Source organism: Callithrix jacchus, chromosome 7 (genome assembly GCF_049354715.1).
Source record: "Callithrix jacchus isolate 240 chromosome 7, calJac240_pri, whole genome shotgun sequence".
Classification (NCBI taxonomy): Eukaryota; Metazoa; Chordata; class Mammalia; order Primates; family Cebidae; genus Callithrix; species Callithrix jacchus.
The window spans coordinates 57,065,347-57,127,336 of NC_133508.1; the positions used below are offsets into that span (position 1 = coordinate 57,065,347).

The 61,990-nt window shown below is 45.4% G+C and overlaps 3 long non-coding RNA genes across 3 annotated transcripts; 2 read left to right on the forward strand and 1 right to left on the reverse strand.

Moving 5' to 3' along the window:
• Positions 1–2,809: 2,809 nt before the first annotated feature.
• On the reverse strand, positions 2,810–32,289 carry LOC118155355 (uncharacterized). The gene is made up of 2 exons (XR_013519838.1): positions 32,252–32,289; positions 2,810–4,984 (listed from the first exon to the last, which is right to left on the reverse strand). It is a non-coding gene; the product is annotated as an uncharacterized LOC118155355 (long non-coding RNA).
• On the forward strand, positions 32,232–33,704 carry LOC128932594 (uncharacterized). Its single transcript, XR_008482607.2, has 2 exons — positions 32,232–32,581; positions 33,350–33,704. It is a non-coding gene; the product is annotated as an uncharacterized LOC128932594 (long non-coding RNA).
• Positions 33,705–44,552: 10,848 nt separating this feature from the next.
• Positions 44,553–46,847, forward strand: LOC118143219 (uncharacterized). Its single transcript, XR_004727462.3, has 3 exons — positions 44,553–44,879; positions 45,172–45,239; positions 45,346–46,847. It is a non-coding gene; the product is annotated as an uncharacterized LOC118143219 (long non-coding RNA).
• Positions 46,848–61,990: the final 15,143 nt, after the last annotated feature.

The following is a 61,990-nucleotide window of genomic DNA, read 5'->3' on the forward strand; positions in this document are numbered from 1 at the left end:
CGGAGAGCAGAGAGCAGAGCCCCTGAAGCCCTTTGAAATGGCAGCTCTCGCTTCCCTAGGGAGCCACAGATATTTAGAAGATGCAGTTTCTCCTTTGATCTTCTTGAAGCAGAATCAGGAACCACCCAGGAAAATGCTTGTCAGGGTTCTGTGGCTTGGGCCTTCTGGGGAAGGTGGTATCTGGTTGGCCACATGCTGATACCAAGCAATGTGGCAGGCCCAACCTCTCTCGAGTTACTATTAAATCCAAGTATTTCCTAGAATAAGGTTAGCAGCTAGATACCACAAATATGTTTTCATGAGTACAACTGCCCTGTCTGAGCAGGGTTCTCACAGAAGACCACCTAATCACACTATTGTCTGGGGAAAAGACTCCTGACATCCATACTAGGAGATCTTACTCCAGTCTTGACTGCCATGTACAAGCTTTAGCCTTTCTTGGCCAGGTGCAGCTCATGCCTGTAATCCCAGCACTTTGGGAGGCTGAGGCCGGCAGATCACAAGGGCAGGAGTTCAAGACCAGCCTGCCAACATGGTGAAATCCCATCTCTACTAGAAACACATAAATTAGCCAGGCATGGTGGCACACGTCTGTAATCCCAGCTACTTAGGAGGCTGAGGCAGGAGAATCGCGTGAACCCAGGAGGTGGAGGTTGCAGTGAGCAGAGACCGCCCCAGTGCACTCCAGCCTGGGTGATAGAGCGAGACTCCGTCTTTAAAAAAAAAAAAAAGCTTTAGCCTTGTTGAGCCTTATCCAGCATGCAAAGATGTTCACACCTGCCCTGCCTGCTTTCCAAAACTGTTCTGAGGAACAGAGACAGAAGAAACACAGAAACACTTTGAAAACTCAAAGAGCCTGTGCCCATGCCAAGTTAGGTTAAATGTCACAGTGGCTCATAGGGACCTGAGTCTCTAGACCAGATCTGAACCCCAAAGTGTCCTGTTCCTGCTGACCAAATCCCTTCCAGGATAGTCCTTAAAGCCTGGACACTGACCTTAACTCCAGGTTCCCTAGATACTCGGGTAAAACATAAAATCTTCACAAGTACCATAGATGCAAAGTTGTGTATTCTCAAAAAATAAACAAACAAGAAAGAACCCACTACTTCCATGCCAAAAAAAAAAAAAAAAGATTCGGTGTCTCTCAAAATGTGGACATACAATGCTGCATACTGTCAGGAGCCCAGACCCGGTCCATAAAGCAGGAACTGGCCTTGTCCATCGTGATCATTAGCCAGAAGGTCAAAATTAGAAAGGCCTCTGAGCCACTTTCTTTTGGAGGAGAGGTGGATGCCAAGACCAGCTGTCTCAGAAACCAAGGGGAGCTGCAGGGCGACCAGGTGGTCATCCTCCCAAATAAAGAAAACAAAACAAAACAACGCTTTCCCTAAATTCCACTTCCGCAAGATCCACATTTTACACTTGTGAAACGATTTCCTGGCTGACAGCTGACCTATGTTGGCGTCCCTGACACACTGGTAATTGTTTACCACGGGGTGCCTGTTCTTTGGCCACCGTCCTTACTCTGGTGTTCAGCCTGTTAATTGTTTTCCAGTGGTTCTGTTGCACCAACTGTATGAATTCCTCCTGCGGATCTGTCCACTGCTTCCTTGGGCATGCTTAAGGGAACAGATGCCCCCAAAGGCATCACAGTGACCCCAAAGAGGCATTCCACCCACAAAAGCCATCTTCGAAGAAGGGGCCACTTAAAACTGTTCTTGAAAAATGTTTGCGACCATATAAAAATGGAGAGTGGGAGGTACAAGGGGAATAAGAGGGGAAGGCGAGCAGGTGAAACTGATGGAGATGTGATCTCTCTCTTTCTTAAGGCCAAAGAATGAGCAAAGCAGGAAAGAATCGTGGGGGCAGAGAGGGGAGTTGGCTCGAATGTTACACCGAAGGAGAGGCAGGGGAGCTCCAGTCTCTTGGCTGAGAAGTCTAAGAGTCTATAGTACAAGAGTCTATAGGGTCATGAATTGAAGTGCCCTCAGTGGGTCACAGTGGAGAGCCCTTCTATGTGACCAAGTCCAGTCTTTTCATTTTCCACATGAGGAGACTGGATCAGAGAGGGAGTGACTTAGCCTCTACTCAGCATGGAGGCATCTAGGCTAGCTCCTCACACTTCCTGACTCCCAAGTCTTTCTGCTCATTGGACAAATGCCATTTATAGCTTCCCCTCTAGAGCTTCATATAAGCAAAACTTTCAAATCTGTGTTTTCGTTTTTGTTGTTTGAGATAGGGTCTCACTCTGTCACTCAGCTGGAGTGCAGTGGTGTGATAGAGGTTGAGGCTGCAATGTGATCAGGTTGAGGGCTCAAGCAATCCTCCCACCTCAGCCTTCTGAGTAGCTGGGACTACAGGTGCACACCACCATGCCTGGCTCATTTTTTTTATTTTTAGTAGAAATGGGATCTCTCTATGTTGCCCAGGCTGGTTTCGAACCTAAGCTCAAGTGATCCTCCCACCTTGACCTCCCAAAGTGCTGGGATTACAAGTGTGAGCTACCACACCTGGCCTGTCTGTTTTACTCGCAGCTGCCTCCTACGTGCCTTGGAAAGTGCTGACACATGGAAAGAACTCAATAAACATCTTTGGGGAAAAGGAATGCTCCACTTAGCTAGCCTTTCCCCTTAAGGCGTAGTGGATTGAGGTATCTTCAGGCCGTGTGACGCCCCGGATGTGTGTTACATGGGGGTTCCCTGGGCTTAGTCATGTGTGGAGGGTTGCTGTTATGACAGTCTGGGGCTCATCACAGGGTGGATTCTGTCAATGTGGGAGTTGCAGGGATGGAAAGGCATATGAAATTGTGAATTGTTCAAAAGTCTTTTAATGAAAGGAAATGAGGGAGGAAAAGAGAAGAACCAGCCAACGCAGAATGACTAGCGGGCTAACAGCCTCAAGATCAAGGCCAAGAGAGGAGGGAAAGGGGCTCCTGCACGTGTGGCTGGGGAGGGGCAGCTCAGTGCAAGACACTGAGTCATGAGATAAGGGCCCTGCCAGCATGAAGGGCGAAAGGCTTGTCAGAGAGTTCTTCTGATAAATGATCTCAGAGCTTTCAGGACATACTAGCTTTTAGGATATGCTGGGGATATCACGGGGATGCCCTGGGTGCCAGGTCTCTGGGTGGAAGTGCACCACAGTTATGACAGTGTTTCTGTGGGGAAATATGGTCTGCATCATGAAGATATTCTTTACAACCCCTTTTCCAGGATGTGTTGACCTGGAAAGCTGAGCTGTGTACGCATCTACATCTCAACAGGCCTCCGGGCACTGCAACCAAGCCATTTTAACCAAGTGAGTTGGAGGAGAATGCATTTTGGATGGCAGGACAGTGACCCTGGAGAAGAGATAGAACCAGGTGAAGCAGGACCTGGAGAGGGGCCAGCTCTCTGTTTAGGGGCATCTTGGGGCTAACCTGGGGCAAACCTGGGGCAAACCAGGCCATGTGATGCTGCACCGTGACTCAGCCAGTGCCCTGGGCACCTGAGGTTTTTCTCAAGTCTTGGCCAGTTCAGGACATTCCAGTCCACAAAGGTCCCTGAGTCAGATTCCCTGGGCTAGAAAAGCAAAGGGCATTCAAAGTTCCCCTTGCTTAAATCAGCTTTTTTAAAGAAATTAAATCAAAGGAGTGAGTTTAAAGGTTAGCCGTGCACCCTTCCTTCATATTCACATGTACAGCTTGAGACTCTGCCAGCAATCTTTGGCTTAAGGCAAGATGGGCTGGTCCTTCCTGATGGGATGATGGTCTGAGAGTCAAGGGCAGGCCCAGGCTCTGAAGGAAGAGAATGCAGCCCAGAGATCCTTTTGCTGTTTTAGGATAGCCATGAGAAACTCGACTACGATTTATCCCTAAGCATAGCCATATGTTTCAAGTCAACATTTAGGATTTTCTTTTGAAGGAATGAAGTTAGGCATTGGTTTTAACCTTTCCCTCCACCCCTGAAACTGACACTGAATAATGCAGCGTGCATTCCCCCTCCACAATCGTGGGTAACAGTCTACTCAGTGGATCTGCCTTTTAGCTGTAGATTGGCTGAAAAGTCCAAGTACTGTGCAGTTCCTCACAGCAGTCCTGTTTCATGCAGGTCACGGCAGGCTCCAGAGAGCAGAAAACAAGGGTGCTGGCCCCACCCCTCATCTGGGATCTCCAGATCAAAAACCTAGAGTTGTAGAAGTTTCTTAGAAGCAGGAGAAGGAGGCAGAACTGAGATCAGAGGCTCAAATTTTTCCTTAGCAAGGAAAAGGGGACAGGAAAGGCTGGGGCAGATATCCAGTAAACTCTCATTCCCTTCTCTACCTTCAGGGCACAAGTGACCCTCTGTGGCATCTCCTGCTCCCTAAACCAGTGTAATTTACACAGTCTTATCCTGTGCTGAGTTTCAGGGCAGATTGGGGTGTAAGGGGCAGGGCAGACAACTGAATGTTCTCTAGCCCTGCACCCATCACTGAAGAGTCCAGCCAAGGCATTCTATAGAATGGTAAATAACTGACAACTTCTCTTTAGACATCAGCCCCCAGCATATGTTCACCTCCACCTCAGTGGAGCTCTGAAATGCCACTCAACCGAAATTAGCTTTTTCACCTTCTGGTTTCCTCACCGTGGCAGGGTACCAAGACTGCTGAACTGCGTCTCAAACGATGAGGTTCTGTAGCGTCAAAGCTGCCACTGGCTGGCTGTGTGACATTCAGGAAATCCATATCCTTCTCTGGATTTGCTCTGGCCTCAAGCTCCTTTGGTATCAAACGAGGACGGTTGATTCTAAGTCCATTTCAAGGTTTCTCCACTAATTTTCAAAAAGAAAAAAGCGACGGGGGGGGGCCTTTTTTCTTTCTTCCACTAGATGGCGCTGTGTCTCCAACTGCAGCCAGCCGGGCCGGGCCACTCTCGAGGGCATTTGTTCAGGGGTTCCACTTGGCCGAGCACAGCGGAGGCGCTGGAGGCTGCTGCTCTCCCAGGACTCGGCCAAGACGGTGCAATCCGGCTCTGCAGGTTGAATCAGGGCAAAACAGGAAATGGTCAGGAGCTTAAACGGCAAAAAGCAATTTGGTTTTAAAAGGGCAAGCTTAGGATTGGACAGGACAGGCAGGTTCCTGGGCTCTGAACCCTACACGGGCACCCGGTTTCCCCAGGACTGGCTACCAGAGGATTTTGGCGCAGACTCTGTGCTGGGTCTTCATCTGCAGCTCACCTGTCTAGAATGTCGGCCCCTAAAAATTCTAGAATATAGAACCAAACGCTTGAAGCATTAGAAGGGACCTTAGGACCAGCACCCTCCGCTGCGGATTCTCGCCAAGGCATCCCGCAGGGGTGGCGTCCAGGTCGCTGTGACCATCACCTTTCCTCATCTCTGTTCAAGTGAAAGATGACAAGCCTGACATCTCTTTCCTTTTAGCTATCATCTTGATAATATTTTTTTTAAGAGAAGGTCAAATAGTTCAAGTCAACAAATGTTCAAGAATAACAGTGTTTTAAAATGTAACCAGTAATGCTTTAAAAAAAATAAATAAAGTATTAGGTAAAAATACTTATAGTATTCTGTGGTGGGGGAGGGACTGAATAGAAGGTATCTAAAGCTATGTGAAATGTTGGGATATAGACGGGCAAATGTTAGAGTATAAGGAACAAATAGGAAGATGGTTTGCTTTGTGGCATTTCTGTGATTATGGGTGATTTTTTTTCTTCTTAAATGTAGAATGTTCTTGGTTTTTCTCTGATGTTTGAAAAATATCAATAGCAAATCCCTAATGACTAGGATCTACTGACTTCTAAAAAGCCTCCGGTATTTCCCTCAAAATATGTTTCTGTTTTGAACCCCCTTTGAAGTTCTCTGCCCAAAGGTCAGCATTTCTATGTAATGTGACTATTTTTTAGTTATTTTAAGATTCTCTCTCTGAACTTCACCCTGATGCTTTTCCCACTGATTTGTCAAAATGTAACAATTTGGCTATAACAGAATAGTAATTTGTTCTTCCCTCACTAAAATGGGGGCAATACAATATTTAAAAAAAAGTTTATAAAAATTCTTGTGTAATCTCACCACTATAAAATAACTTGCCTCACTATGTATAGTTCTGTCTGGAGGCTGGCCACATATATAGGTATTTTTATATAGTTGTAATCATAGAGTATATGTTATTTTACAGAATATTTCTTTTTAAAGACTTGCCAAATTTTTACCCAGTATGTTGCCAATGCCGAAGTGTCAATACCTAATTCAAAGATCCTTCAGAAGGATGTTCAGTTAAAAGCCAAAATGATAGTGAGGAATTTCATGACCTAACGTGACCTACTTAGCTCTCAGACACAGTAACCACCTGTGTAGGTTCTGATCAGAATAAAAGAGGCATCTGCATATGTGATTCAGGCACCCTCAACTCGATCCTCCGGTATCATTTTGGCTTTTAAATGAATGTCCTTCTGAAGGAGCTTTGGATTAGGTATTGACACTTTGGCACTGGAAACAGAGACTGGATAGAAACTGTCCCTTCTGCACTCCTCTGGGTGTCTCTGTTTGGCACTTCAGAAGTTCTCTCTCCGGTCGTTTCTTGTTCACTCGTCTGTGTGTGATGGAGATGGGGTAGCATCTCCTGTCTCTCTCTCTTGGCCCACTGCTAAGCACAGCACTGTCCACTCCAGAGTTTACCACATGAGAGATTGCCAGGAGTGCATTTTGTTTCGTTAGAAATAATGGGCTACAGCCTATGGCAGAAATCAGGCTCCTTGAAAGAAGGTAAGAAAGAAGGAACCATCCCCCAATTCCCAATGTTAAGGAAGAAGAACTATCTCTCAAGTACTAAGACTTTGCCTTCTGACTCCTACCTGGCAAGAAGCAGTGGCACCAACCACCACAATCACACATTTTTATGCACACCATTAACCGCCCCAGTCCTTCCACAAACTCAATGATATCCTTCACTGGTCTGTGTGAATCCAGAGAATCCAAAACAGCTCCTTTTTTCCAGGGTAGTGCTACCCGCTCCCCCACCCACAAGTCAGGCAGTCTCTAGGTGCTGAGCCTTCCTGAGAAGGAGCAGGAGTGATGTTAATTAACTCATGGCAGGAAAGAGACAGAGGAGTCACTTCAAAACCAAATCTATTTTTTGCTACACAAAGAGGTTCAGAAATCACATTACAACACAGTATTTGTGTTTTAAGTACCTATAGAACAAGTCAAGATCAGTGCTAATGTTGAATGAAAACAAATAGAAAATAAACGACTGTTGTATCCTTCAATTTTGCTCAGAGAAGCCTTGCAGATACCAGTAATGAGACATGGCAGGGCGGTAATTACAATGCAGACTTCGCTTTCATGCCATTATGGGGTCAGCACCAGCACGATTTGCTAAACTGCCTCCCCATGATGGCATTTCCTTGATACTTCTCTGCAAGGTTATATGAAAACATTCCACACAACCCCAGATTCCAGGACAAAAGAGGCACATTTTAATGAAGGTTTATCACATAGTCATCTATTTATACCCTGCCTTGAGGTAGCCAATAACGACAACAATAATAATAGACACAGTTGCCATATGTGAGGAACGATTACATGTCAGACACCGCATATGAGGTGCTTTATTTACAGTGCCTATAATTTTACAGAAATTCCTCTGGGAGATAGAGCATTAGAGAGGCAGCAGGTGCAGAGGTTAAGAACTCAGGCCCTGGCTGGGCGCGGCGGCTCATGCCTGTAATCCCAGCACCTTGGGAGGCCGAGGCAGGCGGATCACAAGGTCAGAAGTTCAAGACCAGTCTGGCCAACATGGTGAAACCCTGTCTCTACTAAAAATACAAAAACCAGCCAGGTGTGGTGGCACGCGCCTGTAGTCCCAATTACTCAGGAGGCTGAGGCAGAAGAATCACTTGAATTTGGGAGGCAGAGGTTGCAGTGAGCCGAGATCTCGCCACTGCATTCCAGCCTGGCGACAGAGCAAGACTCCATCTAACAACAACAACAAAAAGAACTCAGGCCCTAAAGTCTATGTGGCTTTGATCCTGACCCCACTACCTACCTGCTATGAGACATCAGCAAGTTACCTAAGCTATCTGTGCCTCAATGCATTACCTGTACAATATAATACAGATATTAGTAATTACTTCATAGGGTTGAGGATTAAATGGGATCAGCCATGTACAGTGTGGAGAACAGTACCTGGCACATAGGGAGGGCTCAATTAACATTAGCACAGTGGCAGAGACATTTAATGATCACCCATAGCCCATGGGCTCTTCTAAATTTCCAATCTCCTAGGAGTCAGGCAAAGCCATGCGACTGGCCTTAGTCAATGAAATATAAGTGGAGGTGACATGTGTCATTTCTGGACACAATGTTTAACAGCCAGTGCATGACTTTTTAGTGCTCTCTTCCCTGCCTCAGTGACCCTAGAAGCTGCCTGTTGATGGCAACACCAGATGGAAGACAACTGCATCCCAGGGTCACCAGATAGGGCAGGGCCCAGGTGATGCACATCAGATTTTGCTTGAGCAAAAAATCCATTTTTGCTGTACTAAGCTCCTGATGTTTCAAGCCTTATTTGTTACTGCAGCATAGTATGCTCTAGCCTGACTAGCACAGATATTGGATACAAACTGCCCTTTATGCACTCCTCTGGGTGTCCTCCGGGTGTCTCTGTTCAGCACTTTAGAAGTTCTCTCTCCCGTAGTTTCTTGCTCACCTATCTGTATGTGGTGGAGCTGGGGTAGCATCTCCTATCTTTCTCTCTGCTATTGCTATTATGTTCTTTTTTTTTTTTCTGAGGCAAGGTCTGGCTCTGTCACACAGGCTGTAGTGCACTGGCATGATCATGCCTCACTGAAGCCTCATACTCCTGGGCTCAAGTAATCCTCCCACCTCAGCCTCCTGAGTAGGTGGGACTACAGGTGTGTGTCACCATGCCTGGCCAATATTTTTATTATTTTATGTTATGATTATTTTCTTTGTAGAGATGGAATCCTGCTATGTTGCCCAGGGTGGTCTCAAACTCCTGGGCTCAAGCCATCCTCTCTTCTCAGCCTCTGAAAGTGCTCAGATTACAGGTGTGAGCCACTGTGCCGAGTCTGTGTTATTCTTATTACCTTCTTTTGACACTTGAAGAAGCGAAGGTTTAACTAGCCAAAGGGAGCCCCTCCATTCAAACTCGATGGGCCAAGTTCAGTCACAGAGATTTTGGAGGCTAAGGTGGGAGACTCACTTGAGGCCAGGAGTTCAAAACCAGCCTGGGCAATATAGTAAGACTCTATCTCTACCAAAAATATAAAACAAATTAGCCAGGCATGGGGGTGTGTGCCTGTACTATCAGCTACTTGGGAGGCTGAAGTGGGAGGGTGACTTGAGCCCAGGAGTTCGAGACTGTAATGAGCTGTGATCACACCACTGTACTCTAGCCTGGGCAACAGAGCAAGATGCCATTTCCAAAACAAAAAACAAATCCAGCTATCTATTTCACTCTAAAAGTAGCATCATCACATTCATATTTGCCTTTTCTTGAATCCCCGCAAACTCTTGGGTGCTATGGGAAAAAATGAATCCTCAGTTAAGCACTGGTTTAAAAAATATACCAGTGATGGTAACTGTTGGAGAATATGAATATTTGCCTTCTCTAAATCTGGACTGTGACCACCTTGACAAACAACATTAGAAAAATGGGAGGGCGTGAAGCTTAGAATTATTGTACCACCTTGAGGGGAGTGAACCCTGAATCCTAAATGTGAAAGTGATCACAGATGGGCTAGTATGCTAGTGACACCAAGTGGCATGGAAACCCAGGAAGCGGGAGCAGGAAGGGGATTAGGGAGAGGTCTCAGAGAAGAGGGCTGGGGTGGCCTGGCTGTTATAATACAGGGGGCCAAGGAGAGCACAAGATGCCCTGATCAGTCAGGGAATTCAGGAAGCATGAGAGTTGGCGCCCACTTTCTCTGGCTGCCAATATTCCTTCTATCCACCCTGTCTCCAATTTAATCTAAGAATTCAGGGTTCCCCCACTTTTCATAGAGGTCTTCAGCAGGAATCATGCTATATATTAAACCAAAAAGCTCTTCTAGAACATCCTTCTTCCTAAACAACAAGGCATGGGAATTATCTTCTCAAATACAAGGCTAACGCACTCTTCTGCCTCAGTTTCCTCTTTGTGAACTAGCGGACTACACAGCATTTCGAGGGTCCCTGCCAATCTTAAACATCTATGCTTCTATGAATAAAGGATGGTGGCACCATGTCCCTGCTTTCACAGCTTAAAGGGTTCATGGAAGGAAAATGCAATGCTTGTTCTATGCTTTGTTTGTTTTTGAGACCGAGTCTTGCTCTGTCACCCAGGCTGGAGTGCAGTTGTGCGATCTCTGCTCACTGTAACCTCTACTTCCCGGGCTCAAGTGATCCTGCCACCTCCCAAGTAGCTGGAACTACAGGTGCGTGCCACCCTGCCTGGCTAATCTTTGTATTTTTAGTAGAGACAGGGTTTTGCCATATTGCCCAGGCTGGTCTCAAACTCTTGGGCCCAAGCAATCCACCTGCCTCGGCCTCCCAAAGTGCTGGGATCACAGGCATGAGCCACCACACTGGGCCTTCCTTTCATCCATAAAATCATTACACTTCCTGCTGCCTACCACAGAGGGAAGGTATGCAAATGAGCTGAGGTGCTATCAAACACCTTAAAAACCTCCTGCAAAACATTATGTAAGTGCTAAACATTAATATCCAACAACTGCCACTCACTACCAATTTCTAATTTAAAGGTTCCACCACTATCACCTCCCGAAAACTACAAGATTTTGTCTTTGCTGTTGTTACATAACACTGTAACCTAAATTGAAGTAATTTATGTTTATAGTGAAAAATTAGAGAATATGGGAAAAAATAACACAAGAAAAACTGCTTACAGTCCCATGCCCAAGTGACAACTTTGGTATAATTATCAGCTTAGCACACTTCCTTTCAGTCTTTTCATCTGTATATCTTTATTGATTTAAGTCCAGATCAGGTTCAACGTACAATTTTGTGTCTTACTTTAACATTACATTGTAAATAGTTGCCATTAGAAACTGCTCATAGGCCGGGCGCCATGGCTCACACCTGTACTCCCAACACTTTGGGAGGCCAAAACGGGTGGATCACCTGAAGTCAGGAGTTTGAGACCAGCCTGGCAACATGGTGAAATGCTGTCTCTACTAAAAAATACAAAAATTACCTGGGTGTGGTGGTGGGTGCCTGTAATCCCGGCTACTTGGGAGGCTGAGGCAGGAGAATTGTTTGAACTCACGAGGCACAAGTTGCAGCGAGCTGAGATTGTGCCACTGCACTCCAGCCTGGGTGACAAGATCGAGACTCTGTTTCAAAAAAAAAGAAAAAAAAAAGCTCATGCGTGCAATTTTTAATGGCTACGTAAAACTCCGATCTTATAGTGTGCCCTGATCTCCTTAACCAGTCCACAGTCCTCATTACTGGAAATTTTGGGTGTTTTCAAAGTTTTCCTAGTTGGAGGAATGCTGAGGACAATTCCTTTAGCTTTTCTGGTGTTTCTAATTATTTCCTTAGGCTACACTCTCCTGTGCAACTAGTCTGTACTAAAATAGTCTCCGCCAAGTACTCAATTCTGCAAAAAAGGCAAAGAAAATCCAGTCATCATAGTCAATATTACTAATGACCCAATTCAAGCAGCAGAGCTCTTTCAGCGAGGGTCTATGAATAGCAAAGCCACACTTCTGGTAGAAAGTTACAAAGAAAGAGTAACCATTAAGGTTGCTCTTAAACTAGGGTTAAGATACTGTTCTATGCTGCCTCTTAGCCAGAGAGCTATTTAATCAAGACCAGCATTCACTGAAAAAGTATAATATTTCTATTCAAGGGAAATAATCTGGCCACCCACACCTTCCTTGTAATTCGACAGGCTCTCTAAAAGCACAGGTTGCCTACAGACACTGGCTGACAGACAAAAAGAGCTTTGAAAGTCTAACCTTTGTGCGTCCTCCATCTGAAAGCAGAGCTCTGGGAAGCTCAGCTCTCCCCTAAACTGTTGCCAAGGATACCCCGAGTCGCCACAGAATCCAGACCCAATTAGTCCAAGTGCCCCCATTTGGTCGGTTAAACATTTTGTTTGGTTAAAATGTGGCTTGGTTGGTTAAAAATATTGGTTAAACATTTTGTCTTTTTATTTTGACAGATTAATTCATATTTTTCAAACATAAAAAAGACATAAAATGATCCAGGTTTCATTCTTTGTATGCGTTCAGCTGCAGGTAACTACTTATCGCCCAAGAATCTATCTTTCAAAGAGACCATCCCATCAATAGGCATCACAATAGTGATACTGACAACAATAATCATTAGGGCAGCAAACCATTTATTGCACTAGACACGCCATGAAAACTGTAGCTAGACGGATCGATCATTACCATTTTGGATGTGCAGCCAGGATCAAAGCTAGTAAAACTACAATTATCTCACTTAAAAACTTGGGCTTATTCACACTAAATGTTTATTAGATGTTACATGGGCCAGGCACTCCGCCAGGGGCTTTATATACATTTTCACCAAGCCTCACAACTGTCCTGCTAGAGAGGCATCCTCAGTCTCATTTTAGAGGAGGGAACTGAAGCTCGTAGAGGTTAAGAGACAGATTGCAGCAAGGCTGGGGGTTGAACACAGGATCAAGACCTGAGCTCCTCCACTGCCTTCTCCACATCCTCAACCAAACTGGTAGGCTGACAAAAATCTGAGCCCAATAACTGGAAGGCGGTGTGGATTGTGAAGAGGAGATCTAAAGGAAAACAAATTAATGGTCCAGAAACAGGATAAATGGGTGGCAGAAGTGAAGAGCCAGCCTCTCGGCCCTTCAGCTGATTCCTCCTAAGTCAAGGCTCACAGCCCTGCTACCATTAATGGTGGAAGAAAGTGCTTGTGGCATTTATACTCAAGGATGGCTCTTTAGAGCCCCTCTTCAACTCTTAAAAAAAAAAAAAAAGAACCATTATTCTGTCTCCAGGGAGGCCAATTTTACCTTTTCTCTAGAGGAATTTCCTAACCCTTCTCCACAGAGAGAAAGCCCCAGAACCTTTACATTGGGAACATCCTTGGGCAAATCCTGCAAGGGGAGATTAAAAACAAACAAACAAAACATTTCCACTAGAAAATGTGAGAAGTGAGCCTTTTTTGAAGGTAAGAATTAAAAGTGACAGGGAATCAGTGAAGGAACCAGGGCCGTGACAGGTGGTGAAGACAAGTAGGAGAGACAGTCACACTTCTACTTATGAAAAGTGACTCCAAAGAAAGCCACTTTATGCTGTAGGCCTGGTGGGTGATGCCGAGATAGCACCATTTAAACCCGTGAGAGCCACCTACGGCTTGCAGACTAGGGAGTTTTTCCCTCCAACATTTACAGATTTATTCAGTGCTGTTAACTCTTCTTTTGGGCTTCTAAGCACTGAAGAATGGATCCTAGGAAAACTGGACAGGAAATCAGGAGTCTGCCAACTACAAGCTGGGGCTTATCCTCACATTCACATACAAAAGAAGGAAGGGCTATGGACCATCTGAGGTCCCTTCCAAGTTTAACTCAGTGTAATTTTTAATTTATTTTGGCAAATATGTATTGAAGACACACACAGTGTCAGGCATAATCTTGGCTTTAAGATGTAAAGATCTGGTCCCTGCCCTTGAGAACTCAAAGTCTAGTAGGAGAGAAGTGTGTGTCAGGAAATACCCCAAGACATCAGTGTGATGAGTGTAACAAGCCTGTTTGAGGGGAGGGGCAGGGCGGGGGAGACCCCTGAACTTGGCGCCTAGGAAGGCCCATGAAATAAATGATGAATACATGATGTCTAAGCTGGGTTTCTAAGGGTCATGAGGCATTCATGGGGGCAGCGGGGGTGTCTAGTAAAGGGGTCCTTGCTGCTTTCTAACCTGGAGCAATCCAGAGATGAGGTTTCTGTAAGCTCTCTAGGTGCAAAGGAGGCAGGCCTTGGGTTGGTTCATGGGGTAATGTGGTGCCCAGCCTAGGAACAGAATCCGACGTAATTCTACTCTGAGTGGCCCTAAACTCACTAGGCCAAGGACATCCTCTAGGACAGGGCTGTCCCACTATCCTTCCTCACAGCCACTGGGTTCAGAAGTACAAGGTGGGGTGGATGCGGGAGGGGAGGGCTAAGCAATCAGGCCTTCAGTCCCAGCCTTCTGCCTTTCCAGGTGTCATCTACAGAAGAAGTTGTCATTGCTAGAACATTTGTGGAAATCAGTACTCTCGGACCTGAAGTGATTATCAGTTCACAATCTCACAGAGACTTGAATATGAAAAGCATCACGAAAAAGGTTCTCTCCAGTTTTCTCCTCTTGTTTCTGGTGGCAGCTTCTTCATTTCCTTGGCTGATTCCCAATTTGCCGTCTTCTAAGAGAGCATTCAATGCTGGGATTCCTCGGGGCTCTGGCCTTTGTTTGAGTTTCTTCTCAGGCTACCCTCTCCCCCAGGGGTATCTTGTGGAGCTCCAGATTTACAGTTCACCTGTTTGGCAAGGATGCCCACCTCTCCAGCTCCCCTAGGTCCCAGATCCACCCACACCACTGCCCTGCAAGACAACACCACTCGATGCCTCAAATGAAATACAGCCAAGACTTGAACTCATAACTGCCCCACACTCTCTCCACACTGCGATCTCAGCAAATGGTCCCACCATAACCCAGTTGCTCAGCCCAAATCTTTAGGAATCACTCCTAATTACTCCCTCTTTCTCACACCCAACATCCAATTAAACACCAATTCTTGGTCATTCTATCCTCCAACATTCCCTCAGATCTGCCTGCCTCTTCCCATCCCCAGCATCAGCACCCTAGTTCAGGCCATTTTCACTTGGACAACTGTAAAAATCTCCTCCACGATCCCTCACCTCCCATCTGGACTCCCCCTAATCTGTTCTCCACACAGCTGCTGGGGCATTTCAAGAACACAGATCTGATCCTAAGAATCCCCTCCTGAAAACCTTTTAATGGCCTCTCATTCCTTTACAGTCCCAAATCCTTCAAGTGGCTTAAAGGGCTACAAATGACTGGGCATCTCTCCAGCCTCAACTCATGAAATCCTCCGGCATGTGGGACTTTGCCTAGCACAATACCTGCTCCCCCCTTCCCTGCCTCCCTCCCCGTACAGTCAGTCCCCCGTGCTACTCCAGCTGGTGGGGACTCTGCTCTGCCCGCTTCTCCCTAACCCCTCCCCTCCTCGTCCCATGCCCAGCCATCTCTTACTTGACCTTCATTTCTCAGCTTACACTACATTCCTTGGGGAAGTCTGCTGTGTCCGTATAGGTCAGGCCTACAGTGCTCAAGGTTTATGCTCTGCAGCACTCTTATTTATCTACGATCATTTGTTTGTTGTCTGTCTTTCAAAGAACCTTGTTCTTTACTGCTCTCTAACTGGTCCTCAGCATGGTGCCTAGCACACAATAGGTGCTCTATTTGTATTCTTTAACGTATTTTTTAAAACCACTTCTATAGCTCTTCCTGGCACCTATAAGCAAACACTGCCCTCAGATCCCCACCTCTCTCCCTTCCCATTCTCCTCTTTCCCTCAGTCCGTGGCCTGGTTCCTGTCATCAGGCCCTTGTGTTCTATTTGCACATCTGATTCCAACACAACCTTCACACACTGTGATGATAAAACCTAGAAAGCAACTTCATTTTCTACTGAGCAATGCCTACGATGTCAGAATACACCCACCATTGTTACTTCCACAGAAATCATAATCAAAACTCTAGGGATCTGTGTCTAGAGTCCAGCATCCAGGTTGGCACCAAAAAGGGAAGAAACATTATTTGAAATATTTGTCTGGTTTCCATTGTCACTGTTACTTTTTCAGAGGGATAAACATATATACTATGGGGATGTTCTGGTTAAATAGTTTGGCTTAGTCAGGATTTACAGTGATTATCTCAGAAGCTCAGTTGCTCAGGAGGGGGAACAGGTGGGCAGAGCAATTCCTTAGAAGTGTAAGACGTACAAGCATCAAGCACAGAAAAAAGAAAAACCTTGCTTTCCAAAGTCCATAAGCTTCCCTCTGGCTGCAGTGCAGCCTCTCTTGCTGGCGCAGACAACATGACTGAGAGCCAAGCGTGAATGACAGAGTCGGATTTGCTAAGCAAAGCCTGTTTCAAAGCAATTAAAAAGAGAATGTCATCTCCTGTGGAAGCTGCAAACAAAAGGCCGGGGATGCTTTTCCCTTTTTTAATTGATCGGGGCTGTCAACTACTTCATTAGCAACCTGATTAGGTTCTAATCAGCCCTCTAATTAAGTGCTTTCAAATCAGAACCTGAGAAGGGTGTGAACTTAGAAGGGAGGATGGGGCAGGTTGGGCAGGACCGCCTGCAAGAAATTCAAACGGGTTTCTGAACCTGAGGCAGGATTCAGACTGTATTCTTGCACGTAGATATCCATACAGGACGAGTCCTCTGAACGTTTTGTTTTGGAAACAAACGGTTTAACACCTTACTTAGAAAGTCTAGGCAGTAAAGCACAAAGAACTGCTTGCTTAAGAAGAACATAGAAAAATAATTGAAAAATATTTCATCAACAGGAACAAAGGGAGAAAGCAAAATTGATGCTTCTGGCTGACAGGCTATCCTCTAGAATGACTTTCTTTGACCTTAGGAAACCCTTGGACTCTAGGCAACCAAGAAGTGTCTTGGAAAGACCTCTCAAATCTAAAATTTAGGGAACTCAGCATCATTCTTTGCAACACCACAAAGAGGCCAGTGCAGATCCTAACCCACACTCTGCTTCAAAGGTGCTTCATTTTGGGATGTTGATTCTGAGGTGGTGGTTGTTAGACAGCTGTATATTATTGATACTTTCAACCGCCAACACTAGGAGCTCTAATCATGGTCTGATCGCATCCAAGTCAGAGACCCGCACGAGTGTAATACACAAGTAAGCTTGGGAATTTTATTCTTCAAAACTACAGGTACCAAATTTCAAATGCTAAGTTTATTTTTTTTTTAAATCAAGCACAGAAGAAAGGAAACACCTTCATTTATTAACTAAACTCTCTTCTTCAAAATAATTTCTCCTTTTTCTCTCTTTGCAGTTATCATAAAAGGACATTTTATTAGTCTGTTCTCTGCTATAAATAAGTACCTGAGACTGGATAATGTATTTTAAAAAAAAGAGGTTTAATCAGCTCACAATTCTGCAGGCTGTACAGGAAGCATGGAAGCATCTGCTTGGCTTCTGGGGAGGCCTCAGGAAACTCACCATCATGGCAGAAGGCAAAAGGAAAGCAGGCACGTCACATGGTCGGACAGGAAGAAGAGAAGAGGGTGGTGCTACACACGTTTAAACAATCAGATCTCCTGAGAAGAGAGATCTTCTATCTTCTACCCCAGTATCAGGACAACAGCGCTGAGGGGGGATGGTGTTAAACTTGCCCCATTCCAGAAACAATGACCCAATCACCTCCCACCAGGCCTCATCTCCAACAATGGGGATTATAATTTGACAGATTTGGGTGGGGACACGGATCCAAACCATATCAGGCATCAGAAAAGAAATTATTTGGTGTGGCTCTTCATGGAAGCAAGAATTTTTCATGCAGGTGTGATGAAAGGATACCACAAGCTGGCCAACACAAGGTCTTATCTTAGCACCCAAATATTATAACCCAAACCCCACCTCTGGAATTTTCGAAGTTCAGAAGGTAGACTGAAAGTGCATGCAATCCATTTGATCACCGTGGGCTGAACCATAGATAATATGAAAATTAACAAAACTGAAGCTCTCTGAAAGTTTTCTGAATTGGGGGAGTATGTGGCTGGTGTGTGTGTGGGGTGGGGGGGGGATGGTTGTGAATTGGGGGATGGTCCACTGGTTTGTGTTATAAACAAATCCAGGTTCCTTTGGAACATCTTGTTTAGTTATGACCTTGTAGCACTGTCCACCTCACAAGGGTGATGACGGGAACTGAAGCTGATTACAGATAAAGTTATGGCATCCTATGAGCAACAGCTCCTCCAGCAAGGTGGGATATTAAGAACACAGGCTTTGGAATCGGACCATCCTGAGTGTGGCTTAGGATGGGTTGTTATCTGCTCTGAGCTCCTATTTCCTTATCTGCAAAATGGGCATAATATTCTATCCTTACAGGGGTTTTTCTAATATTAAAGAGAAGACATTTTTCAAGTGCTGATCCCACAGTAATGACTGTGGCATGCCAGGTTTCTTCTCCTCCTCTCCTCACCTTTTCCTGCCCTATCTTTTCTTCTCACAGACCCCTTTCTTCCTCTTCTCCTTCTCTTAGAGCCACACTTTAAAACTTTAACCTATAAAGCCAGAAACTATTTTTTCATTGGTTTAGTTTGTAGATTAACTGAATCCAAAACACAGGCCATCAGTAGAAGTTCTTGAATATCCTTCTCAGGGGTTTTATCCTTTCCTAGAAATCTTGTAATGGCTCTATAAACAAATGAGATTTAAGGTATTTATCCAAACAGTCTAAAAACGAAGGCCTAAGAATAATGGCTCCCTTTTCTCATCATACCAGGACCTGTGCAGAGTCTCTTTACCCCGTTCCTGGTCACAGAACTTTGAAGAGCAGTTACCCACCTGCCTCCTCTTGCCTTCTCTGCATTAGCACCCTTGATAATAGCACCTCCTATAATACAAGCAGGTGCCCTTACTCAAGGGCATAAGCTGCAAACAAAGTGGTTAACACAGTTCAAAAGCTTTGACAGACTGACTTTGGGAGCAGCCCAAATGGGAAATACTCTGGTTATTCATGCAAATGACAGGTCTGCCCACTCTCCTTAAAAACTATATCGCTTTATGGCATGACGTGGTGCCTCATACCTGTAATCCCAGCACTTTGAGAGGCGGAGGCAGGCAGACCACCTGAGGTCAGAAGTTCGAAATCAGCCTGGCCAACAAGGTGAAACCCTGTCTCTACCAAAAAATATGAAAATTAGCTAGGCATGATGGCACGTGCCTGTAATCCCAGCTACTCCAGAGGCTGAGGCATGAGAATCACTTGAACCCAGGAGGTGGAGGTTTCAGTGAGCTGAGATCATGGCACTGCACTCCAGCCCAGGTGACAGAGCGAGATCCTGTCTCAAAAAAAAAAAAAAAAAAGCATCAAAATCTACATCACTTAAAAATATATACAAAACATGCAGTCTAGTGCAAGTGCTCTTGACTGGGCTCGACTGAGAGCTTGCAGGCCACTGACCTGCTATCTGGAGACTAGAAAGACAGAACATGAAGGAGAAAGGCAGAGGGAACTGGAGAGGGACTGAAATTCAGAAAAAAAAATTAAGAGGGTGGGAGGAGGGGGAGGAGCCAGAAAGCCAAAAGAGGATGAATGTTGTGAAAGGTAGGTGAATGAGGAGGGTATGATTTCAAGGAATCCAAGGAAACAGGGGATACAGAGAAGGGGTGTTTAGCAGGATTCACTACTACTGATACCTAACATCACCACCTGTTCCTATGCACCAGGCTCTAGTTATGTGCATGACCTAAGGCATCTCTGTCGCAGCTGATATGAGAGACATTATTCTTATGCTCACATTTCAAATAAGTAAGCTGAGGTTCTGGGCAGATGAGCTAATCTGCAAGATCCCCACTGTAAGTAGTGGAGTTCTAAGATTCTAAGCCAGGCAACATGGTTCTAGAACCATTCTCTACCATCTCCCGTTAGCAGGATGCAGGCTCTGCATCAAGAACTGGGACATCAAGACATGGAGACGTCCACCAGGGCTGGATTCCCTGAGAAACAGATCCGGAGATGGAGATTTGATATAGGAAAGTTCACTGGCAAGTGTGCTCCAGATCACACTTGTGGGAGAGTGACGGCCACAGGAGTGGGCAGGAGAAACAGCTGTGATGCAGTCACAACTAAAGCCTCAGCTAATCCCACTGAAAGCCTGGAGCTGGGATGGCCCTGCAGAGTTGTGCTGCTCTGAGGCAAGGGGACCTGCCGAGGGGAGAGAGCTGCCAGCTCCCAACACTCTCAACTGGGAGGGGTGCCTGCCTCAGTCTAGGGGAGGGAGGGAGAGGAATCTGCAGAGCTCCCCACAGCATCTACTACCGTGTTCCACATCTAAAAAGAAGGGGTAGTTTACTGGCACAGTATTTGACAGGGGCTTGGTCAAGTGCCTGGGTTTGCCTTCCAACTCAGTCATTTCCTGGATAGAGAATTTTAGGAATTTGCTTAACTTCTCTGCATCTCCATGTCTTCATCTAAAATAAAGATAATGCCCATTTGATGGAATTGTTGAAGAAAATCATATATACAAAGTCTGTGCTGCTAAGTAAATGTTTCCCTCCCAGTTCTAAAAGGGGGCTGCTAGATATTCAGAAGAGACACACTCATCATAGGTCATTTAGGGAGACACCAGGTCTTGCCTGGACAGCTTCATCCTTTTGAGGTTTGTATCATGAAAATCAACTCCGTTGTCTCTGTTGGGGTGCCTCTTGTACTATCAGGCAAAACAGGGATGGAGAAATAAGGAGGTGGGGTAAAATGGGGTGTGGGGAATGACTGTGGCAATTCCTACGGTCGCTCTATCTTAACATTCCAAAACACTGTCAAGCTGATCTGACAAACCCAGTCCGAAAGAGACAGAAAACGCCAAACAGGAAGAGTGGTGTCTGTGGCGATGTCAAGACACCAAGACACGCTCTCTTGCTGGAATGGCACCAGGCAGAAAGCCAAAGAATTCTTAACAAAAAAAACAGAACGGAACAGCTCAGCAGGCTATGGACCATGATTTGTTGGGGAATGTGAGCAACTACAAAGGGCCAAGGCATTCCTAATATGTGTAAGATATTATTCTTGCCACCTCGCACAAATGTATACTGATCTCAACGTATGTCCTCCAGAAGATGATATCAGTTTGGGGGATGGCAGGACTGGGTGGAAAGGGAGGATTTAAGTTAGCATATGCGTGCCACAGTGAGCAGGGGGAGGGGGAAGAGCAAACCGCCATTTAATGAGCAGCCAGCATGTGGCTAGGTACTGAGCATTAGCTAATTTCATCTTCAAACAAATCCTCTAAGTGGATATTGGCATTATCCCATTTCTCAGATTAGAAAACTGAGCAAGCCAAGCACAGTGGCTCAACCCTGTAATCCCAGCAATTTGGGAGGCTGAGGCTGGTGGAGTCAGGAGTTTGAGACCAGCCTGGCCAACATGGAGAAACCCTGTCTCTACTAAAAATGGCCACATCTTTGACGACTTATGTCTAAACTTGGGTCAATTCTGTGACCGCGCTGAGCTTCCACCCCACATGGAAAATGGGGTAACAAGTCCCTGAGGGCTCACTGCATGGCAGAGTTTCCTTCAGCAGGAATTGGGGGCCCATAAAATTATTTAGGTGCTTGATAGACATGAAGTAACATGGAATAGCAAGTGAGAATGTTGTTCTCTCCCCAGTTTTCTTTCAGCTGTTCAAGTTACGGCAAGAAGAAATGCCTATTTGGTTCTAGTGCCCTATTGATTGATTGATTGATTGATTGACTGATTGATACAGAGTCAGATACCCAGTCAGAAAGAGACAGAAAATGCCTTACAGAAAGAGCAGCGGCCTTGGTTATGTCAGATGCCACGATGTTCTCATTAAATTACTTAGCACACTAAACTTGGGAAAATACTTAACTTTCTGCACCTCAGTTTTTTCTTTTCTTGAGACAGAGTCTCACTCAGTTGCCCAGGCTGGAGTGCAGTGGTATGATCTTGGCTCACTGCAACCTCTGCCTCCTGGATTCAAGCAGTTTTCTAGCCTTGGTTTCCCGAGTAGTTGGGATTATAGGCACCTGTCACCATGCCCAGCTAAATTTGGTATTTTTGGTAGAGACAGGGTTTCACCGTGTTGGCCAGGCTGGTCTCAAACTCTTGACCTCAAATGATCCACCCACCTTGGCCTCCCAAAGTGCTGGAATTACAGGCATAAGCCACTGTGCCTGGACTGGTTCTAGTGCACTTTAAAAAGCTAAAACTTGCTAATCCTCCTTAAAGAGATCAGGTCTCAGGTCCAGAGTATGACCTAGTTGAAACTTGACAACACTGCTTTGTTTTCATTGTATTTCTTTTCCTGGTTATCTCCTATTTGTGGTAGTTGATGCTGACTTCCTATTTACAGTGGCAATAACAACTTGCCTTTTAAAGAAATACATTTGTTTAAATAATATGAGTCAATTTTAAAGAAAATTATTAAGTAAAATAATGGTTTAGATGGCACACAGAAATGGGAAAACTCGTGAAGATAGAACACAAATGGTCACATTTTTGTGAACACTGTTAAAAAGACTAGAGACCACATGCCAAATGCCTCCCATCCACTGACCGTACGGTGGGTACTCAATAGGTATTAGCTCTTATATTATAATTTTGTATTATTAGCCTTGGAAGGTAATGGCACAGCTCATTGCTGAAGTACCCAAGAGCTCCCATTTCTGTTTCATGGTGCTCTGCCACTAACACGGCATCTTTTCTAATAAAAGAAGAGCAGAAGAAAATGAAATCAATTTCAAAAGATGAATTCACAGCCCAGTTCCACCACTTACTAGTTGTACAACCTTGGCCAAGTCAAGGAACCTGGCCAAGTTCAAACTCTCCATAATAGCTACCTTTATTAAGGACGTATTATACACCAAGCCACCTTGGTAAGAGCCTTAAGTCAACCATGCTGTTTAAATCTTGTAACAACCCTACAGAGGGTGCATTATTATCTTCATTATGCAGATTACAAACTAAAACTCAGCAAAGTCACTTGAGGGAGTGCAGGTCACCCCGCTGGGGGATGGCAGCAGCAGCATTCAAACCCTCTTCTTTCTGACTCCATACCTACCTCGGAGGTTGATGTGAAGATTAAAAGATAGTAGAGAGGATGTACCTTCTGCATAACATGCATTTGATAAATGGCTGTGCCTTAATACGTTTAGAATATTCCTGGCAGAGGCAACAAAGGAATGTTACTTTCTCCAACTGAGTTCAAAGGATGCAAAGGAGGAAAGAAGGAGGAACCAGCAGCTGATCAGGAAGAGTTGTGCCAGTGAACATCCAGCTTTCAGCATCTGCAGTAGGACTAGGTCTTGCTGTGCCCTGGTGATCTGCCTTGCGGTGAGACAGCTAATGAAGTTGAGCAGAGTGGGTGTACACAGCACATCTGCTGCTGCCAACCACGTTGCACTTTAAACGCTCAAGGCTGACAAACAGGGCATTGTGGGGAAGAATTACCCACTTTCAGCCCAGCACAGGGACCGACTTGCAAATCACAGGCTGCAGGGTGTCGAGAAGCCAGAAGAGGTTGAGAGTCACTGAGGAGACTGGCAGCAAGCTGCAGTTAGAGCCACGAGTCCCCAGAGAGCAAAGGCAAAGCAAACACAGTGGGACTAGGGAGAGCTGGGAATGGCGCAGATCACTCTTTTGTCTACATGAGACAAGAGCACCCTCAGAAGTAGAGAACTGCCCTGATTTAAATGAAAAATGAGGTTCAGACTGCTGGTCCCACACTTCAGTGCTGGTATTGTATAAGCAATTACATCATTATTATGAGATTAAATGCTTAAGGTTTTTTTAATCTTCATAAAAAGAATGCCTTAAAATTTCCATATGCTGGTAATTTTTCAGTTTTTTCAAAAACTAAGCTGTGAAATGGAGAAAGAACATGGTTCGCTGGAGAACGCATCCACATAGCACAGACAGCACATTGAAGGATTTCTGATGGGACGCTCAGTGCTCTTCTCTACTTTGCTAGGGAGAAAAGAACATCGTATCCACAGGGGAAAACGATCCACAGGGGAATGGGAGAAGAGAGAGAACTGGAGGCTCTGCTGGAGAGACAAAAAAAAAAAACACAGTTCCACAGAAGCATTCATAGAATTACTCCATTCATTTTGAAGAGCATGAGCTGATAGATGTTGATTGTATTATGTAAATGAACCCAAAGGGGACAGATAATGCTTCAGGGTCACCACCTGTCATATGCCAGTACCTTGCATTTCAAAAAGGGTTAAGAATGGCTGACCCAGTCCTTGGAGTGCCTGAGTGGGAGTCAATAGCCTTGAACACCATCATTTCAGATCTGACTCATTGTGGCAACATTAATTTCCTATTTGCAGAAACCTCTCCGACACATGATAGATCCTATTTATTCAATTTGCCACCTACAATATCTGTTAGATGTCACTGATGTCCAGAAGCTCTGCAAATACCAGGCTTCCCCCACTGACTTGGAGAAGCTGTGCTTTTTCAATTATGCTCTTAAAATGGTAGCATTCAATGTTGTCTCAATCACATTAAATTAATAGTCGAGAGGTCATGAATTGTTAAAAAGACTTATAAGTGCTGAAGTGAAGAAAAGTGTATCAAAGTAGGTCAGTCCGCCAGATGACAATCTTACCACAAGACAGTCCCATACCAGCCAATCCCCTCTCTCAGCCAAAGCCGCAACAATTCATCACCCTGGTTCAAAAACATGTATTTAATGCCTTCTTAGCTCTATGCGGTTTTCAGGAGCTCAACAACCCAGCCAGCCCTCGAGAGATTACACCAGAAGACAGAAAATGATTTAGAAGCTGCATTGCCTTCATATATAAGACTCTGCAGTAGGAGAAAGGTAAATAAACATAATACAGATTCCCTTATCTTCACTTTCCTCCAGCTCCTCCAGCTTCAATTGAAACAGTGAGGACTATAGTTTTTTCTTGTCTAGCTAACACTTATTTTAAAATTCAACAAAGCTCCATTGCACTTTGTACTAAGGTACCTCCTGGTGCTATTACAGAATGAGTTGGTTTGTTTGCTTGTTTTGATAAGTTCACACTTAAAGGATACAAGATAAATTGAAGATAATATTTACACATCTGCCAAGGGCCATCTGTCTCTTTAATAAGATGGTTATAGTATTCTACTAGTTTTCCCTTTCTTTTCATCTCTTATTATTGCTGTGATGTTATCTGTGCAATAAACAAAAACCAGGAGAAAAGCCTAAAAAGCATCTGGTCTTTTCTTAATCCATTTTTAAAGTAATAAATTCAAAAAGAGCTAAATCACCATAAGCCAGACAGATGGACAATCCTGCCAAGGTGGCAGCTTTCCTCTCCCCATCACACTGCTACGACAGATACCAAGACAGAACGACAAGGGTCTTTCTCCCACGTGGAAAAATGGGACTGGACAATGAGATCGGTGGCCAGCCTCCTACACACCTCAAACCCATCCCAATTCTGTCTCCCCTTCTGATTTCTCTCCAGAGAGACAATCAGTGGATTGATGGGAACTTTGGTGAGCAGAGCACTGGAAGTGGGCTCTGGTTGTTGTAAAGAACCAAATCACAGAGTCCCAGGCTACTGCAGAAACACAAGAATGACAGACAATTCTCAGCAGTGGTCTCTCTCTGCTCCAGTCTGTTCTACACATTACCATGCTGACCTTTCTTCTTGTAAAAGACATTTGTTGATTTGGGGCCCAGCCTTCAAGTACTGTTTGCAGCCACAAGCCTGTCTTCACTTATAAATTCACTCCTCCCCTGCTTTCATTCAGCGTGGTTTGGCTGGAGCCAGTTCCACTCTGAGGTGGGGAAGGGAAACTGTAAATTTAAACTAGGCCTAAGGCAGTTGGCAAAAGGCATTCTTCCAGTAACAAATACTGGTCTTGAGGTGTGCATATAAACCAAGCCAGGTGGTCCCAACCATCTAGACTTAATTCAAGGATAGTTCTTGGAGTCACTGGGAAAGCTAATGACCTCTTTTCCCCAAGACCTCAGTCTTAGAAGACATGAGCCTGGAGCTCATGCACCATCCCATCACCATGAGAGGAAAGCCTGCCTCAGAAAGGAGCCTACACAAAGGGTGCAAAGCAGAGAGACACAGGAAGAAGTCAGTTCTATCACTTGCACTGCTAGATCAAGCCATGCCTAAAGATGGCTCTATCCTTGGAATTTCCAGTTAAGTCTATTTGGATGGCTTTCTCTCACGGGCAACTCAGAGTCCTAACAGAGATATTTCCAATGCCACTGATTTGCAGATATTACCATTCATGATCAAAAACTAGAAATGATTTCCTACAACCTATAGGATAAAGTTGAAATTCCTTAGCCTGGCACCAAGACCATCCACAAGTTGGCCTCAACTTACCTTCCCTCCTTTATTTTGAACCACTACCTTAAACATAACTCTTCTGTCAAACTGTGCATTCTTTCTCTCCTGAATATTCACCTTTGAAAAAGTCTTGTTTTTCTGAGAAACGTTGTCTCACCCACCCCAGGCCCCAGTATCGCTCGTCTCTGAATTTCCATCACACCCACCACTGTCCTGAGCTTTTCCCTGACACTCGTCATAAGCGACCTAACTGCTCTCATTCTTTAAGCATTATCTAAAGGGCATTAGGGGTACTAAGGAGACATGTTATTTGTCCTCAAGACACTCGCAGACTAATAGGCAAACCAATGGCCAAATATTTATGCAGAGTATTATATAATTAAGATACGCAGCAAGAAAAATAAAGGGCCAAGTTTTAATCAGAAGGCATAAGAGGTATAAACTAAAAATAAAATTATAAGCCTCTCAGCCAACTGAATGGACCCCCTCTTGGCCACTGAGCCCCAGAAAAACCTTAAAAACTGCATTCCCAGCCATGACCCAAAGGAAGGTCACACGTGCCTCATTGTATCTCCTTTCTTTTGCAGTTTAGGCACAAGGGACTAGCACTGATATGAAAATAGACATCATACGACTGACAAAACGGACTCTTTGTGGCAATAAGATAATAAATTCATAGTAAACAGGACCTAAGGCCATGCCAGGCGAAGGTTAAGTCACACACCCTACACTTAAAAGATAAACTCTGTTCTAGCTGCCACAAGATTTTGCTTTTCGTCTAGCAGCTAAACAGGCACTGGTCTGGAGATAAGCCATACCGAAACAATGGCAGCTCATCCACCGCCAGATGCTGACCCACTGACCCCCTGCTCCACAGGCCAGACCGACAGCTTTGATTGGACAGGAAACTGATTTCAATAACTTTCTGCTGGTAAGAAAATCACTGACCATGCACTGGCTCTGGCTGGTTTACAGAGGCTACATACTTGAGTGCCTGTGTGTCCTGAAAAGACCTTTTGACATGTAAGTCCTAACTGTAACATATTTAAATGTTAAGTCTTCACCCCAAAGGGAACATGGGTTGTATGTAACATGCGTGTTTATTCAGTATGCAGGTGTTAGGACCACCTTCATGAATATTCATAGCTCTTTCTGTAACCTGTTGAATATGTACAGTTGGCCACCCCATTAAGCTTATGTTCCTGTCTTACTCCAGTCTCCCTCAAAGCGCCTGCCTTTTGGGCTGTGTCAGATGCTACACTTCCCCACCTGTCAGGATGGCCACTGTGCAGGCTGTAACCCTTCATAAGAATGAAGTCTCCCAGCTGGGCACAGTGGCTCACGCCTGTAATCCTAGCACTTAGGGAGGGCAAAACAGGTGGAACACAAGGTCAGGAGATCAAGACCATCCTGGCTAACATGGTGAAACCCCATTTCTACTAAAAATACAAAAAAAAAAATTAGACAGGCATGGTGGCATGTGCCTGTAGTCCCAGCTACTCAGAAGGCTGAGGCAGGAGAATCGCTTGAACCCAGGAGGCGGAGGTTGCAGTGAGCCAAGATTGTGCCATTGCACTCCAGCTCTGGGCGACAAAGCAAGACTGCCTCAGAAAAAAAAAAAGGAAAGCAATAAAGTCTCTCTTTGAAATTTATAAATCGTGTGATTTTAAAGTTAACAAAAGGGAACTTAATCTAAATTATAGGCGGCATGGAAGGCTCCCTGAAAAAGCAATCATCAATGCACAAAGAAACGGCCAATGTGGTTGGAAGGGGAGTGATGGAAGCTGAGGATAGAGAAGCCAGTAGAGGCAAGGTATGTTGCCTGTCAGAGGTCTTGGGAGTGACTAAACTTTAATCCTACCAGCAAAGGCACTGGAGGATTTTCAGCAGGGAAGTGGCCTGATAAGCTTTAAACCTGAAAAGATCATTCTTGTTGCCATATGGAAAATGGATTAGAGGAGAGTTGAGATAGATTGCTGTTACTGTTGTAAATTAAAAAAAAAAAAATCTAATCCCCCAACCAACTGAATGGACCTGTCCTCCCTGCCAAGAGCATTCCTAAGTTAACCTGAAAAACTAGGTCAGGCCATGATGGAAAGTGGGGGTCAGACATGCCTCATTATGCCATCCTTCCTTTGGAATTCAGGCTGAGGCTGACCAGCATTCAACATTAAAACAGACCTTCAGACTGCAAAGCAACCCAGGCACAGTGGCTCATGCCTATAATCCCAGTACTTTGGGAGGCCAAGGAGGGTGTATCACTTGATATCAGGAGTTCGAGATGAGCCTGGCCAACACGGTGAAACCTCACCTCTACTAAAGCCATAAAAACTATCTGGGCATGGTGGTGGATGCCTGTAGTCCCAGCTACTCAGGAGGCTGAAGTAGGAGAATCACTTGAACCTGGGAGGCAGAGGCTGCAGTGAACTGAGATCATACCACTGCTCTCCAGCCTGGGCAGCAGAGCAAGCCTCCATCCCCACAAAAAAGACTGACAAAACAGATTCTTTGTAGCAATGAGACACCAACATAACAGATAGGAGGCCCTAAAAGAAATCAAAGTACTTTACCCCAAAATGTATTCCTTTGACCTTCGGAGATGGAGTCTCACTCTGTTGCCCAGGCTGGAGTGCACTGGTGCAATCTTGACTCACTGCAACTCTGCCGTCTGGGTTCAAGTGATTCTCCTGCCTCAGCCTCCCAAGTAGTTAGGATTACAGGTGCCCACCACCACACCTGGCTAATTTCTATATTTTTAGTAGAGACTGGGTCTCTTGAACTCCTGACTTCAGGTGATCCACCCACCTCAGCTTCCCAAGGTGCTGGAATTACAGGCGTGAGCCACCACACCTGGTCTTCTTTGACATATTTTGAAATGGCCCTTGCAAAGTTTGTCTCTACATTTCATAGATTTTCCCTTCCCTTTCCAGATCTTTTTCCTGATCCAGGAGGAAATTAACTAAGAGTCTGGCTCCTCTTTAAGTCTGATAAGAAACATTTACAATCTATTCTCTCTGAAGCCTGCTACCTAGAAGCTTCACCTGCATAAGAAAATCCTTCGTGTGCATAACCCCTATCTTAACCCCACACACTCCATTTACTGGTTCCAGGTTTTAGATAAACTCTTTTCAACCAACTGCCAACCAAGAAATCTTTGAATCCACCTATGACCTGGAAGCTCCCCACCCCACCCTGCTTCAAGTCATCCTGCCTTTCCAGATTGAACCAGTGTACATTTGACATGTATTCACTGACATCTCAGGTCTCCCTAAAATATATAAAACCAAGCTGTAGCCTGACCACCTGCACATGTTCTCAGGACCTCCTGAGGCTGTGTCCCAGGTACGTCCTTAACCTTGGCAAACAAAATTCTAAATTGATTGAGATTTGTATCAGATACTTTTTGGTTTACGCAGTGGTACAGGGGACAGATGATGGTAGCTTAAACTTTGGTGACGAGTGGAGATGGAGAGAATTGGGTGATTTCAGTTATATTTTGGAGGCAGAAGCTGTATGACTTAGTGATTTACTGAATATATAGGCAGGGGAGATATGAGAGACAGGAAACCACAGGGCAATTCCTGAGTCCCTGGTTTCAACCACTTCATGAAGATGGGCAACACTGGAGGTAGAGCAGGTTTGGAGAAGTTTGTTTCAGTTAAGTTTAATTTTGAATAGTTGTAGAACAAGTGCATTTACTAATGACGGCTGAATATATGGGTTTGAAGTTTAAAAGTCTAGACTCTGAGTATGAATTTGGGAGTCTCTGGCATGTAGCGGGTATTTGAAGCCACAGGGGTGGATGAGTTTACTCAAGAAGAGTGTAGAGCTAAAATACAGCCTGGACCACATCTGAGGGAACTCCAGTCTTTAGAAGGTTTACTTGTTGGGATAGAGGCAACACAAGGATAAGAGGAAGATATTCCTACCTTCCCAGATAGAAGAACCCTGTCTCGCCTCATATTTCTTTGAAACAACAGTACTTGGAACCTTAACAGGTGTTAAGAAACATTTGTGAACTACACTGAATAGTGGACAGAGCATCAGGCTGAGAATCAGAAGTGTATTCTCAAATTTTATGATTCTGGGTTAAGAGAAAAAACTTTGGTCCACATTCATAATTTAACTGGATGAGAAAGGCCCTCATTAATTCAACTAGTATTAAATGGATCTATAGGCACAAACACTGTGTAAGGCTGGGAACAAAAAATAAAAAGGGGTGGAGGGAAGAAAAATACTTCCCATCCTAGTTATTCAATTCTCACCACGTGTCTATGAGTAACAATCCTGCAGAAGACAGGTCTTACAGATACATGATTGCTGAAGAAACTGAGGTTCACAAAGCTTCAGTTACACAGCCAATAAACGGGGGACCAGAATTCAAACTCAAGTCTGGTTATCTTCTAAACCTGCGCTTTTTCATCTACTGCACATCGTCCTCCAACCCCTGCTCAACAACTCACAATCTTAGAATGAAAGTTAACTAACAATGCAAAGTAGTCTACAATTAAATGTCAACAGCCAGGTACCGTGAATGCTACAGTTTCAAGGGGTGAACAACATGATACAGATGGTTAGGAAGGTCTGGTAGACCGAGCTGGACCTTGGATTAAGGATAAGAGAGTAAGAGTCACGGGACAGGGCAGAGAATCCCAAAGCCACACCACAAACACGAAAAGCAAAGTGAAGTCTCAGAAATTCTCCTTATATGTATGTGCCTCACTCAGGTCCTTTGAGAATATATTCCTAAAGTTAGGTGGCATGTGGGTGATTATGGATATTGGTACAGGAGCAGGTATAACACTTAAAGTCTCTTTCATGACAACTAAGGGTCTGAAAAAGCATGTAACTTTAGCTCCAAATGTAGTCCCTGGAAGACAGGATGCCAATTACAAGTAAAATAATGGCTTTAATAAAATAAGGGAGGCTATCTGTGAAACCTTCATTTTGTCCCAATGTAACTCTACTTGTATCAGATCCCCTACTGCCTTATTTCCTGCTATAACTGTGAGGCCCATGAGAGGCAGGACCATATCATAGTATTTTCTCATGTCTCAAAGGCTTGGCACAGTGCTTTTGATCCATGTTACTGATTGCATAAATGTGTTTTAAAATATTAGAAAATAAATAGTATACGTTTGTCCACAAAAGGAACAGTGAGCTTGTGAATGAAAAGAGGAGGCAATGAGGATTCCAAGACACTTTCCCCCACTATATCTGGGGTTTTATCAACTGAAAGGGGAAGAAGGGAAACAGAAGCCAAATGTGTTCCATTTTCGACATCAACAATTTCCAACCTCCCAAATTAATTAAATCGAAAATCGTTCTGAACCTGCCAGAGAACTACACTTAAGAGCAGCTACAAATTACTAACTCACTTTAACTCCTTTGAAGGAGTATTAAAAATATACTCTACAGCAAGGACAAAATCAGTCTCCTATCTGTACTGGGCCAATCCTATTCTCAACTTTTCCAGTGACTAACTGAATCTATTCGCAACAGATCTGACCAGGGAGAGTGGGGTGACCAGAGCCCAGGAAACAGCAAAGTTCGACCTCTTTATAAAAACTATCTACACATAAGGCTCAGCCTTTCATGAGAGGTCACATTTATATCCTGCTTAAAGCATGCCAATGACTTTCACTTTCATCATCTCATTTGATTTCCTCACAATAATCTTGTGAATAAGAAACACTTAACACACTGCCTGTTAAGAGTGCCATCAAAGGCGGGCAGGAACCGGTCATCCCATTTCACAGATGAGAAACACAGGATCAGAGAAAAAAAAGCGATCGAAGTTCTCTCCAGGGCTCCCAGAGGGGGCAGGGTTCAGTTTGCCCATCTGTAAAATGTGCGCGTGGGTTGAGATGATATTATCTCTGAGGTCTGGTGCATTCCATGACGTCCGAAAAGCTCTACACGGCCACCCACGGGCCCCAGGGCGGCAGCCCTTCCCGCACCCCGAGCCCTTTCGGGATTCGCGTTTCCCAGGCTGCTCTTGGTCCGTCCGCTCCCACTCTCGCTACCCGCTCCTCCGCTCTGCCACGTGGACCCTCTCGACTACCGCCTCCCCTCGCCCACCTCGACAGCCATGTTCGGGGGTGGGGAAAGGCCGGCCGGACTTTTGGACTGTGGAGCTCGCTGACTACTTTAGGTGTGCGTGGACCGGGGCTCCAGCACTGACCTGGTCACTGCGCCTGCGCAAGAGTCTCCGCCACTCCTGTCCGGGTGGGAACCCAAACCTTGGACTTCCGTTCCGAAATCAAACTCTATGTCCGCCCTTCAGGGCGCTACGCATTTGTTTCTAGGCTTCAGTCCTGAGGCTACCCAGGGCCTGCCTTTCTCTCTAACTTGCAGGAGGAAGAGTAAGCTCCATAACAAGGAGTACTTTAGATTGCTATTCCGAACGGCTAATCAGGAAGTATAAGCTAAACTCTTAGCAAAATGGCAGCACCTGGAAAGGCAGGTTGAGCCAAACTACCTGGGTTCAAATTCTGACTCCACCACATACTACGTAGGTAACCTCGTGCTTTATTATCGTTTCTTCATCTATTTATGTGAGGTTTAAATGTACAAATAGCTGTAAATCAACAATACCAGAACAGTGCCTGGCATACAGTAAGCATTATATAGGTGTAAAGTATTATCCCAATATTTTACTAGGCAAACATTTGATCAATACTGCTCTTGAAATAGGCTTTTTGATATTGTTAACATATATTGCAAGATTTGCCATCTCCTCTCTCCCTAACTGCCAAGAAGTGTTCTCTCCTTTATCTGAGATTTTACCATCCCTCTCAATCTGCTGACCACAAGGCATTTTTCCAAAGGAACTGTGTGTCTTAGGTTGTATTTGTATATAAATGAAAATCTATAATTTCAATGTGTTAAGAAATTGGGATGTAGTTGTCACTCAACATTTGACTAACTGGGCCTCTCTCAATATTTCCCTACTTAGTACAAATATTTCAATTAACAAAAAAGCCTTACTTTCATTTCTGAATCTGTGGTCTTTCCATAAAATCTATAGTAGATTGCAAAAACAAAACAAACATTGAGCTTGTGAGCTTCTATTCCTTTGAATAGAAGTGAGCATTTCTATTTGCAACATGTGTTTGCTGTATTTCTCCTCAAGAGACGAAGTCTATTTCTCTATCCCCTTGAGTCTGGGCTGGCTTCATAACATGCTTTGACAAATAGAATGCAACGGAAGTCCCACTGTGGAATTTCTGAGCCTAGACCTCAGAGGCTTTGTAACTTTCACTTTCTTTCTTGTTGGTAGGGTTATCAACCATCCTGATCTGCCCAAGGCTGAGGTGTTTCCCAGGATATGAGACTTTCACTGCTAAAACCAGGATAGTCCCAGACAAAGCAGCATGACCAGTCACCCTACTTGCTGCCCTGAGACTGTCACCATCCTTGAGGATGATAGTTCCCAAGGAGAAAGTGACCCAGTCAACATCCAGCACCATCAGCATGTGACTTATCCAGCCCCAATCCAGTCACCAGATAATAGCAAATGCATGAGTCAATTCTGGTGAGACCAGCAGAACCATCCAGCTGAACTTATCTCAAATTGCTTTCTTCCATTGCAGTTTTTCTGTACATAAAAAAAAATTGCTGTTCTACATAACTGTGAACAAACCAAACGGTTTTTCTAAGCCACCTAGTTTTGGAGTCGTTTGTTATATAGCAGTAGATAACTCCTACAATACTGCAACCCTATAACTACAGGGAATTATACTCAAAACCTACGAAATAGACTCCAATTTTAAGACAATAAAGCACAGCGCTTCCTCACCACTTGTTCATTTCTTTATCTACTCAAAGAATATTTATTGAGTGCTTACTGTATACTAGGAACTGTATCATGGACTTAGCATCTACTACTAAACAAGACAGGTAAGTACCCTGTCCTCAAAAATCTTGTCCAGTTTGGGATACAGATACTAAATGAATAATTATAAGTTATGGGGGTGCTTTGAAAATGAATGGGACTAAATAGAAGTAAAGGAGTGTAAAAAAAAAGCAATGGTTTTTAAAAAAGAAGTGGCATTTAAGTTCAGTTCTGAAGTAGGAGTTATCCAGGTAAAAATTGGGCTGAAGTGTATTCCATGAAGAGAGAGCAGTATATGGGAAAGCTGTGGACTAGGAAGGATCTTGAGGAGGGACAAAGTAGCTGGAGTTTAGCAGCTAGGGGAAAAGAGGCAGAAAGTCAAACTAGAGATGCAGGCAGAAGCCCAATCCTCCAGAACCTTGTAGGCACGGTGAGGTTAAAATGCACCTATCTGGCATCCAGTTCTTCAAAGTATGTCTAGTTCCACCTGCTTTATCTTAAGGACATCTTATGAGGCATCTGCGCTATATGGAAAGGTTGATAAACTACGAGACAGAATGCTGTATTTCATTTTGTGCCTCCGTAACAGAATGCCACAGACTGGGGACTCACAATAATCAGAAATGCAGTGGCTCACAGTTCTGGAGACTAGGAAGTCCAATATTAATGCTGGAATCTTGCAAGGGCCTTCTTGCTGCATCATAACATTGTGGAGGAGCAAGGAGAGGGTGAGAGACAGCAAGAGGGAGCAAACCGACTCCCTCAATAGCAAACCCATTCCCATGATAACAACCTTAGTCCATCCATGAGGGTGGAGCCCTCATAACCTAAACACCTCTTAGAAACTCCACCTCCCAATACCTTCCAAATGTCAATTAAATTTCAACATGAGTTTTGGAGACGACAAACAGTTAAAACCATAGCAAATGCCTAAATCCATTTCAGCAAATAATTAAATCTCACCAACCTGGGTTTTCTTATCTATAAAAGGAAATAATCCCTGTACAATACCATATATATTTCAGGTGTGGGATGAGTACAAAATGAGTTCGTATGGGAAGGAACACTATAAAATGACAAGAGTTCTATAAATATAAGGGCTCTGATATTGAGGTGCTGATATGCCCACGCCCCATGTTTTTGGTCACATACTGTGTTTGGATCCACCTATCCCAGTAAGAATCATAGATGATTTCATCATTATTTTTGCTGTGCCTATGGATTCTCCCCATCCCAGATAAAAAAAATTTTGCCCTACTTTCTTACTGAACCAACAGATAACACTCTAACTTCTGTGTTGCACTTTTTAAAGAGTTCTTTAGCATTAACCATTTCATCGTCTGATTATGCATTCATTCAACAAATATTTTCTGTGCGTCTGCAACTGTGTCAGGCACAGTCCTAGATACTGAGGATACGATCATGAACAAGACAAAGTCCCCGCTCTCTGGTGGAAGAGACAGATACCAAAACAGATAATTCTGTAAACGTAATGTCAGGCAGCGGCAAATGTTATGAGGAACCAAAAATCTCAACAGGAAAACAGAGTGAAATGTTGTGTGTTCCAAACAGTGGTGTTATGAATGAACTAATTACCAAAGAAGAAAAATTGTAGTCAGTGTTCAACTGACTTGTTTAGGAAAAGCCAAGACGCTGTTATTCCAGCGCCCCTCTCATTAGTTCAGCTCTTTCATACACCAAAGATACTGGGCATTTGTTGTGATGTGGGGTGTTGCTCTGGCAAGGTGAAATGAGACAAGATAAAACTCATCAACTTTTCTTCAAAGTTGATGTATAATTGTATAGTTGGGACTGTCAAAAAAATGCACAATGCTACAGAATGTTAATTTTGCTTAGGCCCATGTGAGAGGCAGATACCTGTATACTTCCCTTGCCAGTTCTCCCACTACGCCTGGTCACCCTTTGCTCTCTATATGGCCACCCCTAGGAACTCCTAATTCTTTTCACTTTCTCTCTTAAAAGTTCATGTCATTCCTGTCTCAGGACCTTTGCTCATTTTGCTCCCTCCCAGCTCTTCATCTCTTCCTTTACCAAGTTAATTTAGTTTTCATTTTGCTCCCAGAAATGCTCTTCATTTCTTCCTTTACCAAGTTAATTTAGTTTTCACTGAGATGTCATTTCTTTAGGGAATCCTGCCATAGGCTGCTCAGACTAAGTCAGTGTATCAGTTAACTGTGATCAATAATGCTGTGTAACAAATAGCCACAAAAATCTCAGCAACTGACAACTTAAGCATTAATGAACTCCCAAAGGTGCAGGTTAGCTGGAGGTCAGCTGGCCTGGATTGGGATTGGCTAGGCAGTTCTGCTAACCTTGGCTGGCCTCTCTGATTCATCTTCAGGGATGAAGGGTCAGCCAATCAGGGCCCCTAGCCTCCACCTAGCTGAGGAAGCTCAGCTGGGATGGGTCTGCTCCACATGTCTCTCATCATCATGGGACTAGCCGGCCAACCAAGGCACGTTTTCAAGCTGATGGCAGAGGAACACGAAGCCAAATGGGAACTCACTAAGACCTGTCAAGGCCCATGCTTAGAATTAGCTCACTGTCAGTCACCCCCACTTTATCTTACTGGTCAAACTCAGTAACATGGTCAAGCCCAAAGTCTAGGGGTTGTGGAAATGTACTTTGCTGTTATGGAAGAAACTTCAAAGTCACATGACAAGTTTGAGACTGCAAGGACAGGTAAAGAATAGAAGCAGAGGATGCATTTTACCATAATCAAATTCCCCTTCCCACCATCTCCAAGCACCCAGACTTCTTCATGGGCCTTGCCACACTTAAAACCATGTTATAGGATATGAATTTGTTTGTTTGAGATTTTATTTTCTCACTGGATAATAAAATCCACAAGGATAGAGAATAAGTTAGGATTGCTTATTTCTAACATGGCATTTAACAGAGCGCTTGGCACATAATTGGTGCTCAGTATATATTATTGATTGGATGGCAGAAAATTAATGGGAGGCATTCACAGGAAGGAGAAATAATTTCTGCATGAATTGAGCAAGGCAGGCTTCTTGGAGGAAGGGGCTGTGAGTTAAGGATTAAGTATATTTCTGTTGGGCTCACTTTAGTCCCTTTGACTGGTTTTGAGGCAGAGACTGGAGTTTACATCTCCTTATTCCAAATGGCAGGAGGCTTCCTACCTCTCCCATCCTCCCTTTGTGGGTGGTGGGGAGGCCTTTGGGAGGGTCCACATAGTGGTTGAGAATGCCCCGGACGGAAGCCGCAAAATCTCTGGATTCTTCATTCACATCCTCTCTGGTGGCCACTTCACCTTCAGCATCCCAATCCTGCAATCCTTTCTCCACGTGGCAAGCAAATTGATTTTGTGAAAAACCTGGCATCAAAAGTGGCTTCCCATTTTCCCTAGGATTAGGTTTGAAGCCCAGGCAGGTGTCAGAAGCATTCAAACTAGAATAACTCTATCTTAAATAGGAGCTAGGTAAAATGAGGCTAAGACCTACTGGACTGCATTCCCAGATGGTTAAGGCATTCTAAGTCACAGGATAAATCAGGAGGTCATCACAAGATAAAGGTCGTAAAGACCTTGCTGATAAAACAGGTTGCAGCAAAGAAGCCGGCCAAAGCCCACCAAAACCAAAATGGCCACTAGAGTGACCTCTGATGGTCCTCACTGCTACACTCCCACCAGCATTATGGCAGTTTACAAATGCCATGGCAACATCAGGAAGTTACCGTGTATGGTCTAAAAGGGGGAGGCAGGAAGGGGAACGTCACACACCAGGGCCTGTTGAGGGGTGGGGGAATAGGGGAGGGATAGCATTAGAAGAAACATCTAATGTAGATTACGGGCTGATGGGTGCAGCAAACCACCATGGCACGTGTATACCTATGTAACAAACCTTTATGTTTTACACATGTATCCCAGAACTTAAAGTATAATTTTAAAAAATGAAAAAAATAAAAAAGGGGGGCATGAATAATGCACACCTTGTTTGGCATATCATCAAGAAATAACCATGGAAATGGGCACCCAGCAGCCCTAGGTGCTGCTCTGTCTGTGGAGCAGCCATCTTTATTCCTTGACTTTCCTTATAAACTTGCTTTCACTTTGCTCCGTGGACTCGCCCTGAATTCTTTCTTGTGCAGGATCCAAGAACCCTCTCTTGGGGTCTGGATCAGGACCCCTTTCCTGTAAGGAAAGACAGCTGCCTCAGCAACCTCAGGCATGGCACCTCCACCCCCCTGAGGCCCCACCTCCTTTTCTGTGCCCTGCCTTTCCCCATCTAAGCAGCAGCAATACTGTACTGCCTTCAATTTCTAGAAAACATCAAGCCATTTCCTGCCTGGGCCTTTGTTCACACAGCCTCCCGGGCTTAGAACACCCTGCTCCACTCTCCCCCTCCTCACCATGGCCTCCTAAGCCTCTATTCATTCATTAAATCCTCTGGAAAACTGAACCTGACATCTCTAGAACATTGGTCTCTCCCTCCTTCATATCCACCCCTTAGACTTCTATTATAGCACATGAAGTACTGTTTGAGAGGATTCGTTTCTATGATGAAGTGGTTAAGATAAGGAATTTCAAATGCTGGCTGTGCCACTTGCTTGTGTTAGGTGACAGCCCATCCTTCAGAACATATAGGATAAATAGATTAAAAGCGCTTGGAACATTGTTGGCACAGGGTGAGTAGTCATTAAGTGTCAGCTATTGTTTTCTTTTCTCTTCTTCCTTTCTTGTCAGCATGTTTCCTTTCTTGCTTAGGCTGCTAGGAACCTCTGAGAAAATAATAGGGATGGTCAACACATCTATAATCTCCTCCCTGGTTAGACAGTGCTTTCTGTCCAGAAAGGGGGCAGACATTAAATCAATAATTTCACAACTAAGCAGTGAACTACAATGTTGATGGCCACTGTGAATAAGGAGTATAGGTGCTACAAAAACATGTCACTGGCCGGGCATGGTGGCTCATGCCTGTAATCCCAGCACTTTGGGAGGCCAAGGCAGGTGGATCACAAAGTCAAGAGTTTGAGACCAGCTTGGCCAATATGGTGAAACCCCATCTCTACTAAAAAAATAGAAAAATTGGCCGGGCGTGGTGGCTCAAGCCTGTAATCCCAGCACTTTGGGAGGCCGAGGCGGGTGGATCACGAGGTCAAGAGATCGAGACCATCCTGGTCAACATGGTGAAACCCCGTCTCTACTAAAAATTACAAAAAATTAGCTGGGCATGGTGGCGCGTGCCTGTAATCTCAGCTACTCAGGAGGCTGAGGCAGGAGAATTGCCTGAACCCAGGGGGCAGAGGTTGCAGTGAGCCGAGATTGCGCCATTGCACTCCAGCCTGGGTAACAAGAGCAAAACTCCGTCTCAAAAAAAAAAAAAAAAATAGAAAAATTAGCTGGGAGCGGTGGCATGTACCTTTAGTCCCAGCTACTCAGGAGGCTGAGGCAGGAGAATCGCTAGAACCTGGGAGACAGAGGTTGCAGTGAGCCGAGATCATGCCACTGCACTCCAACCTGGGTGACAGAGTGAGACTCTGTCTCAAAGAAAAAAAGGCACTTGGGAAAATTAAACTGCATGAGGAATGGTATGGCAGGCAGAGTAACAGCTGCCAAAGATGTCCATGTACAAGTGCCAGAACCTGTGCATAAATCATCTTACATGGCAAAAGGGATGTTGCAGTTATGATTGAGTTAAGAATCTTGAGATAGGGAGATTACTCTGGATTACCATGGTGGGTCCTTATGTAACCGCAGGGGTCCTTGTACATTGAAAGAGGGAGGCGGGAACATCCATGTAAGAGTGAGAGGACATGAGGAACATTTGACTGGCCATTGTGGCTTTGAAGATAGAAGAAAGGACCATGAGCTAAGGAATGCAACAGCCTCTAGAAGCTGAAAAAGGCAGAGATGGCTTCTTCCCTAGAGCCTGCAGAGAAAGTGCTGCTCTGCTGACAGACGCCTTGACTGTAGCCTTACTGAGACCCATTTTGCATTTCTGAGCTCCAGAACTGGTAATAAATAGAAGATAATAAATGTGCATTGTTTTCAGTTACGGAGTTTGAGGTCATTTGTTGCAGAAATTGTAGGAAACTAACACAGGTGGTCAACTCAATGCATTTTTGGGATAAAGGGAAGAAGGGAGAGAGGAAGGGAAGAGTTTAAATCTAGGGAGGCTGAACCAGTTGAAGGAGATGGTCTCTAAGGTCTGCTACAAGCTAATAGCCTCTGATGCTGTGTGTGGGAAGGAAAGCCTCATGTTAGTCAATATTTACTCAAGGGGAGTCTTAGCCTCTGTGCTGTTCCTTACGCTGCTTTATTATGAGCCACCTTTAACCTTTATTTTAAAACACTCAAAATCAAATACACTGCTGGCTCCAGGGCTCTTGCAAACATATGGAGTGGAGATCCCCATGGACACAGGAGAGACATTTTAAATGTAGATTATGTACTTTAATATGAGCCTGGCTCCAGCACAGTAATCCTTCGTGCCATGCAGCAGACCTCAAGGGAAGCTATGATCGGTTTGGTGGGATCACCCAGTCATCTCTGTACACAGTCTGCACGGCTGCGCCCTGCACTGCCTGACGGTTAAAACAGGATGGAGCTGAGCCAAACTTTGTTTCTCAGCCTCTGCCCTAGATTCTTCTGGGTGCCTCCCTGGTGGGCAGGCCCATGGAAGAGGGGATAAAGGCAAAGTCCAAGTTCACAGCTGGCTGTTGGGTGCCACAGTGTCTGGGGATGTTCAAATACCCTAGCAAGACTTGTTTGATCTGGTTTTTTAAAGTTTCTCTCCAGCAAAACCAATATGATCCTTGAATTCTCTCTTTCTGCAACAGCAGAAGTTGCTCTCTGGATGGAAATGCCTCATTACTTAAAAAAAATTTTTATTTTTATTTTTATTTGAAGTTCCAGGGTACATGTGCAGGATGTGCAGGTTTGTTACGTAGGTAAATGTGTGCCATGGTGGTTTGCTGCACCTATCAACCCGTCACCTAGGTATTAAGCCTGCATTAACTATTTTTCCTAATGCTCTCCCTCCCCCAGCACCACCCCTCAGAGGCCCCAGTGTGTATTGTTCCCCTCCCTGTGTCCGCGTGTTCTCATTGTTCAGCTCTCTCCTATAAGTGAGAACGTGTGGTGTTTGGTTTTCTGTTCCTGCATTAGTTTGCTGAGGATAATGGCTTCCAGCTCCATCCATGTCCCTGCCAAGGAAATGATGTTGTTGCTTCCTATGACTGTATAGTATTCCATGGAGTATATGTACCGTATTTTCTTCATCCAGACTATCATTGATGGGCATTTGGGTTGATTACTTGTCTTTGCTGTTGTAAATAGTGCTGCAATAAACATACATGTGCATGTTTCTTTGTAATAGATTGATTTATATTTGGGGGGATATATACCCAGTAATGGGATTGCTGGGTCAAACGGTATTTCTGGTTCTAGATCTCTGAGGAATTTCCACACTGTCTTCCACAATGGTTGAACTAATTTACATTCCCATCAACAGTGTAAAAGCATTCCTATCTGTCAGAGGTCTAATATCCAGAATCTACAAGGAATTTAAACAAATTTACAAGAAAAAAACAAACAGCCCCATTAAAAAGTGGGCAAAGGACATGAACAGACACTTTCTAAAAGAAGACATTCATGCGGCCAACAAACAGATGAAAAAAAGCTCAACATCACTGATCACTAGAGAAATGCAAATCAAAACTACAATGAGATGCCATCTCATGCCAGTCAAAATGGCAATTATTAAAAGCTCATTCCTTATTTTTGCCTGCACTGCCTCTGCCAGGAATGCTCCACCCAAATGGGGTATTCAGATAATGAGTCCTGTCTCTCCTCCGAGTATCAGCTTTCAGATCTCCTGAGAGAGGCCACCTGGATCTCTCTAGCTAAAGTCAACTCTGTACAGTCCTTCTCTTGTACACCAGGTTTGTCTTTCCAGGACTTGCCATTGTTGGAATGCTGCAGTGTATATGATTTGTTTATGGAGCTCTTGCTCCTGCTTCACCTGTTTCCACTAGAATGTAAGCTCCTTGAAAGCAGGGACCTCTTCACTCTTGAATGCTTCACTCTTATCTTCAGGCCCTTCAACGTGTTTTGTTCCTGCCCAATAATCACATTCTCATTTCTCAACTGCCACGTTAAGGGCCGAATTACACTCATCCCATTCCAACCCAAACTCATATCTTGAAGTCCTCACCTCCAGTACCTCATCATATAGCTGTATCTGGAGATAAGGTCTTTAAAGAGGTAATTCAATTAAAATGAGGTCATTAGGATGGGCCCTAATCCCATATGACAAGTGTCCTTAAAAGAAGAAGAAATTTGGACATAGACCATTACAGAGGGAGGACCGTTTGATGACACAGAAAGAAGATGGCCATCTACAAGCCAAGAGAGAGGCCTGAGGTAGGTCCTCCTCTCACAGTTCTCAGGAGGAAGCCGCTCTGCTAACACCTTGACCTTGGACTTCTAGCCTCCAAGAACTGTGAGAAAATCCATTTCTGTGGTTTTAGCCACCCAGTCTGTGGGACTTTGTTACAGCAGCTCTAGCAAACTCATACACATCATCACAAAGTGGACCAGGAACTTGCAAAAAAATACTCAGTGAAATGTCCATTACCTTATACATGAAGGCACTAGCAAGAAACGGACACTATTGTCAATTTCCATAATTTGAGGTGAGTTTAATAAAAGGACTATCAGGAAAGATGTGGGCAGGGCATGGGGCAACATAGGGAGGGTTGGTACAGCACTGTGGGGCAAGCAACATGGGGGAACCAGTACCACCCTGTGCTGCCAGGGAGAGGGAAGGGGGCAGATAGCAGGGAGCCGAAGAGAGAGAACATTTTGTGGAGAGAGTTGCCTGGATAAAAGCTGTGGTCTTTGGGAGATCAGCCAGCTTGCAATGAGGCAGAAGGGAGGGGGCAGGGAAATAAATACCGATGCCTGACTCTCTTCTCTCCCACGCCAGGCAAGGCTCACAAATGGCAGAACTCACTGATGTGGTCCACATGGTCTAGCCTTCTACAGCAGGAGCAGGGTAAAAAGGGGCAGAGAGTGGGTCTGGAGGGCTACGTCGAAGATTTCACTATAACACCTTCTTTCCCCAACTATTGTCAAAGCATGTCTCTTCCACTTGCTAACTCCTACAGAGCGATGAAGCAAATGCACTTTCATCTTCACCTCCTTCGGGCTAGGAATGCCATTTCTAAACAACGCTCTCAGGATTAAATTCCACCGCAGATGGCCACATGAGTCTATTTATTGAGTTTTACCAAAGCTTTATTGATAGCATGTTGGAGCAGGATAGCACAATCTCAGTCCTGCCTCACCCTGGCTCGAGAGATTGCCTTCCCTTATTATTCTCAGGCAAGAATAATCTACAAGTTTGATGTAAATAAGATGCATCAGAAATGCTTCATTTATCAATACCCGGGAAGATTCAGAAATAGAAAGAGTGGGTGGCTAATGTTTGCTGAGCACCTATTAAGTGTCAGACAGTTAACTAGCTTAATTATTGCAAGAATTATGAAGTCAGCCCAGGCTTGGTGGTGTGGGCCTGTAGCCCCAGCTATTTGTGAAGCTGAGGTGGAAGGATTGCTTGAGTCTAGGAGTTTGAGACCAGCCTGAGCAACATAGCAAGATCCCTGCCTCAAAAAAAAAAAAAAAGAATTATGAAGTGATATTATTATGCCAGCTTCACAGATGAGGACTCAGGCATAGCCAGCAAGTTAGCAGAGCTGGGATTGGAGCTCCAGGGCCCCTCACTCCAGCATCTTCTTCCTTCCCCATCCCAGATGTCTTTCAAGGAAGTGAAATGACTCAAAAAAGTGATAACAAGTATGGTTAGAAGCTCAGAGTAATAATAATGCCGGATACATATTGATATTTACCATCTGCCTGGGTACTCTGATTTACACAGTTATTCCATTAAAGCCTCAAAACCACCCTAAAGAGGTTTATGCTATTTTATCTCCATTTTTAAGATGAGGACCTGGAGTCTTAGAGGGGTTCAGGGACTTGTCCCAGCTAAGACCTAGGTTCTCAATTCAAACCCCAGATAACCTGGCTTTAGAGGCCAAGTTCTTCATAAGAATTGGAACTACAAAGAATGCAGAACCCAGGACCAGGAAGGCCATCAAGGGGATTTGGTGGTTTGCTGGAAGGGGATTTCAGCACTGGATGGCCAAGACTCAAATCTAAATGTATCAGTTACTGCTCTGCAGTGGTGTGGGGGAGGGGGGTGCGGATGGCAAATTGCTTCACCTCGCAGAGTTCCGGTTTCCCAGGCTCTCAAAAGGACATAAAAATATCTACCACACAGGGTTGTTGTGGGCATCAGCTGATGCATCAGTGTTCTCTCAGATGATTGGCTGTCGTTTCTCCTCCTCCCTTGTTTCTAAGACCAGCAAAGCCAAGTTCTGCAGCGGGGCCGTGTGACAGCTCTCCATCTTCCTGCATACATCTCACTCAGATGAAGTCCTTTCTCGCCCTCTAAACAGCTGGCCAAGGATGAGTCACCACCACAGGAGAGCCATATCCTAGAGAATGAAAGGGGAGTACATTGCAGGCAGAAAAAAAACCATCTTGCAGAAGGGCACAGAGATACAGCAGAGTATGGAATGTGTGGGAACAGTAAGTTGTCTGGAGCACTAAAGCATGCAGAATATCTTAATCCCAAAACCTGAGGCTGAAAGATACATAGTAACTGGATTTTGAAAGTTCTCAGTGTTGTCTGGAGAACTCCTACTCATTTTCCAAGGTCCATCCCAAAGAAGGAAAGATAGAGCTAGTTATAAGTGGATGCAAAGCATTCCGAGTGGAGCAATCCCAGGAGCTGGGGCCAGCAGGGTGTTTGCGGACCAGCTTTTGAAAGGCCAAGCCCTTGTGGTGTTTCCACAGACATTCTTCACCCATTGCCATCCATCGCACATGTTATCTTCTGTGTGATAGGTATTCCAGCTCCCCCAGGTAATCTACTTAATCTCTTCTGCTCACTTTTCTGTGCTCTGTCGCTCTTCTAGTGTTATCTGTGTTGTACTGTAAAAGCTTGTTCCCATGACTGGCTCCTCTACCAGGCAGTAAGCCCCATGGTGGTAGTGGGGGCACATAGTAGTCATCTGCGTGTTCTGCTCACCTAGCACAGAGCCTAGATGACAGGTATTGCCAGTGACCTACCCAATATCCATCCTTCCCATCTTACTTTCTAATAGAATCCCAGTGGGGCAACATGCTTAATTAATTAACGATGTTTGCGTCCCAGACTCCCTTGAAGCTCAGATGCCATACGACCCAGTTTGGGCCCATGAGATGCAAGTTGAACTCTACAGGGTGAGCTTCTAGTAAAGCTGTTGTTTTCCTGATGAAAGGTTGGTCCCGGGGGCTCTGTACCTTTGGCCCTCATTTCCAACCACCTTTATCCCATCTTCCTACCTAGAACCTAAGACTCCACACATACAGGTGGAGCTGTCATCTTGAGACCAGGAGGATGCAAGACACACCGGGGATAGCTGGGCGGATGCCTGGAGGGATCCTGAGTCCTCAGAACCTCGCTGAGCAGCTGCTGCAGCCTGGGACTTCCCTCGTCTGGATGGTTGTTATATCTAAAATATAATCCCCAGTTTGGTGAATACACTGGATGGGCTTTTGCTATGTGTAAATGCAAAAGTATAATGTAAAAATGTGAATGGGCTAAATGCTACACCTTGGCACATAACCAATGCTTAGGGAATTTTGATGATCCAGTTGAATGGCCAGCTCTCCCTCTGTGCAGCTTAGGCTGCTCAGCCTCCAGTGGCCCAATAAAGAGCCATAAGGGATGTATGACTTTGATGGACTCCTTCTTGGGTTAAAAAAATTCTCAGGTGGTCTCTTTATCCTCTTTTATTTTTTCTGAGACAGAGTTTTGCTCTTGTTGCTCAGGCTGGAATGCAATGGCACAGTCTTGGCTCACTGCAACCTCCACTTCTGGGTTCAAGTGATTCTCCTGCCTCAGCCTCCCAAGTAGCTGAGACTACAGGGGTGTGCCACCAAGCCAGGCTAATTTTTGTATGATTTTGTAGAGATGGGGTTTCACCATGTTGGCCAGGCTGATCTCGAACTCCTGACCTCAAGTGATCCACCCAGCTCGGCCTCCAGAAGTGCTGGGATTACAGGCTTGAGCCACCGCACCCAGCATCTCTCTATCCTTAATGTAGCAAGGACTCCAGGGCTTTCTCCTTCTGGGCACCTTTCTTTCTTAGAAGAGGCTAATTTTGGAGACCATTTCTAACTAGTTGATATAAATTTTGGGGAAATCTGTGAAACTGTGGCGTGGGTAGAAGCATTGACTTTGGAATCGGTTCGACCATTTGCCTTTTCTTTCTTTCAACAAATGCGTATGGATGGGCTGGAGGTGTGTGAGCATAAACAGTCCTTCTTAAAGAACTTAGAGTCTAGTGGAAGAGCAGAGCTGCACTGCTGAGTGACTGATTGCAAAGCGAGGCAAGTAACACACGGAGCATGCCAGAGCGTACAAAAGGACTCTTCTGGTGTTCAGAGAAGGCTTCCTGGAGGAGGTGTCCCCTAGACTGACATCAGCAAGTGACCTGGATTCAAATCTCCATCTGTCACTTACTAGTTGATATAGTCTGGGCAATCATTTAACCTCTCTAGGCTTCTGTTTCCACAATTGAAACATAGAATTTCTAACATTTCCCTCTTGTATTTATACAGTTTAAATAAAATGATGTTCCTGGTGTCTGGCCCACAGAGAATCCTTCTTAGACTGCCAGTCACTCTTATGTTTTTTGTTTCAGGTCAAGCTCCTGGTTTCTCCGGCCTGGGGTTGGTGTCCTCAACACCAGTGCTCAGGGTGGGTCAGACACTGTTGATCTCTGCCAGTTCAAACCTGTGTAGACAGGCTCGGAAAACATATGCTGGGGAGGATGAGAACAAAGGCTTCAGGCAACAGTAAATGTTAATTAAGTCCCCAGGGCCAACCCCAGGAAAGTCTCCATCTCCTCTGCCTTGGCCCCTTCCTTGGGGTCCCTCAATTACCCTGAGACTTTACTGGAGTCAACCTAGTCAAAGGGATGGCTAGGGTAGGGAGACAGTGGGAGTCATCCCTCGGGATATCCTGGGGAGAACCAAAGACACTGGGCTCTGAGGGGGCTGCATACAGCAAAATGAGCTCCTTGAACTTAGGCTGTCTCTTCCCCAGTCCTACACCAGGAGGGCTGTAGGACAGGCATTGGTGGTTCTTAAATTATCCTGCACATTAGAATCATCTGGGGGAAATTAACCCCCCCAAATACCCAGCTGCTGCCCCCCAAACCAACAAAATCAGAACCTTTCGGGTGGAACCTGGCATCAGCACTCTAACCCCCTAGGTGGTTCCATGTGCAGCCAATGTTGAGAACCAGTGGGCTCTGAACATCTTTCCAGCAGTGACAATAGAAGCTGCTTCCTAGCTATGTGAACTCAGAGAAATGACTTTAAAGCACCATCCATCCTCTTCCTCATCAGCAAAGAAAGAGTAAGAACAATTCATCCCTCATGGAGGTATCATGAGGATTAAAAGGATGGATTTCTCTAGAGTGCTGATTACGGGGACTGCACACCGTGGAAGGACTCCAGCAAGGGAGTCGGAGGTTGCTATTGCTGCCCTTTTTATCGCTCTTATTGTGATCATGGAAAAGGAGGAGGAAGGAGAAGAGATGGGGGCAGGGGAGAGGGAAGAAGAAACTCTGCGTTAGGTCCTGAACTCTGTCCATCTCCCCACCACGGCCATGACCTTCCCCTCAGTCGCAGCAGTAGAAGTAGGGCAAATTCAACTCTCACATACTGAAGAACCCAGGGGGCAGGTGTGCACTGGCATTTGGGAGTGCTCCATTGGTGGAAAAGTGGGTGAGTAAACCCTCTCTCCTTAGAGGGGCCGTAGTGTTGCACTGTCTACACTGCCCAGTATCTTTGGGGAGGTGCTAGAAAGCATCTTAGACATTACCTAGTTTTAGCTTCTTCTCATTTAAGCAATGAAGACTCTGAGTCACAGAGAGGTTAAGTAATTTACTCAAGGAAACACAGCCTTGCACCAAGCCAGGTCTCAAGTCTAGGTTTTTAAACAAAAAAAAACAAAAAATTTCAGTCTCAAAGTCATTAAAAAAAAAAAAAACTAATAATACTCTGCAGCCTCCTCTCAGAGGACAAAATCCATCAGCATTAATCAGTCTTTCCTACTTTGGCAGGGATGCCTTATCTCTTCCTTCTAAGGAGACACAGTGCCTGCAGCCGAAAGAGCAATTGTGATAATTAATTATAATATTTTGCACTTGGAATTTTCCCCTGGCAGCAGCTGCTCTAAAAGCATCTCCTCATTCAGCCACACATATCAGCAATCGATCAGTCCACAGGAGCTCCTGAAGCCTCTGCTGCCGGCTCCACAGCCCTGCGCGGGGTCCTGGGAGGGACCCAGTCTCATGGGAACTGTTGCCAGCACTAGACGAGCTTGTGGGGAGGGGGGGCGGTGCAAAAGTGAACCAGACTAGAGGCTGTCACTAAGAAAGGCATCCGGCCTCTGCAACATCATTTGCCTCGGCACAGTAATAAAAGTCAGGTATTACAGGAGCTTCCATTTGATTTACTGTTGTGTTTTCTTCATCTGGAACCACACCTGAAGTTCGTTGGCCAAGGGTAACTAGCATCCACTCCACCAGGAGGGTTAAATGAGTTAAAACCTGTACAGCACAAGGCCATGCAGATAGTAAGCACCCTGTAAATGCTAGCCTTTGTTGTTGTTAACTGTATGCCTTGATGTCCGCAGCAGCAAGGATCCCACCAGAAACACGTGGAGTGCCCAAAAGTTTTACCAGGAAGGCAGCACAATAAAGAGACTATATTTGAGGTGTGGGCAGGGTTAAGGGAAGCCATAAAGGATAGTGACTAACATTCTGGCAATCGCAGAAAACTGTTACCATTGAAGAACAAGACCTTAAGGCCCCAGGGAGGGACAAGCTGCTGGTGAGAGCTGGAGACACAAAAGAGGGAACTCCATAGGGGCTGTGGCCACTGCAAGACCCACCGGAGCCAGGCAGGTAGGAGTGAGGAGGAAAAAGGCCCCAATCTTTCTTGCTTCCTTCCAGTCTCTTCTTGGTACCTCCTACTGGAAGCCAAAGCCAAGGACAGATGATAGATGGGGTTTGCAGAGGCTGGCCTCTGGGGACACAGAGCAGATCAGAGAACAGCAGATGATGAATCTAGCAAGGGGCGGGAAAGGCAGGGAGGGAGAGACAGTTAAGCACAACCAATAATTCAATATAGCTGCGATGCTTTGGTGTGAATATGCAATCTTCCATGCCTGTCATTGGCCCTGGAATGTTGCAGTTGCGTTCTTACATGCCCTCCACACTCAGTTCTTTCCTCAACATTTTAATTCTTCTGGAGAATGTAGTATACCTGTTCCTTGTTCTAGAATTCTGGCCATGACCTTGGGCCAAAAGTTCTAAAGCTTTGAAAAGGTAGACCCTAGGAAATAGGTGTTAAACTGAGGGAAAAGATAACACCCATATCTAAGCAGCCAAGGAGAGTGTCCCGAAAGCTAGGCGGGTTCATACCCTGCTTTCCTGGAACTCCTCTCACAACTCTAACCTCTCCTCTCCAGGAAGGGAGCCTCTATGCTGGGCTTACTTCCCACTTGCTCAGTAACATAAAGGTTTCTTACCCTTGGGCTCTGCAGTTGGACAACTAACGTCTGGCTCTCAGCTGTCCACACTCAGGGGCTCTGTGCATTTTGGCGAGTCACTCAGCCCCATCTGAAAACGGAGATAATAATTGTCCTAACCTCATAGAGGCGTTGTGAAACTCAATGAGACCATGAACATAAAGCACTCAGCATAACGTCTGGTACATAGCAGGTGCTCAATAAACATTGGTTCTCATTACACCCCATAGATTGTTAGTTCCCTGAGGTCAGAGGTCATGACTTTTCAACTCTGGACCTCAGTATGAAGGACAGTGCTTGACACATGCCTAGTAATAATTGTACAAAATAGGACAACCATTCCTATTTCCCCAGCGAGGACCTTGAGGCTCATGGATTTGCATTGCTCAAGGCCACAGAGTTATGAGAACCAGAGCTAGGATTTAAACCCACATGGTTCTGGCTCCAAAGCTGCATCTTCTACATGGGTGGTTCTCAAATTTTAGCAAGCATCAGAGTCACCTGGGGAACTTGTTAAAACATCTCCCATGTTTCTGATTCAGCAGATCTGAGGGCCCAAGAGTCTGTATTTCTAACAGTTTTCCAGGTGACATGGATGGAGCTGGTCTGGAGACCACACTTTGAGAACTCCTGGGCTATACTCTCAGCCTCCTGGTCAGTGTCCATCTCCTCTGTGAACCCACCTCGGACTTCATCAGTCTCCCACCAAACACCTGCACGATCCAGTTCCAGCGCAAGCCCGTCATCCTATCTCACTTTCCAGGTGGGGTCCTAAAGGTCATCTGAGCTTTCCCACAGCACTGGCAGCTCCTAGTGGTCAAGAGCCCTGCACAGCATTGCCCCACACCCCATTAAAGACCACCTATCATCTTTCCTTCCCTTCTCCACCCTCCCCCTTGGGGCAGTCTTGGTGTAGCCACTTCCATGCCTATCTGTATTCACACAAACATAGACACATAGGTAGCTTTTTCCCTTTTTAAACAAAAATAAAGTTATACTGTACAATTTCTCTATCACTTCCTTCCTTATTTCATTCCTTCCCTCCTTATTTCTTTCTTTCCTTCCTTCCTTTTTTGCTTCCTTCCCTCCCTCCCTCCCTCCTTCCTTCCTTCTTTCCTTCAAGTTTTACCCTTCTGGAAGACAATTTCTTCCCCACTCTTTTTTGAGATGGAGTCTCTCTTTGTTACCCAGGCTGGAGTGCAGTGGTGCAGTCGGCTCACTGCAGCCTCTGCCTCCCAGATTCAAATGATTCTCCTGCCTCAGCCTCCCTAGTAGCTGGAATTACAGGCATGAGCCACCATACCTGGCTAACTTTTGTATTTTTAGTAGAGATGAGGTTTCACCATATTGGCCAGGCTGGTCTCGAAGTCCTGGCCTCACGTGATCAGCCCACCTCAGTGTCCTAAAGTGATGGGATTACAGGTATGAGCCAGCATGCCAGCCTCTTCCCCACTCCTGACAAGTCTTCCAGGAGCAGAGCTATCTTGACTCTGTGGATTGTCCCACCTCCCCCCAAACATGCCCTCCCCTCTGAGTGACCTATCTCATTGGTGAGTCTGGGCTAAGGAACTGAGTGGCAGTGGCCCAGCCCCTTCCTCCCCATTGTCTCTTGGGTGTGAGCTGCCTACGGGGAGCCAGGTTCTGCTTGGCTCTTCCAGTCCCTGCCACAGCCCAGTGCTGCCTACACTCAAGTGGGCGAGTCTGCCTATTCTGAGTACAACATAAGGCAACCCACTTCCCCACAGAGCGCCATCTCTCCCAGAGCAGCTTTATCTTTAGTGAAGGTGATATTTGGGGCTCCATCTGCCTTTCTTTGGTGCTTATTTCTCAGTTGGTTCAGAATGTGGGTGGTGAAAGAGGGTTATTGTTTATCAGCACTTACAATATATCACATACCTAAAGACCTGGCTCATTTTAAGCCACTGATTCTGTTGGGATGCTTTTGGTGGCACACAACAGACGGTCCAACTAAAAGTAGCTTGGACAATAAGGGGGCGGTTCTCTGACATGGTAAAAATTCCGTGGGCAGATCTCGCCACCCACCTCCTGATCTTGCATTCATTTCCTTTCTCAACTCATGGCCCAGCTCTGGGTCAACTTTCCCATCACTATGCCTGCTGTAACAGGAGAAAGGGGACAGGCGAAGGTGCCACACTGGGGCTAATGTCTGCTGTGCTACGTCACATCTGTGGGTTTAGATAGGAACTTGGTCCTTGACCAAGTGATCTAAACTCTCTGACCCTCAATTCCATCCTCTGTGAAATGAAAATAACAAGTTCTTACTGCTAAGAGTGCAGTAGAGATGAAATTAAACCATGAAGAGTGCCTAGCACAGTTCTTGACACATAGCAGGACTCAGCAGTTCGTGCCTCATTTCCCCTCCTATGACCTTCTCAGTGAAGAAGAAAAACTTAAATCATCCACTTTAGTGCTTAGAAATACTTTGATTTATGCCTTAGGGGGGTGTATGTGTGTTGCTCTTTGTATGTGGGAAGTCACCCTCATGTACCTGGGCTTTCCTCCGGGTCCCAGGCCGGAAGGAATGAGTTTCTCCCATTAGCCATTCCCTGACCTATTTCCCTTTGAGATAAGAGATATTCTTGGGGCTAAAAGTGCATCTCTTAAGGCACAAAAGAGCATTTCTCTCTTGAGGCCACCTGCCAATACAGACACAATAGGCACAGAACAGACACCCCGTATGAGTCCGCTAGGGCTGCTGTAACAAAATACCACAAACTGAGTGGCTTAAACAACAGACATTTATGGTCTCACAGTTCTGGAGGCGGATGTCCAAGATCAGGGTGTTGGCAGGGCCATGCTCCCTCTGAAGGCACCAGGGAAGGATCTGTTCCAGGCTGCTTCCCTAGAACACATGGTAGTTCCTTCGCACATGGCAGCCTCATGTCAGTGTGCACATGGCATTCTCCCTGAGCGTGCATCATTGTGTCCAAATCTCCCCTTTTTGTAAGGACACCCGCCATATTGGAATAGGGGCACACCCTACTCCAGCATGGACCTCATTTAAATTAATTACATCTGAATGATCCTATTTCCAAACAAGGTCACATTCTCAGGTGCCAGGGGTTAGGACTTGGTCATAGGAATTTGGGGACACATTCCAACCCATACAGACCCCATGTTTAGCCGTAGTGTCTCCCAAACACATCCCCACTTCCCTTTCTCTGTTCTTGCTCAGGGGTTCCCTTGATCTGAAATGTCCTTTCCCTTCCTTCTCTGTCAACATTCTATCCATCCTTTAAGGCCTACTCAAACACCACCTCCTCCTTGCAGTCTTCCTTCAACTATCTGGTCAGAAGGAGTCTCCCTCTTCTTTGTCTTCTCTGACATTCTCTTTGTGCTCTCGCTATAGTGCTGTTCTGAAGTCAGCCCCACACTTGATTCAGTTGTGCGATGGCGTGTCCAGGGGCAGAGCCCAGATCCACCACCTTCCAGCTGTGTGGTCCAGGACCTCCTTACTCAAGTGTGTTTCATGGCCAGCAGCATCCACACCTCCCATTAGAAACACAGAATCTCAGGCCACACCGCAGCCCTACTGAAGCTGAACAATCTGGAATTTATCAAGGTCATCAGGTGTTTCGTAGGTACACTCCAGTGTGAGAAGCACTGGTCTAGCCCAAGTTGCTTATTTGAGCCTCAGTCCTCCAACCTGTAAAGAGGAGATAGTGATAGTATCTGCCTCATAGAATTGGTAGAGGAATAATTGGGAAAATGTGTATACAGTGATTAACACAGTACCTGAGGCAGAGTAAGTACTAAATAATGGTAGTTATTATCAGTATTAAGACACATGCTTAAACAGCAAAGATCAAGATTAAATAAAGGAATGCAAATAAAGCTTTTAGAATAACCTTGCTAAGCCTTCAATAGGGGAGAGCCATTGTTCATCTTAATGACTATCTCCTGTTTTTTCCCACCCACGCGACCTCGGGCTGGTGCCTTGCTAAAGTGTTTATTGGTATTTATTGAGAGGAAGGCAATGGCCGACTTAATAGGCCCATATGGAGAGGGAGCCCTGGGCCTCATCAGCGCTAATTGCATTCTCTGACCAATGCCAAGGCCCTCCTCCCAGGCAGCTGACCCTTGCCCCAGTTCCACCTCCAGCCAAGAGCCCTGGACACACATACACAGGAGTTTCCTGTCTCCATTCACCTCCCACTGAGTCCACAGCAGAAAGAGAGAGAGAACATGCTGGAATTGTCACTGAGGGTGTAGAGAGCTTGTGGAATGTGATTTTGGGACAGGAGACACTGAGTTCCTGCTGGGAAGGGAAGGGACAGGCATGTCAGGGCCACCTACTATGTGCTGGGATTTTCCTGGACCTTCACAAGTTTCTTGTCTCATTTTCTCTTCACTACAAAGTCCCTAAGAAGCCATTACTTTTCTTCTCATTTTGTAGATGAGGAAACTGGGGCACATAGAGAGATTCAAGCTTATGTGAGCTCACCAGGCTGGTTAGTGACACAATTGCAATTCCAATCTATGCCTCTCTGACCCTAAGCCTGCTACCCTGAGACAGATGGGAAGAAAAGGGAAATGAGAAGACCTTCAAAACCCCTCCTGTCGAGGTATGTTCAGAGCAGAATAAAGACTAGCATGGAGAAGAGGGGAGCCACACAGGTGAGGACCACAGAGGAGCCTTCTGGAGCAATCTAGAAGGAGGGTGTGTTTGAGCTGGGAGGAATCTCTCTTTCTCTTTTTTTTTGAGATGGAGTCTTGTTTTGTCACCTAGGCTGGAGTGCAGTGGCGCGATCTTGGCTCACTGCAATCTCCACCTCCCAAGTTCGAGCAATTATCCTGCCTCAGCCTCCCAAACAGTTGGGACTACAGGTGCGCACTACCACGCCCAGCTAATTTTTGTATTTTTTAAGAAAAGACCGGGTTTCACCATGCTGGTCAGGTTCGTCTCGAACTCCTGACCTCAGGTGATCTGCTCACTTCAGCCTCCCAAAGTTCTGGGATTACAGGCATGAGTCACCACAGACAGCCTCAAGATGAGAAGAATCTTGGTGAGCATCCTGTCCAGGCTTCCCATGGCCACTCCTCCCACAGACAGACAAACAGAGTCCTGGGGGTTTCAGTGGGCCTTGTACTAGCAGCGTAAGGAAAATGCACATTTATTGAGTCCTGTGCTAGGTGCTGTCATCGGTTTCTCATCCCCTCCTCTGGAGGCTGCATGAGCTCACCAGGCCATGGCAATCCCTATCAGCTGCCATTCCAAGTCTTTTTGGGAATTAGGTGGGAAACACATGTTTCAAAAACTCTTATTGCTCCCATTTTACAGATGAAGAAAATGAGACTCAGAGCAGTAAGGGGACTTGCCCAGTGCCTCAGAGCCGGTGAACAGCAGGGCCAGGATCAAAACCCAGCCCTGCCTGATGCTGAAGCCCGAGGTTCCTGCCACTGGCCCACCTAAGAGAAGAAGTCTCAGAGGGAAAAAGAACGCAGACGAAGGCCGCCCTCTTCTGCCCCTGTAACCACAGTACAGCTTGTCCCGGGGGTGGGGGCCGAGAGCTCCTTTTCCTAAAGCACAGCAGGTACGACTATATGATATTAGGAGGTGGGCAGAAGTCCAGTCTAGAGGTCCTTGCTCAGTGGAAGCCTCTGAAACCTACTCACCATTGCTGGAGGTGGAATATTCCAGACATCTCTAACTCTGACCCCAGGAGCCTCTGATTCAGCCAGGCCTTGCTTTCCACCGTCCCTGTTCACCCTCTCCAGCCACGTCCATCTCCCCGACACTCACCTCTGTAAGCACCCTGTTTATAGCTGCATTCCTTCAATCACTGCATCCTTTTTCCTCCTATACTTTTATTTACTTAATATTTTTCTTTAAAGTGACTCTTTTTTTTTTTTTTTTAAGACAGAGTCTTGCTCTGTTGCCAGGCTGGAGTACAGTGGCTCGATCTCGGCTCACTGCAACCTCTGCCTCCCGGGTTCAAGCGATTCTTCTGCCTCAGCCTCCTGAGTAGCTGGGACTATAGGCATGTGCCACCACACCCAGGTAATATTTTTGTCTTTTTAGTAGAGATGGGGTTTCACCATGTTGGCCAGGATGGTCTTGATCTCCTGACCTCATGATCCACCTGCCTCGGCCTCCCAAAGCGCTGGAATTACAGACATGAGCCACTGCATCCAGCCTAAAGTGACTTACTCTTAAAATCTGACCTCTTCCTGAAAAAAATAGCCACAAAATTGCAGCCATAGTATGCTTATCATTCATGTTGATATCCATAGGAATAAACATGCAACTATTAGAATAAAATTTGTTTATTCTTGCACCAATGAAAAGTATCTAAATTTGCACCAGAAACAAGAATACCAAATTCCAGAAAACTCTGGCCGATACAGACTTGCATAGCAGTGTTATCCTTAGTCTCAGTTTGACAAAGAGGAAGTAGAGCATCAGCGCGGCTTGCCACCCAAGGTCACACAGCCAGTGAGTCAGGGAACCCAGATTCCCTGATTACTGGTGCCCCACTCTCCCTTCTGACCTGAAAAATACAGTTACCTCTGCTTCTCCCTCACCAGCTCTTCCTGTAGTCTCTGGCAATGGCTTCTGGGCTGTTCTGCCAAAGCTACCATCCAAAGAGCTGTCCAGTAGCCTTTCTTTCGCTTGAAGCTCCTGTTTCCTTGCAACCTTTGGTGCTATCATATGCAGTCTGTAAACCTTCCCCTCTGCAGCCTTTGTGGCAACCGGGAGGGACAATCAAGACGCTGCAAGGCAGGAAGCCATGAAGTGCCTCCAAGTTGTCTAAAAGGGGCACATTCTAACTCCCTCCGTCCAAAGCTTGAAGAGAGGTCTTCCCTGAGTCTAAGCTTCTTCATGCCTCCAAGGTAAGCAGAGACGTGAGATTTCTGCAGCCGAGATCAATGTTACAGATTGTTGATTGCATGGAACAGAAATCCACACTGAGCCACTTAAGCAGAGAAGAAATTCATTGGGAAAATAGGGAAAAGATTTCATGTTATGGGAAAACTGAAACACACACACAAGCCAGATCTCAGAAAGAGCAAGAAACCAAAAATCCAGGCAGCAGAAGCAAGAGGGCATCTGCCAGGGCCCTGTGGGTGAATTGTGTTCACACAGTCACTGCCTCCTTGTGACTCCCTTTATTTAAACTCTGAAGCAATCTCGGGTTCTGAGTCTACCTCTTAGCTGGGCGTTAGACAGGATATCTTGATTGACAGCTCCACCAATCCTGTTCCTGGCAAAGAAGGGGGTGCTCACACCAGCAGCATCAGGGCTGCATTATCATAAAAATGAGGAGGGATGGGTACTGACATCCACGGTCACCACCACGTCACCTTTAGAAGATGCCAAGGGGTCCATTATTTCACAGTCAAGGCAATTCTAGGTCCTTATCAGAGCTGTGCAATGATGTAGGTTTCAGTGTGGATGTTCTCAGATAGCCAGCTAGTCTAAAGGAGGGCGAGAAGAAGTTCTGAGGATGTCTTGGTCTATAAGTGGTTCTGTCTCCAGAAAACTGTCAAGTCCCTTGGTAGTGACCAGAGGTCTAGGGAGAACTCTGCAGTTTCTTACTCATTCTCGAAGCCTTTGTGATGCCTGTTTCCAAAGATGGGCACACAATCTCTCCCATCCCATGTGCCCTTTTGCAAATGTGGCTTTGCTATTCCTCCCACCTAGAGATGAAATCTATTCTCCCCACCTTCTTGAATCTGGAGTTGCTTTGATGAATCAAATATAGGAGATGTGAAGCTGTGTGACTTACCCATTTAAGTCTTAAGTGGTCTTTTAGCTTTTGTTTTTGCATCTGGTACCTGGCACTTAGGAACTCTACCTGTTACCGACTCAATTTTTATTGCCTGCCCCCCTCCCCCACTGCCCCCCCAAATTCATATGTTGAAGACCTAATTTCCAATGCGACATTATTTGGAGATAGAACCTTTAAGGAGGAAATTAAGGTTAAATGAGGTCATAAGGGTGGAGCCCTAATTCAATAGGACTGGTGTCTTTACAAAGAGAGGAAGAGACACCAGGAGCACGTGTTCAAAGTGGAAGGGTCTTGTGAGGACACAGTGAGAAGGTGGCCATCTGAAAGCTAGGAAGACAGGCTTCATCAGAAACTAACTCTGCAGCCTCTCCCACCCTGATACCTGGTATCTTCCTCTTATACATTCTTCTCGCTTCCTGTTAAGGGATGAATTGTGTCCCCCCAAATTCATATGTGGAAGTCCTAACCCTCCCTACCTCAGAATGTGACTATTTGGAGAAAGGGTTCTTAAAAAGATGATTAAGTTAAAACAAGGTTACTAGGGTAGGCACTAATCCAATATGGCTGGCACCTGTAAAAGAAGAGGAGACTGGGACACAGACACACACAGAGGGAAGACCATGTGAAGACAGAAGAAGGAGGCAGCCATTTACAAGCCAAGGAGAGAGGCCTCAGGAGAAACCAACCCTGCTGACATCTTGAGCTTGGACTTCCAGCCTCCAGAATCGTGAGGAAATAAGTTTATTTTGTTTCAGCCACCCCATCTGTGGTATTCCATTATGGCAGCCCAAGGGAACTTTTATACTTCTGACACACTCCTTCACTGGATGAATCACAAATGTAATCACGTGTTTATCATGTAATTTCTTTTACATGCCTGTCTCTCCCACTAGACAGTGCAATCATACGGAGACGGCATCTGATTTACCTAGTAGGTGCTCAGAAAAATACTTGAATGAATGATTGAACAAATGAGCTTCATCTTAGGTGACAAAGCAAAGGGAGAGGCAGGAGATGGACTTGGTACAGATGCACCCTGCAACTTCCCTTGAGGCATCCACCCTCGTTCCTCACAACCCTTCCAAAGTGAAGCTGTTCAACTGTGAGATTTGCGATTTGATTTACTCCCGAGTGACATCATAGCCATCACCATGGCAACACCCAGCAATGCCTGTCTGCCAGGCAAAGTCTCTCCTATCAGCAGATGGACACCCAGGATGGAAAGGAGCCATTTGCAAGGCACAAACATCAGCCTTCACCAGGGGTATGTGCTTCTACAGGGTGGCAGCCTCAACAGCCTTCCTTGCCATGGAAGAACTCTTTACCTCTAAGACACGCCAGCTGCAATCAAAAGCAAAATCATGTCAGTGGGGGCCAAGTGTAACACAGACAACGCTGGCTGACTTACCTGTGTAATCTTCCCTTCGGCCCTCAAAACACTAGAGCAGTAGACAAAGCTATCGTTTTCCTATCTATCGCTCTCTTTCCATTCCTGACTTCTCGCTTTTCCTCCTGCTGCCTTTCTGTCCTCTCTTTCTCTCACCTTTCCTCACCCACCATCTTCTCTCTGTATTTGTTAACAGTCACCACTAACCTGATGTGTGTCAGACCCTGTCATGGACACACATGGAGTATTAACCAGTGTCTAGGACGGGCCACTCTCAAATGGAAAAAGGAGTGAAGTCCCACCCTTGCCTTTTGGGAGGTGAGCTTAGGTTGCAGCTTTGGGTGAGGGGCATTGAAAAGGAAGGAAATGTTGCTGGTATTATGGTATTTCTTACAGCAACAGAATTATAAACAAGAGTTGGTTGTAGTTAAAATACTACTAGTAACCGTCCAGGTATTTAGGGATCAAATAAGATTTTATGGGTCAGTCCAGAAATCCAACCAGCATCTTACTTAGGTGAAAGTATTCTGATTCCAGACTTTTAGACATTATCTCATATGCACTGAGAGCTGTGTCTCGTGGTCTCCCACTTCCTCTCTCTGTGCTTCTCAGGGCCGCTCAGACTTCATTCCCAGAACAAAGGGACCAGAAATTTAGAAGATGTCACAATTTTATAGGCCTGCCTGGTGGTGAAATAATATGGTACAGAACAGAGTCGAGACAGGCTCGTGTCACACAGACCCAGGCTCCCACCCTGCACTGCACTGCCTGGCTGCCTGATCTCCCTCAACACACCTGTTTTTTACCTGTAGAGTGGGGATCATGCATCCACATCTCAGGATCATTGCAAGGAGTGAGGACATCTCATATAAAAAACTGGCCCAGGCAAGGCATGGAATAAATGCCAGCTGTTAGAGCAGCTTCTGTAGGAAAGCAGAGCCTGCCTTGCAGCCACCCTACTGGCAGACATGTCAACAGGAAGAGTGAGAAGTGAGCAATGCCTCCTGAGCTGATGCCTACAGAGAAGCTGTGACAATCTGCCTCTAGAACAATCTCAGCAAGCTGCCTGGCCCAGGGGAAATCCAACCATGATGACTTGGCCCAGACTCTGCAAGATACTTTCAAATTGTTGGTGTTCACAAGGGACAAGCAACAGCTGAGCTCATTCCCTTTCTATCAGTTTGCAACATCTGCCCCAGCCCTTACTGACAGTAGAGAAAAATAAGGACTTTCCAAACACGCCTTTAGGCCACCAAACTTCACTGAGTTACTGGTCCATTCCAGAAACCAGATGTTTTACCTGGTCCCTGCACTGGCCAACAGCTTTGGAGTATGGGTGCTGTCTCCTGGGAAAGACTGTGGGCTCCTTGAGGGCCCTGCCTTTTTGTTCTGTGTAGCCCCGGCACATAGTAGAGCACGACACACAGTAAGTATTAATAAATGATGAATGGATGGTTGGATGGATGGATGGATGGATGGATAGGTGGATGGATGCATGGGTGGGTGTGTGGATGTATGAATGGATGGGTAGGTGGGTGGATGGATGAATGGATGGATGGATGGATGCTTGGACACATGGATGAGTGGATGAATGGATGGATGGGTAAATGGATAGATGAATGGGTGGGTGGATGGATGGATGCATGGATGGGTGAATGGATGGATGGATAGATGGATGGGTGGATTGGATGGATAGGTGGACGGATGCATGGGTGGGTGTATGGATGTATGAATGGATGGGTAGGTGGGTGGATGGATGGGTGGATGGATAAATTGATAGATGAATGGGTGGGTGGATGTATGGATGGATAAATCGGGTGGGTGAATGGATTAGTGGATGGGTGTGTGGGTGGATGGATGGATGGATGCATGGATGGGATAGATAGTTGGATGGGTTCATGGGTGGGTGGATGGGTGGATGGATAAATGGATAGATGAATGCATGGATGGGATGGATAGATGGATGGGTTCATGGATGGGTGGATGGATGGATAAATGGATGGGTGGGTGAATTGGTGAATGGATTGGTGTATGGGTGTGTGGGTGGATGAACGGATGGATGGATGGATGGATGCTTGGACACATGGATGAGTGGATGGATGGATGGATGTATGGATGGATAAATCAGGTGGGTGAATGGATTAGTTGATGGGTGTGTGGGTGGATGGATGGATGGATGCATGGATGGGATGGATAGATGGATGGGTTCATGGGTGGGTGGATGGGTGGATGGATAAATGGATAGATGAATGGGTGGGTGGATGGATGGATAAATGGATGGGTGGGTGAATGGGTGAATGGATTGGTGTATGGGTGTGTGGGTGGATGAATGGATGGATGGATGGATGCTTGGACACATGGATGAGTGGATGGATGGATGGTTGGATGGATGGGTAGATGGGTGCATGGGTAGATGGGTGCATGGGTGGAGTATAATGACTGAAGTAAAAATTGCCTCCTTTCTATAGGGATGTCCAAAAGCATGAGAAGGCCCTGGGTTGAGGAAGCAGTGGCTCAAACTCTGGGAAAAGCTGTGAGAACCACAAAAGTGGTTGGTCTCTAGTGGCCTCGAGACCCAGGGCAAGTCATTTCTTGTACCTGTACAAGCCAACTTCCTAAAGGCAGGGATAGTGGGCTTGGGTCCCAGTGCAGCCTTTTGCATCGTAGATGAGGGCTTGGGCCTCCATTTCCTTTCCACCGCAGGGGCATAATTATGACAACTCCCTTGTGAGGTTCTTGTAAAGTTTTCACTGAGATAATCCGAAGCAGTTCACAGAGCCTGACATTTATGCATATTCATGATATAGTCGTAATATAGTCATGTTATTTATAACACACACATTTATAACATATAAACATTCAATATTAATATCATTGTCTAAGGCAGAGGAATCTCTAGAGGGGGCAGCTACAGAGAAAGGGAGAAGTTTGCCTTTATTTAGTTGCATTGTTTTCTGATTTTTTTTCCCCTCCCCCCCCACAGGAGGCCAAATGACACCCCACCCCCATCCTAACTCAGCTCAGAAAAAGGCAGCTGCCATGGTTTAAAGAGTGTGGGTTTTTAGAGTAGATAGACCCCAAATCTGCTGCATACTTGCCCCACAATATGTTCTTTATATGAAGTTACTAGGATGAGATGAATTGATGTACTTTTAAGAACCTGGTCTGGGTAGATAGTCCCATCAATTCTCTCTCTCCCTTAAAAAGGCAGCAGTGATGTAAATCGGGATTTGGTCCAAGTACA